We start from the raw sequence: 72,089 nt of genomic DNA on the forward strand, positions 1-72,089 counted from the left end.
TAGGATAAAATACGACCCGCAGTTTGCTACTTCGCCTATCTTTGTGACCGATAAGGATTATGAATTCTCTATCGACCCTGAGTTAATCACTCTGGTCGAATATGATCCTTTTCACGGTTATGAGTCTGAAACGGTTGTAGCCGAACTTACAAAACTGCACGATATAGCCACCCTATTCACTAGTGAGGAAAAGATCCGCCATTACTATATCCTCAAGCTGTTTCCTTTCTCGCTAAAGGATGATGCTAAGACCTGGTTCACTTCTCTTGCTCCTGGTTGGTACGTAGCCCCCAGGATATGATCTACTACTTCTCTGAAAAATATTTCCCTTCCCATAAGAAGCAAGCTGCCTTGCAGGAAATATACAACTTTGCTCAAGCTGAGGAAGAGAGTCTCCAACAAGCTTGGGGGAGGCTTATCTAGCTGCTGAATGCTTTGCCTGATCACCCTCTTGAGAAGAATGAAATACTTGATATCTTCTATAATGGACTTACCGATGCTTCCAAAGACCACCTAGATAGTTGTGACGGTAGTGTTTTTAGGGAACGAACTGTAGAACAAGCTGAGATTCTGTTGAATAACATCTTGTGCAATGAGAATGCTTGGACTATTCCCGAACCACCTCCTAAGCCAACTCAAAAGAAAAGAGGTATTCTATTCCTCAGTCCTGAAGATATGCAAGAAGCTAAGAAACCTATGCGAGAGAACGACATTAAATCTGAAGATGTCAAAAATCTACCACCTATCGAAAAGATCCATGGTCTTTATAACCCGATATAGGTAGTAGAAGTAAATTCTCTGCGTAGGTTTGATGAGAGTGATATTCCTTTTGATAAACATGCTAGCTTATGCATGGATGAATTTGATAACTTTGTTGTGAAACAACAAAGTTTCAATGATTATGTTAGCAGACAATTGGAACAGAATGCTCGTATGCTTAGTCATTTAAGTGCTTGTGTGGACACAAATGTCAATGATCTTAAGCTTCTGAGTAAACATACCTCTATGGTTACTACTCAAGTAGAACAAGTACTTAAATCTCAGAATGACTTGCTCAATGAGTTGAATGACAATTCTATCAGAGTCGTCACTAGAGGCAGTAGAATGACCCAGGAACCTTTGTATCCTGAGAGTCATCCGAAGAGAGTTGAACAAGATTCTCAAGGAGTTAGCGCTGATGCACCTATTCATCCTAGAAAGAAAAAGAAAGATGATAGGGATTTGCACGCTAGCAACCCTGTTGCTGCTACACCTGAGAGTCCAAATGATGACTCTGTTTCTGATGCAGAAACACAATCTGGTGATGAACTTGAGCCTAATGATAATATCAATAGTGGTGTTCATGATGATGCTCAACCTAGCTATGAAAAGGATGTGGAGATTGAACCTGTTGATCTTGATAACCCACATCCTAAGAATAGGAGATACGATAAGAATTACTTCACTGCTAGGAAGCATGGTAAAGAAAGGGAACCATGGGTTCAAAAACCTATGCCCTTTCCTCCCAAACCATCCAAGAAAAAGGATGATGAGGATTTTGAGCGCTTCGTTGAAATGATCAGACCTGTCTTTCTGCAAATGTGTTTGAAAGATATACTCAAAATGTCTCCGTATGCTAAGTAAATGAAAGATATTGTGACTAATAAGAGGAGGATACCTGAGGTTGAGATTTCCACCATGCTCGCTAATCATACCTTCAAGGGTGGAACTCCCAAGAAACTAGGTGATCCTGATGTGCCCACTATACCTTGCTCCATTAAAAGCAACTACGTTAGAACTGCTTTATGCGACCTTGGAGCCGGTGTTAGTGTTATGCCTCTCTTTTTATCATAGACTTGAACTGGATAAGTTGACACCCACTAAAATCTCTCTGCAAATGGCCGACAAATCAACTGCTTTCCCTATCGGCATTTGCGAGGATGTGCCTGTTGTGGTTGCTAACGTCAATATCTTAACAGACTTTGTTATATTGGATATTCATGAGGACGATGCCATGGCGGTCATCCTCGGAAGACCCTTTTTAAACACCGCAGGGGCTGTTATAGATTGCAACAAAGGCAATGTCACTTTCCATGTCAACGGTAATGACAATATGGTGCACTTTTCGAAGAAACAATATCGAGTACACTGCATCAATGCTATAGAAAAACTTCATCGATTCTTATTGGGAGCTTTGAATGGCCTATTCCTCGTGTCAAGATGAAGTATGATTTGCTTGTTGGGGAGATACACATCCCCATTGAGGTAACCTAGTGATTGTTCGAAAATTCTCCGTCTTCTTTTGCGATTCGAGAAGTTTTGTCACGGGGATTTGATAAACCCCATTGACGGAAATTTTTTTCGATCACCATGAGATGGATGAATCGAGGCGTCACAAACCTCTGTTCCAAGCTTTCACTTTAGGTTGCTTAGAAGAAAATTGATAGATTTAGTTTAGTTTTCCCTTGTTTTCTGTTTTAGCGGACCACTAGAAAAGTACCCTGAAAATAAAAGTTCTCTAAACGTCCTGAAAATCAAGTATGATTTATTCTGGAATTTTTGAAAAATTCTGAGACAAAGAGCTTGTCTGGGGGCTGCACCAGTGGGCCACAAGCCCTGACGGTGCGGGCACCCCCTGGCCGCGCCACCTAGGCTTGTGGGGCCCACGGGCACCCCCTCCACTCATTCTTAGTCTCATCTGGTTCTCCTACCTCCAGAAAAAATTGTTTCGCAGCTCAAACACGTGTTCTTGCTCCTCTTGCTGGGATTTTCGATCTCGTTGCTCAAATCACCATTCTCTGAACTGTTTTGGGGAAATTACTCCTTGGTAAGTGACTCCTCCATTGGTCCAATTAGTTTTTGCTCTGGTGCCTTATACATCGCGTATTTTTGCTGCCTTGGTGACCAAGTTCTTGAGCTTTGCATGCTGATTTTAGGTGGCCCCAAGTAGTTTTGATGCGTAATATGGCCTCTAGGCACTTGCAGGAGTAGTTGGTACGAGTTTTGTTGAGCCTTATTCACTTTTCATTAGAATCACTAAAAATTTCAGAAATTTTCAGAGATAGAAAAGGGAAAAGATGAGGAGGTTCTTAAGAGGCTCTTCAAGCCGTGACCCCAAGGATGATGGAAGTGAGAAGAAGACCAAGTATCTGGTCCCTCGAGTCGTAGAAGTTCGAGCATGCGAGTGACCAAGCGACGTGTACCCGTCACTAGAATTTATGAGGACTTTTATCACTTGGTGGAGAACGCATGCCTTACCGCCTTCATTGAAGATAAGTGTCCGCAGTACCTCCTCCTCACTAATATCTTCGTACAAAGCTTTAACTTCTATCCGAGGAAGAATCCTCCTATGGTTGAGTTCAAACTTTATGATATACCCCAGCGCATGTCACTTCAGAATTTTTTCAATGTTTGCAAATTACCTTACGTTGGGGATATTCATGAACCTCGTCCACGGGACTTGGAGGCTTTCATCAATATAATTGATGTAGGAGAGGAGAGAGGAGTGTCTTGCGCTAGAGCTACTAGCATACATTTTCAAATGCTTCGGTACTTCTCATTATTCATGGGAAAATGTTTGATTGGCCATAGGAAAGCTGGGTCCCTTAGCTCCCAGATCTTGCGGTTTTGCACGAAGCCCTTTATAATGATAAAACTTATAGCTTGGGCGCTATAGTAGCTCAACGGTTGAACACGAACCGTTCTAAAGGCGTTTTCTATGGAGGTGTCTATGCTACTCGTCTTGCTAGACATTTTGAGATACCCATTAGACTGGACGAGGAAGAAGATATTCTTTTTCCTGAGAGATATCTAGATTATGATAGCATGGTTCGCCATGACTTTCTTGATAGAGATACAAATACAAGGATGATTTATAACCTGGTATTTAGTCAGGGTACTCGTGAGAGTATTACTTTGCCTGCTCCTTCTTTGTTCAATATTCTTGCAGGCAGGTACATAATTATGCCCTCGGACATCTACGCATATTGGGGCTTAGCCCAACCACAGGTGCCCGTGCCCGAGCCACCAGTCGAGTACCAGACGCCAGTTTATCAGTAGGAGCTGGAGGAGCTCACACAGTAGTGGCATCCTCAGTCCACTCCGGAGTACCTCGGAGCTGGTTATTTCCCTCCTTCGGAGTAGACCAACTTGTGGGAGTACGTGTTCTCACCGACTTTACATTCTTGCTTATGCTTTCACTTTTTTAGCCGGTGTTCACACTTTGCCACTGTATCATCCATGCTAGTTTATTTTCTTTTTCTTGTTTTCTTTTCGTGTGTCTGTCTAGTTTGAAAAAACCAAAAAGATTTTCTTTTCTTCTTTTGGGAGCTTTCCCGTGTAAATAGTTTTCTTTTTCTTTGGGTCAAGATAGAAGACAATGTTTACAATGTTTAGTGGCTCTCGCATGCATACCTATTTAGCTATCAAGAGCCATATTACTTTGTCTTCTCCTTTGTGTTTGCCTGCCGATTCTAGCTTTAGTCCAATGCACGAGCACTCTTATTATTGTTCACATCATTCGGTCGTGCAAATGAAAGGCAATAATGACGAAATATGATGAAGTGATTGAGCATGGAAAAGCTGGTATGAACTCGATCCATTTTGTTTTTGTAAATATGACTAGCTCACTGTTCCTAGTTCAGCTTTGTTGTGAGAGAAACATGTTTGCAATGACAACTTAGAGATCATAGTTTCTTATGCCATGCTTACTTAGCTAGGAGCTTATAATGGTTTGTCTTGGATGCCAACATGAATGTTGAGATGACTGTGTTGTAGTATGATAGGATGGTATCCTCCTTTGAATGATTCAAGTGGCTTGACTTGGCGCATGTTCACGCATGTAGTTGAAACAAAATCAACATAGACCCGATGGTATTCATGTTCATGGTGATTTATGTCCTACTCATGCTTGCACTCAATGTTAGTTAATCTCAATGCATTTTGATGACTCTTGTCGCTCTCTAGTTGGTCGCTTCCCAGTCTTTTGCTAGCCTTCACTTGTACTAAGAGGGAATATTGCTTGTCCATCCACTTCCATAAACCCAAAGTTGTTCCATATGAGTCCACCATACCTACCTATGTGCGGTATCTACCTGCCGTTCCAAGTAAATTTGCATGTGCCACTTTCTAAATCTTCAAGAAATAATCTGTTTGGCGTGCCCGAACCGCTCATGTAGTGACAGGGGCTATCAGTATCTTCCATGCTAGGCGTGTTATCCTCGATATGTGTTTATTCACTATCATTCACGAGAAAGGGTCCAGTAATTGGAATTCCTAGTTCCATGCTCAAATCGAAAAGATAATTGCAAATAAAACTCCCCCAGGATTGATGTTGGTATGGACGGTACCCGAGGATTCGGCTAGCCGTGGAGTGTGATTGATTGGTGGTTGGGGGAGTCAAAACTTTACTTTTCTGTTTGGGAACCGTCTATAGCATGTGTAGCATGGAAGATGTTGAGAACTCTTAGTCATTGCGTTGACAATGAAAGCATGCCACCCAAAATTATTATCTCTGTTTTCAAAGCTTGACCTCTGGCACCTCTGCAAATCAATGCTTCCCTCTACGAAGGGCGTGTCTATTTATGTTCCTGTTGAGTCATCCTCCTCTTACAAAAGCACCAATTAAAGAGCACCTATGTCATTTTTATGCTTTGCTTTTAACTGTGTTGAGTATGACTCTGACTGGATCTTCATTGCCTTGAATTACAATGTTTAGTCAGCCCTTGGTCTTTGAAAGTGCTCTGCATTTATGTTTTGCGGTCTTAGAAAGAGCTAGCGAGATACCATCTGTTCGCAATGCTTCATGTTGTTTTGATTCAAGTGTTGACTCCTTAGGCTTATTATTATTTGGTCGCTAGTTGATTATGCCATTGATATGAGTTTACCGTGAAACCTAGATGTCATTTGCTTATGTGGTTTGCTTGTGATCTTGCTGAAATTCTGGTTATGAGTTAGACATAGTTGCAACAACAAGATAAAACAGAGTTCGTCAAAGTTTTTCTTTTGTCTCTTTCAGTTTCTCAACTGAATTTCTTGAAGACAAGGAAGGCTTTAAGCTTGGGGGAGTTGATACGTCTCCGTCGTATCTACTTTTCCGAACTCTTTTGCCCTTGTTTTGGACTCTAATTTGCATGATTTGAATGGAACTAACCCGGACTAACGCTGTTTTCAGCAGAACTGCCATGGTGTTGTTTTGTGCAGAAATAAAAGTTCTCGGAATGTCCTGAAAACTTACAGAGAATTTTTCTGGAATAAACAAAAAATACGTGCGCAAATATCCACCGAAGGAGGTGTGCCAGTGGGCCACAAGCCCCTGGGACGCGGCCACCCCCCTGGTCGCGCCGTGAGGGCTTGTGGGGCCCACGTGGCACCATCACCTCCAAACTCAGCTCTATTTATTCCGTCTCGCTTGGAAAAAAAATCAGAGAGAAGGATTCGTCGCGTTTTACGATATCGAGGCGCCGCCACCACCTGTTCTTCATCTGGAGGGCAGATCTGGAGTCCGTTCTGGGCTTCGGAGAGGGGAAATCGTCGCCATCGTCATCATCAACCTTCCTCCATCGCCAATTCCATGATGCTCTTCATCGTTCGTGAGTAATCTCATCGTAGGCTTGCTGGACGGTGATGAGTTGGATGAGATCTATCATGTAATCGAGTTAGTTTTGACGGGGATTGATCCCTAGTATCCACTATGTTCTGAGATTGATGTTGCTACTACTTTGCCATGCTTACTGCTTGTCACTAGGGCCCGAGTGCCATGATTTCAGGTCTGAACCTATTATGTTGTCGCCAATATATGTGTGCTTTAGATCCTATCTTGCAAGTCGAGTCACCTACTATGTGTTATGACCCGGCAACCCCGGAGTGACAATAGCCGGAACCACTCCCGGAGATGACCATAGTATGAGGAGTTCATGTATTCACCAAGTGTTAATGTGTTGGTCCGTTTCTTTATTAAAAGGAGAACCTTAATATCTCGTAGTTTCCATTAGGACCACGCTGCCACGGGAGGGATGGACAATAGATGTCATGCAACTTCTTTTCTCTAAGCACGTATGACTACATACGGAATACATGCCTACATTAGATTGACGAATGGGAGCTAGTTACATATCTCTCCGTGTTATAGTTGTTACATGATAAATCACATCTGTCATACTCATCCATCACCGATCCACTGCCTATGAGTCTTTTACTACTGGTCTTTGCTACGTTACTTTGCCGCTACTACTGTTGCTACTGTTGTTACATCCTGCTACTGTTGCTACTACTGTTACATGCTGCTGCTGTCGCTACTGTTGTTCCTTGCTACTACTGTCACTACTGTTGTTACTTGTTACTTTGCTGCTACTTGTTGCAAGGCTTTTCTGGAGCCGTTGCCAGGGAAGAATAGTTCCCCGTCCACGTGGTATTTACTCGCACCATTGATACAACAAGTTAGAAATAGTCCGCCGTCAACAGATCTTTTTCTAACACCGTTGCTATCATACTACTTTGCTACTGATACTTTGCTTGCAGACACTAATCTTTCAGGTGTGGTTGAAATTGATAAACTCAGCTGCTAATACTTGAAAATATTCTTTCGCTTCCCCTTGTGTCGAATCAATAAATTTGGGTTGAATACTCTACCCTCGAAAACTGTTGCGATCCCCTACACTTGTGGGTTATCAACCAACTTCATTAGGCTTTCCCTCGCGGAGACGCGTGCATTTGACGAGTACCCGAGCGACGTGCTCGTATTCAACGGTCCACCGTCATCTGCGGGGTGCCTTACTATGTATCACGTCGCCGTCGTCTCCAACGTCGTGGAGGTGATGGTCATTGGTGCCGGCACCACCAAGGCTCACGACAAGGCGTCAACCGATGCTGGTGATCGTGTTGTTGTATCAGCCGACACGCTTCATGTCGCCCTTGTCGGCTTGAAGACGTCCATCGCCACCTCCACAAACGCCACCAACGCGCGGGCCTCGCAGGAGGAGGCTCGTAGGCAGATCTTGGAAGAGGGCATTGCCATCGTCACGGCTCAATGTTGGATGGACGCCCCGCAGCACGAGTATAACTCCGCTTACGACCTCACTCCAGTTGCCGAGGGTCCTAGCCGGCTCGGCGCGGTCCGCGAACGTGGTCGGGTCATTGCTGAAATCCTAGGCGGCAAGCAGCCCATCTACGAGACCCTTGCGGCCAACTTACGAGCTGCTCACGCGGCCATGGTAGAAATGCCAAATTTTGAGGGCGAGGAGCGCGTCCTTCAAGAGAAGCGGGTCAAGGATCTCCTTGACGCCGTGATACGTCTCCAATGTATCTATAATTTTTTATGGTTCCATGCTATTATCTTGTCAAACTTTGGATGTTTTGTATGCCTTTTATATATTTTTGGGACTACTTATTAACTCCGTGCCAAGTGCCAGTTCTTGTTTTTTCCGTGTTTTTGACCCTTTTCAGAGGAGAATTTTAAACGGTGTCCAAATGGAATAAAACTTCTGAAAAGATAATTTCCAGAACAGAAGATACGCAGGGGACGTGAGAACCAAGGCAGAGGCCACCAGGGGAGGCCACAAGCCCCCTAGGCGCGGCCAGGGGGCCCGCGCCTAGCAGGCTTGTGGGCCCCTTGTGGCTCGTCTTCCCTACCTCTTCCACCTATAAATTCCCAAAAAATCCAAAACTACACGAGGGATCCACGAAAATACTTTTCCGCCGCCGCAAGATTGTGTCTCCGGAAGATCCCATCGGGGGCACGTTCTGGTGCCCTGTCGGAGGGGGATTCGGATATGGAGGGCTTCTTCATCAACACCATGGCCTCTCCACTGATGTGTGAGTAGTTCACCATAGACCTTCGGTTCCATAGCTAGTAGCTAGATGGCTTCTTCTCTCTCTTGGATCTTCAATACAAATTTCTCCATGATCTTCATGGAGATCTATCCGATGTAATCTTCTTTTATGGTGTGTTTTTCGAGATGCGATGAATTGTGGATTTATGATCAGATTATCTATGAATCTTATTTGAGATTCTTCTGATCTCTTATATGCATGATTTCATATCCTTGTAATTCTCTTCGAGTTGTGGGTTTTGTTTGGCCAACTTGATCTATGATTCTTGCAATGGGAGAAGTGCTTGGTTTGGGGTTCATATCGTGCGGTGACCTCACCCAGTGACAGAAAGGGTAGCGAGGCACGCATCGTGTTGTTGCCATCAAGGGTAAAAAGATGGGGTTTACATCATTGGTTTGAGTTTATCCCTCTACATCATGTCATCTTCCTTAAGGCGTTACTCTGTTCGTCATGAACTCAATACACTAGATGCATGCTGGATAGCGGTCGATGTGTGGAGTAATAGTAGTAGATGCAGACAGTATCGGTCTACTTGTCTCGGACGTCATGCCTATATGTATGATCATTGCCTTAGATATTGTTATGACTTTGCGCGGTTCTATCAATTGCTCGACAGTAATTTGTTTACCCACCGTAATATTTGTTATTTTGAGAGAAGCCTCTAGTGAACACTATGGCCCCCGGGTCTACTTCACATCATATTTTCAGCCTTACACTTTTACTTCGTTGCACTTTCCGCATTCAGATCTCACTTTGAAATCAATCTTGAAGGGTTTGAAAACCCCTTTATAGCGTTGGGTGAAAGCTTATTTGTGTTTGCGCAGGTACTCTTGATACTTGGCTTGATTCTCCTACTGGATTGATACCTTGGTTCTCAGAACTGAGGGAAATACTTACTGCTATTGTGATGCATCTCCTTTTCCTCTTCAAGGTAAAAACCAACGCAAGCTCAAGAGGTAGAATGCCGCAAATGAGCAGCAGACACTGCTTGACCGTGGTCAGGCAGAGTCAGAGTCTCCGGGGCCCAATCCCGGAGCGCGCCGTAACCCCAGCGGTCGTCATCAAGCCGAGGTATCTTCCTCGCATTGCAGTTCCGGTCGGAAGGGCGAGAGCAGCCAAGACAGGCGTTCTCAGCGCCAGAGCGAGCCATCTTCAAGCCGGCGTCGCAGAGATGGTGGTGATGAGAGTGATTTGGTGTATGAGGTTCCTTGTCCGGGGAGGGCCCATGCTACCGGCTCACAATACACCCTTCCGATCACGGCTCGGATCGGCCCTCGCGTCCCACACAGCGACAATGATGCTCACACGTGCCTCAATGCCCTCGCACAATCGGCTCTCCTGGAAGAGGACGACCCCATCAGTCCAGCGTGCTTTGGCCCCCGGATTCGAGGGGAGCCGTTTCCGAGAGGCTTCACTCTCCCTGGGCACACCCCCAAGTATAGCGGCATAGCCAAGCCAGAAGACTGGCTGATCGACTACACCACTGTTGTTGGCATTGCTCGGGGCAACAAGCGTGTAGCCGTATGCTACGTGCGACTCATGCCGGCCGGCTCGACTAGAACATGGCTTAACAGCCTTCCAGCCGGCAGCATCAAGTCCTGGGCTGACTTCGAGGAGGCATTCGTCCGCAACTTCACTCGCACCTACAAGCGCCCTGGCCGGCCTCACGAGCTGGCCATGTGCGTCCAGAGGCCCAACGAACCCCTTCGCGACTATGTCACGCATTGGACCGAGCTACGCAACTCCTGTGAGGGAGTGCATGAGGTACAAGCCATCCAGTACTTCATCGACGGCTACCGAGACGACACTCTCCTCAAGCACAAGCTCATGTGCTCCGAGCCCATCTCTCTGGCGGTGCTCATGGCCAAGGCGGACAAGTACACCACGGCCGACTCCGTGATGCGGGTCAAGGTGACCGCCTCGGACAAAGTTGTCCCCACGCCAACTACTCCCAAGCCAGTTGGCAACAATCGAGGCAGGCAGAACAACAACAAGCGCAAGGCGGATCAACTTGATTCACGCTCCAACAACAAGCTGGTAGCTAACATGGAGGGAGATGCACCGGCTACTCAAGCCGGCTGTCAAAGGAGGTGGACCGGCAAGAACGACAGGCAGCCCAAGCTCTCCTTCAAGCAAATGCTTGACGCGCCCTGCAAAATGCACACTGGTGAGAAGCCCACTACCCATACCCTTCGACAGTGCAACTTTGCACGGCGACTGTCGCAAGGAGAGGGCCTGCACGCTCCCCCAGGTGCAGCTGCAGCGCTTCAAGGTCCGGCTCCTAGGCTGGTTCCGGCTTCGCCACCGCCGCCTCACAACGACGGCCGTCTCCACGACGACTACCCCATCAAGACGGAGCATCCGTTGTCTTCACCAGCGAGGGTGATGACAAACACAGCTAATGACAACGCCGGCGTGAGCTGAACACCACGGTCCCCCCGGTTCCCCAATACTTGCATTGGTCTGAAAAGCCAACTACATGGAGCCGGGTTGACCAGCCTGTGGTGATGCCAAATCTTGGCTCATATACTGTCATCCTCGACCCCACTTTCGCCTCCGAGAGGCTCACCTGCCAATTCTCTCGGGTGTTGGTCGACGGCGGCAGAAGTATCAACATCCTCAACCTCGACACCTTGCTCAAGCTTGGGCTCAAGGAGAAGGACCTCCAGCCGACCAACACTGTCTTCCACGGCATTGTGTCGGGACAGTCTTGCTCGCCGATCGCCAAAATTCAGTTGGGCGTCCTTTTCGGTGACAAGGCGCACTTCCGCCGAGAGTTAATATGGTTCGAGGTGGTGGATCTCAACAGCCCGTATCACGCACTGTTGGGCAGGCCCGCTCTGGCCAAGTTGATAGTCATCCCCCACTACCTCAAGATGAAGATGTTGGGTCCAAAGGGCATCATCATCACCATCGTTGGCGACTACAAGAAGTCGCTCGAGTGTGCACAGGACAGTAGCCGCCTGGCCGACGCCATGGTAGTTGGTGAGGAGAAAAGGCAGATCGACTGGCTCGTGGCTCAGGATACCGAGCAGCCGGTGATCTCTACTCCACCATCCCAGTCGGTCGCAGATGGCTCATTCAAGCCGTCCAAAGAAACGAAGCAGATGCCACTCGACCCTGCGAACCCCAAGCAGTGCGTCACCATCGGGGCTAACCTCAGCCCCAAATAGGAAGGCGAACTCGTCGACTTCCTTCGTGAGAATTGGGACATCTTTGCATGGTCTCCAGAAGACATGCCAGGGGTTCCGAGGAAGTACGTCGAACACAAACTTCACGTGCAGCCGGATGCAAAGCCGGTGAAACAACCTTTGCACCGCTTCGCCGAGGGGAAGCAATAAACAATTGGAGAAGAGATCGCCCGGCTCCTCGCAGTCGGCTTCATCATGGAGGTTTTCCACCCAGACTGGTTGGCCAATCCAGTCCTAGTGCTTAAGATGAACAATACATGGCGAATGTGTATCGACTAAACGAGCCTGAATAAGGCGTGCCCGAAAGACCCTTTCGCCTTGCCCAAGATAGATCAAGTGATCGACTCCACAGCCGGCTGCGAACTGCTGTCATTTCTGGACGCTTATTCCCAAGACGGAGGATCCATGGAACGCAGCATTGCTTCTCCCTATTGCTAGAATGCAAGTAAGAAAAATAAAAAGAGCATGTACGTATGTATCTTCCTCCCTTTTCGGGATTTCCAATGAATGCAATGGGTGTTTCAAGCCGAGGCTTGGGACACGCCTCTTTTGGATTCATGACAAGACTTTTCACTGATTTGTGAGTCCCTTGGTCTGGCTCCACGGGCTCAGGGGCTCGCTAGCCGGCCCAAACGATTTCCTTAGTTGTAGATGAGAGTATAGTGTACGCCGGGTCGAACCCTTACCATCTCGTAAGAGCTATAGACCGGCTACCAGCTATCTGGCTAACGAGGCGCGGTGGCAGGGAAGGGTGGTTGCATGAAACGTTCAACTAGAAAAAAGGATTGTCGGCTCGGGTTGGTTGGATCATCTTTCAATCTTATTATTCTAGCCAGCCTTTGTTGGCTTGTGTTTGATCTTTAAGTCTTTATGGCTTCGAAAAATCTAAGTCCAATATTCTCAAAGGCAGAAGCCTCGTCCGAGTCATCGACCGGCTCCCGGCTGTTGGGCTGGCAAGGCGGACGTTAGAGAGAGTAAAGGAGTTGGAGAAGAAGGAGTCAAACAGGAATCAAAAGATAAAAAACAAGGCAGCAAGCATGGTGTTTACGAATTCAATACAGAATATATTACATTCGAAAGCATTCAAAATGCCCACGGCCAAAGTTCATTACAATAAACACCCCGAGTGGGTGCAACTATTGGACTGATGATACATTGCAGACAATTAAAAAACAAAAGGACCAGCTAAGGGGCAGCGGCTCCGTCTGTTGCCCCGGCTGCAGCTCCTGAAGTGGTGGCTTCACCATCGCTGGCTACGCCCGAGGCGGATGCGCCATCTCCACCACGAGAGCCTTCGGCTCTGTCCCTCGCGTTCGAGTCCGCATAAGCCTCGCTGCTGGAGTTGGCCGCCTCCTCCTCAAGGGCCGCCTCGGCGGAGCTGCCATCGCTGTCATACGGCTGAAGATGGAACAAATCCACAGGGATCACGTTTCCATCTTCAGCATGCTCCAAGTTGAGCTCATCCCAGGCAGCAAAAGAGGCGATGTCGCTGGCCCTCATCCGGAGCTGGTCCTCCATGGCCTGGAGCTCCCCCGCCCAAGTCCAGGTTTCGATACCAGGACTTGGCCAAGAGCAACACCATGTATGCACTAGCGCGCGCGGCTGACGCGCACCACGCATTGAGGCGGGCACCACCGGCTTCCAGCCAGCGTGACATCCGGCTCATCGACGCTGGCTCTACAGCTTCGGGCCACAGCACCCTTATCATCAACGCGCCTACGCTCTGGAGCCGCTCCCAGGAGTCGGCCAGTACGAGCAGGCGGGCCTTGATGCCGACGGCGATATCCTCCACAGACCAGCCGGTGTCGGCATCCACCTCCTCACCAGCAGCGCGATGCTCCGCACGGCTGGTCCCCACAACCGTTTCAGCCGCTTCCCGTGTCCCAGGGAAGATTCCTGGGGTATGGGAAGTGGTGCGAAGAAGACTAAGAGGGGAGACCAACAAAGAAGAAAAGATAAAGAAAGGCTTACGGTTGAAATGGATGTCGGTCTCACGAGCCTCCTCCAGGGCCTCGCGCTCCCGCACCATGCTCTCTCGAGTCACGTGAGAGAGCTCGTCTTGGAGCTTCTCGGCCGCCTCCATCGCCTTGGCCAGCTACGTGTGCTTCTGGATCAGGGCATCCACCTTCTCCTTCAGGGCAGTGTCCTTGAGCTTCATCTCCTCGAGATGAGCCATCTTGAGACGCTTTGTGTCGGCAGCATGTGAGGTGTCCTTCAGCTGAAGGGTGGTATGCAACTAATCTAGTTCAGCCTGATGGGCCGCCTCGCGATCCTTCTTCTCCGTCTGGAGAAGACCTACCTGATGCTGGAGCTGCTTGTCCGCCTCGCGCACGGCGTCTCGCTCCGAGATGATAGTGCCAGTTAGCCCTGGAGATCGCCAACTTGGCCGTCAGACGCCTGGACTTGGGCCCGCAGAGTGTTGTACGCATGCACTTGGGCGTCATGAAGCTCCTACGAGCAAAGCAAAGAAAGCAAGAAGTAAGATTCGGCCCGGCTAACTCATAGCCGGCCCGATTCTCGGGGCTACACCCAGTGGGCGCGCTAGCGCGCCCCTAGTAAAAAAGCAAAGATGAACATAGCACAAGGAGATTTGGCCCGACCAATTCTTGGCCGGCCCGATTCTCGGGGGCTACACCCAGTGGGTGCGCTAGCGCGCCCCCACTGATTCAAGAGCAGAAAAAGAAAAAAGCCAAACCAAGGCAGAGAAGATGCAAAAGATGAAGGACTCACCTTGGCGCATTCTTCAAGGCGCTCTAGATCGCTGTGGGCCACCCGGGCCGCCTTCTTCAGCTTGTCCCGGCTACTGGAGAACAATGCCACCAGTTCCAGGACGTCGCTGAGCTCGGTGCCTGGGGGCAGCGTTACGCGCTCAGCATTGGCCACATGCCAAGTCTTCATGGTCCGACTCCCGATGATGGGGCCGGCTCCTAGAGCCGCTGGGACGGGGTTGGCCACGACGATGGTGTCGTCTCCAGGTGATTGGTTGGTGGCCGGTTCCATGGACGTTCCGGCCGGCACCGTCTCTGAAGCTGGGGGTGTATCGGTCGTCTCCGGCAAATCCATGGTCACCTCTGGCACCTCCATGGTCATCTCCGGCGCTCCGTCTACATCAGCTTCCGGCGCGTTGGGGATGACCTCGAGGTGTGCATATGTGGAGGCGGCCGGCTCGGGAGACTTGGCCGCCTCGGCTCCCTGGGCGCGCCTTGGAGCTGCCTCGCTAGCTGGCTCCTCCACACGCATTCGCTTGGAGGTGTCATGCTTGTCCTTCGAGCATCTCTCCTTGGGCTTCTCAGCCCGGCTGGGCTTGGGTTGGCCCGCAGCCATCTTGTTCGCCGCCGCTTCCCATCGATTGGCGGATTCGTCCTCCAGCGCCTTCTTGGCAGCATCAGCAGCTGCCCAGCGGGCTCGCTCGGCGGCGGAGGCGGTTTCTTCCTCCACGTCTTTTGCCTCCCTGTCAAGCAACATTTGAGGAACCCATCCTAACGCGATAAAACAAAAAAGAGATAACAAAGGACTCTTACCCCATCACGACGGGCACTCGCTTCCTGTCGGCGCTGACGCGGTGCTTCTTGGTGCTACCTCCGCAACCTCCGACTGGAGGCCCCGTTGCGGCATGCTTGGGGCTGGCTTGGATGTAGCCGCCCCCTTGCCCTTGTTCCTGGCGTCTCACCAGGTGTAGCCATCTCGCCAGCCTTGCGACGGCCCCGCGTCAGGGGAGGGCTGGTGACTTCCTCCAGATCCTCTGGATCCTCCGTGAAGGCTGCATCGGATGGAGCAGACGACGTCTCGTCATCATCTGTCCAGTCAAGCATGGAGGGCTTTAGATGGTCACCAAGCGGCTCGGAGCCCTCCGACTCGAGCGCTTCCTGCAAACCACCGGAGGCGGCGGCTCGCGGATCGATCACCCCCTCATCCTCTATTTTCGAGGGGTCCAATGTCTCCACGTTGGCGGCGGGCGGGTTGAGCTCTTGCAGGCACTCGAACAGCTGAGCAAGGGAGTCGGTAGCCGGCTCAAAGGAGAGAACAACAAGTTCGAAGATAAACAAAACAAGATTTGAGAAGGCGCTTACCACTTGGGCCGGATGAGCTCAGTCATAAGGGCGCATTCCGCATTCCCAATATCCACCTTTGTCCATATTGGCGGAGGAGATCAAGTTCATGTTTCGGGAAACCGCACCGGCTTGGAAGTTCTGGGTGGAGAGCCGGAAAGGATCGTGCCAGCCGCCCATCTGACAGATCAGATAGAGCCGCCTCTGCAGAGGCAGGACCCGACGGGCCACCATGGTGGTGAGCAAGTCGCAACCCAGGAGGCCGCGAGTCTTCATGGTCTCAAGGTAGGCGCATATATGCGCCACCTCGGCGATTGGCTTCGGATATGAAGCCTTCAAGTTCCTCCTCACCGTAGGAGGAGCGATGACGAAAGGCGGCAGGTTGAGGCCGTCCCGGGAGGGGTCGATGTTCTTCACATAGAAGAACCTCCTCTGCCACAGCTTGATGGAGTCCTGGAGCGGCATCTCGGGGAAGTCGCACGTCGTTCGGTGATACACCAATGCCGCGTCGTACGGGGGCCCGTGAGCTTCTCCGCCTCGGCTTTGTCCATCTTTATGGACTGCTGCTTGAAGAAGAAGAGTTTCTTCCGAAGATCGAGGCGGGGCTCGATGCCCAGAAAGCCCTCGCACAGGACGACATAGGCAGCGAGTTGAAGAATGGCGTTAGGCGCCAGCTGGTGCGGCTGCAAGCCGAAGAAGATGAGGAAGTTGGAGAAGAAGTTGCTCGCCGGGAGCCTGAAGCAACGGTAGAAGTGTTCATCGAACACGACTACCTCTCCCGATCTCGGTGTCGGGGAATTTTCGGCTCCTGGCACCCGCGCCGCCACGACCGATGCGGGAGGAAGGAGGCGGCGATGGCGGAGCGCCTCGATATAGCCATCGCCGATGTCGCTGCCAAGCCAAGCACTGTTGTTCTGACACTTCTTGGGAGCGCCGCTCGACATGACGGCGTGCGACGGAGGCTTGGTGGTTGGCGGCGATGGCATGCGCGACGACGAAGACGAAGAGAAGCTCTCTCTTTCTCTGGGCTCAGGGAAGGAAAGGGCGCAAGTGCGGGGAAAGAAGGGGGCGAATGGCCTCCTCGGTACCCCCGCACCCCATTTAAACCCCACGATGGATCGTGGGGAGGGGATCCGGTGCACAGAGGCCCCACCTCCCACGATTATTACGGGGACATTATGACTCCCGAAACCCAATCGTCATGGAGTAAATCCGCAGAGGATCCTCCGCGCGGGGGGCGAGGGGGCGTCGTGGCGGGACCTAGGGCTCAGGCCCAGTCCCGTCATTTGAGCAAACCATCATCACGGCAGGCCAAGTCCTGGAACGTGCTGCAATCTGCGCGACTTACGACGAAGCCGAGGTGTCTCTTGCAAGTAACCCGGCTTTCGATCTGGTGTCTTCTATCATAGGAGGCAAAGGAAAATCTACGGCAAACAAAACAAGCCAGCGAGGCCACCCGCTCCAAGGCAGCGGGCCTCCCCTGCCTCGGGGACTACTGTCGGGGGGATAACCCCAAGGTAGGCTCATTGAGCCTACTCCTTTGCCTTCTACCATGAAGGAACATCATGAATCATTCTACAAAGCCCAAGTCCCCCTAGCCGACTAGGAAGCACTTGTCAGCTGGGAGCGAGATGACCAACTCTCTCTGGCCGGCCAGGGAGCTCCCGCCGGCTAGAGGCGAGACGGCAACCTCCCTCTGGCCGTCTAGGCCAAGCCGGCCAGCTAGAGGCGAGGCGGTCGTGCCCAGGCCGGCTAGTTAAGCGACAAGCCAGCTAGGGAGCTCAAATCACATCACACTGTAGGTCATGACGATACCATACGGTTAAAGGTGGCTACGCGCCAGCCAAGGTACTGGATTGGGGTGCACCGCAGGTACAGCGTTGGTGGCCATGCCGCTGACCTGCTCTAGCTTCGATCCATCATCCTGAACAGTGTCGGCCCGCCAAACTCCCACTCCATTACTGCACTCGGCGTGGGAACAGTGGAGACGGCCGTACTGGCGGCCCATGAAGAATCTCGCAAGACGACGCCGGACGTACTACACGTGTCCTGCATCCACTTTACGCGAGAGCCTCACTGGCTAGCCGGCGGGTCCCATAGCCAGACGGGACCTTGCAGCCGGTGGGCCTCTCCAACGACAAGACAAGACCCCCATGAGCCCCCTGGCCAGTCGGCGAGGCTGCCAGCCGGGTCCCGCTCATGTACTTTTATCCTTATTGTAGGTCGGTGGGTTCGTCTATAAAACCCCCCGGCCCCCCTCCATGCAGAGGGTCGGAAACTCAACACACACACACCATACAGGAGAGGTATACGCGAGCCGGTTGCTCCTTCTTCCTCCTTTGCGGAACAGCTCTAGGAGTACACTGTAGCCTCATTGATACATTATACACTCCGGTAGGATTAGGGGTGTTATCTCTACGGAGATCCCTGAACCTGGGTACATCGTGTGTTCCATGCTTGTACCAACCTCGTCCTCAGCGCCCTCCGGTGTCACTTCAGTTCCCACCATCTTTAGCCTACCCATGGCTTATGTTGTGAGTAAACACCGACAAGCGATGAAAAGCACGAACCGAAGTAGAGTTTCGCCATTTCTCTGTCTCCTCTCTCGCTCTCCTCTGTGCTTCTTCCCCTCTCTTCTTCCCTTCTCTTCTTCCACCATGCCAACCCTCGCTACGGACAGGTGCTCGCATATGGCACCCCCGATCTCAATGTCGTGTACACGAACGATAGCGCCATGGTGCTAGGTTTTCTTTCCTATTTCGAGGAACGGCTTCAAGAGGCAGAGGAGAATGAGAATTTCATGGGGCTTGATCTGGAGTACACGGCCAATCAACAAGGTTTTTATGTCATCCAACTATGTTTCAAGGGAAATGTCATGGTCTTCCAATGGGCGAGGTAAGTTTTGAGGCTTTCTTTGATCCAAGGTTATGAAAATTGCATATAGTGATCTAGGTTCTGATATGTCCATTTTGCATCATGCTTTCATGTTGATATTTATCGCTTGATGGACTGTTATATTACATTGTGGTACCATACTTATGCCTTTTCTCTCTTATTTTACAAGGTTTATTTGAAGAGGGAGAATGTCGGCAGCTGGAATTCTAGACTAGAAAAGGAGCAAGTCTGAGTCATCTATTCTGCGCAACTCCAAATGCCCTGAAAATCAACGTGGAATTTTTTGGGAATATATAAAAAATACTGGGCGAAAGAAATGCTAGAGGGGAGCTGTGATACGTCTCCATCGTATCTACTTTTCCAAACTATTTAGCCCTTGTTTTGGACTCTAATTTACATGATTTCAATGGAACTAACCTGGACTGACGCTGTTTTCAGCAGAATTGCCATGGTGTTGTTTTTGTGCAGAAATGAAAGTTCTCGGAACGTCCTGAAAATTTACAGAGAATATTTCTGGAAAATTTGAAAAATACCTGCGCAAAGATCCACCGGAGGGGATGGGCCAGTGGGCCACAAGCCCCGTAGCCGTCGCCGCCCCGCCCCCCTGGTGGCGGCTAGCAAGCTTGTGAGGCCCACATGGCTCTGCCGCCCCCAAACTTAGCTCTATCAATTCACTTTCGTCCCAGAAAAAATATAAAGAGAAGATTTCGTCGCGTTTGCGATACGGAGGCGCCGCCACATCCTGTTCTTCATCAGGAGGCAGATCTGGAGTCCGTTTTGGGCTCCGGAGAGGGGAAATCGTCGTCATCGTCATCATCAACCTTCTTCCCTCTCCAATTCCATGAAGCTCTTCGTGAGTTATCTATTCGTAGGCTCGCTGGGCGGTGATGAGTAGGATGAGATCAATCATGTAATCGAGTTAGTTTTGACGAGCATTGATCCCTAGTATCCACTATGTCCTGAGATTGATGTTGCTACTACTTTGCCATGCTTAATGCTTGTCACTAGGGCCCGAGTGCCATGATTTCAGATCTGAAATTATTATGTTGTCACCAATATATTTGTGTTTTAGATCCGATCTTGCAAGTTGTAGTTACCTACTATGTGTTATGACCCGGCAACCCCGGAGTGACAATAACCGGAACCACTCCCGGTGATGACCATAGTTTGAGGAGTTCATGTGTTCACCAAGTGCTAATGCGTTGGTCCGGTTCTTTATTAAAAGGAGAACCTTAATATCCCGTAGTTTCCTTTTGGACCCCGCTGCCACGGGAGGGATGGACAATAGATGTCATACTAGTTCTTTTCCCTAAGCACGTATGACGACACATGGAATGCATGCCTACATCACAACAACGAACGGGAGCTAGCCACATATCTCTCCGTGTTATAACTGTTGCATGATGAATGTCATCCAAGCAAATCACTCACCCATTGCCTACGAGTTTGTCCCACTGCTGTTGTTACTTGTTTTGCTCTGCTGCTGTTACTATTGTTGTTGTTGTTGTTACTTGCTTTGCTCTGCTCCTACTTGCTACTGTTGCTACTTGCTCCTGCTGTCACTATTGTTGTTCCTTGCCACTGCTGTCACTTGTTACACTGCTGCTACCTGCTACAATACTTTTTCGCTCGCCATTGCCGGGAAAGAATATTTCCTGTCCACGGGAAACTTCTGGAGCCATTGATACAACCGTTAGGAATAGTCTGCCGTCAACAGATCGTTTCTGGCACCGTTGCTATCATACTACTTTGCTTGCAGATACTAATCTTTCAGGTGTGGTTGAATCGGACACATTCAACTACTAATACTTGAGAGTATTCTTTCACTTCCTGTCGGGCGAGCCAACAAATTTGGGTTGAATACTCTACCCTCGAAAACTGTCGCGAACCCATGCGCTGGTGGGCCATTGCAAGACAATTGCTAATTGTTGAGCAACTGGGAGCAGTTTTGGCTTCGTTGCCGGGGAGGCATCAAGTGAGGAACACGTCAACAACATTTCTCTAGTGTCGTTGCCGGGGACTGCTAGCAGCATTTTTCTGGTGCCATTGTCGGGAAGCGATTGCTATATTCTTTGAGTCACTTGGGATTTATATCTGCTGATCACTATGAAGAATCTGAAAGATCCAAAAACCAAAGTTTTGCCCTCAACTACGAGGGGAGGTAAGGAACTGCCATCTAGCTCTGCACTTGATTCACCTTCAGTTATGATTAAGTTTGCGACACCACCTCCTGCTAGAAATCTTGATATGTCGCATGTGCTTGATGATGCTTATGATGCTATGCCTGATACTGCTAGAGATGCTATGCCTGATAATGCTATGCCTGATACTGCCTTGCCTCATGATGCTAGAGATGCTATTTTGCCTGATGATGCTATGCTTGATACTGCTAGAGATACTACTTTGCCTGATATGCCACTAGGGGTATTCCTTGATGATCATATTGCTAGAGTTACTGCCAATGCTCGTGATGCTTCTGAAACTGTCGATACTATTGAGATAGAACCTGCTTTTGCTCCTGCTAGATCTAGCTCTCCTAGATATGAATTGCCTGATATACCTGAGGGTTATGTTATGGAGGGAGAGATAGTTGAGGATTTTCTTGCGTGTAAGGATGCCTATGACGCTGAGAAATTACTTCTCAAGTGGAAGGAAAAATCTCTGAAAGCTAGGATGAAATACGACCCGAAGTTTGCCACTTCACCTATCTTTATCACCAATAAGGATTATGAATTCTCCGTTGACCCTGAGATAATCTCTCTAGTCGAATATGATCCTTTCCACGGTTATGATTCGGAGACGGTCGTAGCCCATCTTACCAAACTACACGATATAGTTACCCTTTTCACTAGTGAGGAGAAGATCCGCTACTACTATATCCTTAAGCTATTTCCTTTCTCTCTAAAGGATGACGCTAAAGCATGGTTCACTTCTCTTCCTCCTGGATGTGTGAGTAGTCCCCAGGATATGGTCTATTTCTTCTGTGAGAAATATTTCCCTGCCCATTAGAAGCAAGCTGCCTTGGAGGAAATATACAACTTTGCTCAACTCAAAGAAGAGTCTCCCACAATCTTGGGGGAGGCTTATCCAGCTACAGAATGCCTTGCCTGATCACACTCTTAAAAAGAACGAGATACTTGATATCTTCTATAATGGACTTACCGATGCTTCTGGAGACCACCTAGATAGTTGGGCAGGTTGTGTTTTTACGGAACGAACTATAGAACAAGCTGAGATCCTTCTGAATAACATCTTGATCAAAGATAATGCTTGGACTATTCCCGAGCCACCTCCTAAGACAACTCCTAAGAAAATAGGAATTCTATTCCTCAGTCCCGAAGATATGCAAGAAACCAAGAAATCTATGCAAGAGAAAGGCATTAGATCTGAAGATGTCAAAAATCTACCACCTATCGAAGAGATCCATGGTCTCGATAACCCGATACAAGTAGTAGAAGTGAATTCTCTGCGTAGGTTTGATGAGGGTGATATTCCTTTTGACAAACCTGCTAGCCTATGCTTTGATGAATTTGACAACTTTGTTGCCAAACAATAGAGTTTCAATAATTATGTTAGCAGACATTTGGAACAAAGTACTCGTACGCTTAACCATTTAAGTGCTTGTGTAGACAGAAATATCAATGATCTGAAGCTTCTGAGTAAACATGCCTCTATGATTACTACTCAGGTAGAACAAGTACTTAAAGCTCAGAATGACTTGCTCAATGAATTAAATGACAACTCTGTCAAAGTCATTACTAGAGGAGGCAAAATGACTCAGGAACCTTTGTATCCTGAAGGTCATCCTAAGAGAATTGATCAAGATTCTCAAGGAATTAATGCTGATACACCCAGTCATCCTAAGGAGAAGAAGAAGGATGATAGAAACCTACATGTCAGTTCACCAAATATTGTCACACCTGAAGAACCAAATGATATTTCTGCGTCTGATGCAGAAACACAATCTGGTGATGAACATGAACCTGGTGACAATATGGACAGCGATGTTCATAATAATGCTCAACCTAGCAATGATAAGGATGTGGAGATTGAACCTATGGTTAATCCTGATAACCCACAACCTAAGAGATACGATAAGAATGACTTCACTGCTAGGAAGCATGGTAAAGAAAGGGAGCCATGGGTTCAGAGACCCATGCCCTTTCCTCCTAAGCCATCCAAGAAAAAGGATGACGAGGATTTTGAGCGCTTCGTTGAGATGATAAGACCCGTCTTTCTGCAGATGCGGTTAATTGATATGCTCAAAATGTCTCCATATGCCAAGTACATGAAAGATATCGTGACCAATAAACGGAAGATACCAGATCTTGAGATCTCCACCATGCTTGCCAATTACACTTTCAAAGGTGGAACTCCTAAAAAACTTGGTGATCGCGGAGTACCCACTATACCTTGCTCCATTAAAGGAAACTACGTAAGAACTGCCTTATGTGACCTTGGAGCCGGTGTTAGTTATGCCGCTCTCTCTTTATCATAAACTTGAACTGGATAAGTTGACACCCCCTGAAATTTCTCTGCAAATGGCCAACAAATCAAATGCTTTCCCTATCGGCATTTGCGAGGATGTGCCTGTTCTGGTTGCTAACACCACTATCTTAACAGACTTTGTTATCTCGGATATTCCCGAGGACGATGTTACGGCCGTCATCCTCGGAAGACCCTTTTTAAACACTGCAGGGGCTGTTATAGATTGCAACAAAGGCAATGTCACTTTCCATGTCAACGGTAATGAGCATACAGTGCACTTTCCGAAGAAACGATATCAAGTATATTGCATCAGTGCTATCGAAAAAACTTCATCGATTCTTATTGGGAGCATTGAATGCCCTATTCTTCGTGTCAAGATGAAGTATGATTATCTTGTTGGGGAGATACATGATACGTCTCCATCGTATCTACTTTTCCAAACTCTTTTGCCCTTGCTTTGGACTCTAACTTGCACGATTTGAATGGAACTAACCCGGACTGACGCTGTTTTCAGCAGAATTGTCATGGTGTTGTTTTTGTGCAGAAATGAAAGTTCTCGGAACGTCCTGAAAATTTACGGAGAATTTTTCTGGAAAATATGCAAAATACATTAGCAAAGATCCACCAGAGGGGGTGGGCCAGTGGGCCACAAGCCCTGTTGCCGCGGCCACCCCCCTGGCCGCTGCAACCAAGCTTGTGGGGCCCACGTGGCACCACCACCCCCAATCATGGATCTATAAATTCACTTTCGCCAAGAAAAAATCACAAGAGAAGATTTCGTCGCGTTCGCGATACGGAGGCGCCGCCACATCATGTTCTTCATCTGGAGGACAGATCTGGAGTCCGTTTTGGGCTCCGGAGAGGGGAAATCATCGCCATCGTCATCATCAACCTTCTTCCCTCTCCAATTCCATGAAGCTCTTCATCGTTCGTGAGTAATCTATTCGTAGGCTCGCTGGGCGGTCATGAGTAGGATGAGATCTATCATGTAATCGAGTTAGTTTTGACGGGAATTGATCCCTAGTATCCACTATGTTCTGAGATTGATGTTCCTACTACTTTGCCATGCTTAATGCTTGTCACTAGGGCCCGAGTGCCATGATTTCAGATCTGAAATTATTATGTTGTCACCAATATATGTGTGTTTTAGATCCGATCTTGCAAGTTGTAGTTACTGCTACTACAACAAAAGACCTTCCAACGGCGGCAGAAATAGGAGTGTTTCTTGATACTCCTCAGCAACGGCACTAGGAATCCTTCATCTGCGGCTACGCCTTAAGGGACTTCCTAGGCAAGTATGCAAAGGATTTCCCCCATGGCGTTGGAGCCTTGCGTTGGTGTTCCCTCGAAGCGGAAAGGGTGATGTAGCATAGCGGTGGTAAGTACTTCCCTCAGTTTGAGAACCAAGTTATCAATCCGGTGGAGGAGTTTCTCAAGATCCTGCACAAACACAAAAACTTGCTCCCAACACTATGCAGGGGTTGTCAATCCCTTATAGATTGTTTGCCAAGTGAGAACTGAAAGCAACAAAGTAACAAAGCAAAGTAAAAGCGGAGGCGTAAACGATGGATGTGAATAGACCCGGGGGCCGTAGTGTTTACTAGTGACTTCTCTCATGAAAGCAAGTAGACGGTGGGTGAACAAATTAGTGTCGAGCAATTGATAGAACCGCGCAAATTTGTGACGATATCTATGCAATGATTGTTTCTATAGGCATCACGTCCGAAACAAGTAGACCGATACTTTCTGCATCTACTACTATTACTCCACACGTCGACCGCTATCCAACATTCATCTAGTGTATTAAGTCCATAAGAACAGAGTAACGCCTTAAGCAAGATGACATGATGTAGAGGGATAATCTGAAACCAATGATAAAAACCCCATCTTTTTACCCTTGATGGCATCTACTTGATGTGTGCCTTGCTGCCCCTACTGTCACTAGGAAAGGTCACCACATGGTAGAACCCAAAACCAAGCACTTCTCCCATTGCAAGAATCATAGATCTAGTTGGCCAAACAAACCCAAGACTCGGAGAGACTTACAAGGATATCAAATCATGCAAATAAGAAATCAGCAAAGACTCAAATATATATCATAGATAATCTGATCACAAATCCACAATTCATTGGATCTCGACAAACACACCGCCAAAGAAGATTACATCGGATAGATCTCCATGAAGATCATGGAGAACTCTGTATTGAAGATCCAGGAGAGAGAAGAAGCCATCTAGCTACTAACTACGGACTCGTGGGTCTGAAGTGAACTACTCATGAGTCATTAGAGGGGCGATGATGATGATGATGAAGCCCTCCAACTCCAAAGTCCCCTCCGGAAGGGTGCCGGGAAGGGTCTCCAGATGAGATCTCACGGAAACGGAAGATTGTGGCGGCGGAAAAGTATTTTCGAGGCTCCCCTAATTTTTTGCGGAATATTTGGGAATTTATAGGCCAAAGACCTAGGTCAGGGGGCGGCCAGGGAGGCCACAAGCCTGCCCACCGCTGTCTCCCCTAGTGGCGGAGTGGGGGCTTGTGGGCTCCCTCGAGCCCACCTGGCTTGGCCTAAAAGGCCCCTGGTCTTCTTCCGTTCGGGAAAAAATCATTTCGGGGTTTTTCTTCCGTTTGGACTCCGTTCCAAAATCAGATCTGAAAAGAGTCAAAAACACGGAAAAAACAAGAACTCGCACTTGGCACTGAATTAATAAGTTAGTCCCAAAAAAGATATAAAAGGTACATAAAAAAACCAAAGAAGACAAGATATCAGCGTGAAACCATCAAAAATTATAGATACGTTTGAGACGTATCAAGCATCCCCAAACTTAACTCCTGCTCGTCCTCGAGTAGGGAAGTGATAAGAATGAATTTTTGATGCTTTCATGCTACCTAGCATAGGTGTCCTTTGTAATTCCTCTTATGTGACGTGAATGTACACATCCATTAGATTCAAAACAATAGTTTGCTGTTGACATGGAAACAATAATAATTCAAGCAAACTAGCAAAATAATCATGAACTTTCAAAAAACAAGGCCAAAAGAAAGTTATCCCTACAAAAGCATATAGTCTGACTATGCTCTATCATCATTGCACAGCAAATTTAAATCATGCACAACCCCGGTATTGGCCAAGTAATTGTTTCACACCTTTACTTTCTCAAACATTTTCAACTCTCACGCAATACATGAGCGTGAGCCATGGTTATAGCACTATAGATGGTGTGGAATGTAGTGGAGGTTGCAAGACAAAAAGGAGAAGATAGTCACATTAACTAGGCATATCAATGAGCTGTGGAGATGCTCATCAATAGATATCAATGTGAATGAGTAGGGATTGCCATACAAATGATGCACTATAGCTATGAGTATGTGAAAGCTCTTCAAGAGAACTAGTGGGTGTGCATCCAACTTGCTTGCTCACGAAGACCTAAGGCAATTTTGAGGAAGCCTATCATTGGAATATACAAGCCAAGTTATATAATGAACTTCTCCACTAGCTATATGGTGGTGAAAAAACGAGAGACTCTCAATCATGAAGATCATGGTGCTTAATGTGCACAAGTGTGGAAAAAGTGGTAGCATTGTCCCTTCTCTCTTTTTCTCTCATTTTTTTTTATTCGGTGGGCTCTTTGGCCTCTCTTTTTTGTGGGCTTCTTTGGACTCTTTTATTTCCTCACATGGGAAAATGCTCCATTAATGATGATCATCACACTTTCAACTCAAAACTTAGAGTAACGATGACTCTATATGGAATGCCTTCGGTAGTGTACCATGGCAATGATCTAGGATGGCATAGACATCAATGGAAAACATCATGCTAGCTATCTTACGATCGTGCAAAGGAAAAGTAGACGTGGTGACACATGTCATGGTGGTAGTTGCATGGCAATATATTTCGGAACGACTTTGAAAAAACCATAATAGGTAGGTATGGTGGTTGTTTTGAGGGAGGCTAATGGTGGGTTTTGTGCACCGGTGAAAGTTGCACGACACTAAGAAGATAGTGATGGTGGAAGGTGAAAGTGCATCTAAACCATGGACTCAACATTAGTCATGAAGAACTCATATACTTGTTGCAAAAAATTTATTAGTAATCGAAACAAAGCATTCGATGCATACTCCTAGGGGAATGGTTGGTAGGTATAAACCATCGCGCGATCCCGACCGCCACGCAAAGGATGACAATCAATATACTAATCATGCTCAGATTTCATCACATAGCGGTTCACCATACGTGCATGCTACGGGAATCACTAACTTCAACACAAGTATTCCTAGATCCACAATACCTTACTAGCATGACTTCAATATTACCATAACCACAACTCAAAACTAACTGAGATGAATCAAAGTTCTCTAACTATTCAATGCACATGAAGGTGGAAGTTTTCGTATCCCTTTGGATAACTACCCCTTTTGAGACTACTTTCAAAGAACAGATCAACTACCAAGCCACGCACCGCTGCGCTCTAAATGATATAAGTGAAGCACATAGAGCAAAAGTATCTAGCTCAAAAGATATAAGTGAAGCACGTGTGAGCTGAATTGTCTACCAAAAGATATAAGTGAAGCTCGACAAAATCATGGTGTGTGCATGTCTCTCTCTCCAGGCGTGCAGCAAGGATGATTGTGAAACAACAAAATAAAAGACTCCTACTATACAAGACGCTCCAAGCAAAAACACATAACATGTAGTGAATAAAAATATAGCCCCAAGTAACGTTACCGATGGATTGAAGACGAGAGAGGGGATGCCTTTCGGGGGCATCCCCAAGCTTAGGCTTTTACGACATACTTGAATCTCTTGGGGTGCCTTGGGCATCCCCAAGCTTGAGCTCTTGTCACTCTTTATCTCTTTGTCCATAAGAACTCCACCCAAAACTTGAAAACTTCACAACACGAAACTTAAACAGAAACTCGTGATAACATTACTACAAGAAAGCAAACCACCACTTCCTTAGGTACTGTAGCAAACTTAAATTCTACTTGTGCTGATGTTGGGTTACTGTACTTTCAATCTTCCATGGCTAATACCCCCCGATACTATCCATAGTTTCATCAAAATAAGCAACCAACACAACAAAAAACAGAATCTGTTAAGAGCAGACAAGTCTGTAGCAATCTGTATGTTTTGTATACCTCTGGTACTTCAACAATTCTGACAAATTCCGACAGTCTGAAGAATTTGCTAAGAAATCATCAGCAAAAAGAATCAACTCAAAATCTCTTACAGAAAAAACATGAAAATTCTTTTCGTGAGCAGAAAGTTTCTGTCTTTTCCAGGATGACCAAACGATCATCCCCAAGACTAATCATAACGGTTTTGCTTGGCACAAACGCAAAAAGAAACACAAAAACACAATCATAACAGAATTATGAAAGTGTGGAAAACATAAAACAGAAATAAAAAGGATAGATTCGTTGGGTTGCCTCCCAACAAGCGTTTTTGTTTAACGCCCTCAGCTAGGCGAAAGTGATGGAATCACGTATAGTCATCTTTGGTGCTCAAACCATAAGTAGCCCTCATCATAGATTCATAATGCAATCTTATTTTCTTTCTAGGAAAGTGCTCCATCTCCTTCTTTAAAGTAAATTGAAATGTAATCTTCCCTTCCTTCATATCGATGATAGCACCAATAGTCCTTAGGAAAGGTCTACCAAGAATAATGGGACATGAAGGATTGCAATCTATGTCAAGTACAATGAAATCCACGGGTAGATAGTTCTTATTTGCAACAATAAGAACATCATCGATCTTCCAATGGGTTTCTTGATAGTAGAATCCGCGAGATGCAAATTAAGAGAACACTCTTCATTCTCATGAAAACCAAGAATATCACATAAAGACTTTGGAATCGCGGAAACACTAGCACCCAAATCACACAAAGCATTGCACTCATAGTTTTTGATCTTGATTTTGATAGTAGGTCCCACTCATCATGAAGTTTTCTAGGTATCGAGACTTCTAGTTCGAGCTTCTCTTCAATCGATTTCATCATAGCATCTACGATATGTGCGGTAAAGGCTTTGCTTTGGCTATAAGCATGTGGAGAGTTTGTAAAGGATTGCATCAAAGAAATGCATTCAAACAAGGAGCAATTATCATAATTGAATTTCTTGAAATCCAAAGTGGGAGTTTCATTACTACCCAAAATTTTGACTTCTTCTACTCCACTCACCACACATTTATCATCAAGATAGTTGGACTCCGAATCATTGGGGCGTTTTTCAACCAAAGTGGATTCATATCCAGCCCCTCCATAAGTAGGTTTGACACACGAAAACAAAGATTCAAGAGGAGACACACCAAGCACTTTAAGATCTTCGTGATTTGCATCACTAGAACGCACCCTTTTAAACCATTCATGTCTAGCACGAATTTGGGCGGTTCTTTCTTTGCTCTCATTCACGGAGATATGCATAGCTTTCAAAGTTTCATCCAAGTTGATCTTGGGAGGAGCGCATGTAACTTTCAAAGCATCAATATCAAAAGACATCCTATCAACGCTTTTAGTCAAATCGTCTATTTTGAGTAGTTTTTCCTCTATGGATGCATTGAAAATCTTTTGAGAGTTGATGAACTCTTTGATATTACTCTCTAAATCAGAGGGTAATTTGTTGTGATTTCCATAAGTGTTGCCGTAGGAATTGCCATAATTGTTAGAGGAGTTACTAGGAAAAGGCCTAGGAACATAGTTTCCTCTAAAAGCATTGTTGTTGCCAAAATTGTTCCTACCAACATAATTCACGTCCAAACTAGCGTTGCTACTCTCAATCAAAGAAGAGAGTGGCATGTCATTAGGATCTACGGTAGTGTTCCTACTAGCAACCAAATTCATCAACTCGTCCATCTTAGCTCTAAGCGAGTTAATCTCTTCTATAGCATGCACCTTTTTGCTAGCAAGCGACCTTTTAGTGTGCCACTTAGAATAGTTGGTCATGATATTGTCTAGGAGTTTTGTAGCATCTCCTAATGTGATTTCCATGAACGTTCCACCTGAGGCGGAGTCCAAGATAATGCGAGAAGCGAAATTCAAGCCAGCGTAAAAGATTTGTATAATCATCCAAAAACTCAAGCCATGAGCGGGACAATTTCTAATCTTAAGCTTCATCCTCTCCCAAGATTGTGCAATGTGTTCATGATCAAGTTGCTTGAAATTCATGATATCGTTACGTAAGGAGATGATCTTAGCCGGCGGAAAATACTTGGATATGTAGACATCTTTGCATCTATCCCAAGAATCGATACTATTTTTAGGCAAAGAAGAAAACCAAGTTTTTGCACGATCTCGCAACTAGAAAGGAAAAAGTTTCAACTTAATCACGTCATTACCCACATCTCTTTTCTTTTGCATATTGCAAAGCTCAATGAAGGTATTGAGATGGGATGTGGCATCTTCACTAGGAAAGCTAGAGAATTTCTCTTTCATAACAAGATTCAGCAAAGCTGCGTTGATTTCATATGATTCTGCACTAGTGGCGGGAGCAATCGGAGTACTAATAAAATCATTATTATTAGTGCTCGAGAAGTCACAAAGTTTGGTGTTTTCAGACATGATGTCTTCAACAAACAAACAAACACACAAGCAAGCAAGAAACCGGCAAGGGCAAAAGAAAACGGCGAAGGCGAAAGGCGAATGAAAACGGAAAATGTGAAGTGGGGAAGAGGAAAACGAGAGGCAACTGGCAACATAAGTAAATGCAAGAGAAGAGTTTCTGAGACCTACTTGGATAGATCTTGATTTCTCCTCCCCGGCAACGGCGCCAGAAATACTTCTGCTACTGCAACAAAAGACCTTCCAACGGTGCCAGAAATAGGAGTATTGCTTGATACTCCTCAGCAACGGCACCAGGTATCCTTCAGCTGCGGCTACGCCTTAAGGGACTTCCTAGGCAAGTATGCAAAGGATTTCCCCCGTGGCCTTGGAGCCTTGCGTTGGTGTTCCCTCGAAGCGGAAAGGGTGATGTAGCGTAGCGGTGGTAAGTACTTCCCTCAGTTTGAGAACCAAGGTATCAATCCAGTGGAGGAGTATCTCAAGATCCTGCACAAACACAAAAACTTGCTCCCAACACTATGAAGGGGTTGTCAATCCCTTATAGATTGTTTGCCAAGTGAGAACTGAAAGCAACAAAGTAACAAAGCAAAGTAAAAGCGGAGGTGTAAACTATGGATGTGAATAGACCCGGGGTCCGTAGTGTTTACTAGTGGCTTCTCTCATGAAAGCAAGTAGACGGTGGGTGAACAAATTACTGTCGAGCAATTGATAAAACCGCGCAAATTCGTGATGATATCTATGCAATGATTGTTTCTATAGGCATCACGTCCGAAACAAGTAGACCGATACTTTCTGCATCTACTACTATTACTCCACACGTCGACCGCTATCCAGCATGCATCTAGTGTATTAAGTCCATAAGAACAGAGTAACGCCTTAAGCAAGATGACATGATGTAGAGGGATAATCTCAAACCAATGATAAAAACCCCATCTTTTTACCCTTGATGGAAACTACTTGATGTGTGCCTTGCTGCCCCTACTGTCACTGGGAAAGGTCACCACATGGTAGAACCCAAAACCAAGCACTTCTCCCATTGCAAGAATCGTAGATCTAGTTGGCCAAACAAAACCCAAGACTCGGAGAGACTTACAAGGATATCAAATCATGCATATAAGAAATCAAAAAAGACTCAAATATATATCATAGATAATCTGATCACAAATCCACAATTCATCGGATGTCGACAAACACACCGCCAAAGAATATTACATCGGATAGATCTCCATGAAGATCATGGAGAACTTTGTATTGAAGATCTAAGAGAGAGAAGAAGCCATCTAGCTACTAACTACGGACCCTTAGGTCTCAAGTGAACTACTCACGAGTCATTGGAGGGGCGGTGATGATGATGAAGAAGCCCTCCAACTCCAAAGTCCCCTCCGGCAGGGTGCCGGGAAGGGTCTCCAGATGAGATCTCGCGGAAACGGAAGCTTGCGGCGGCGGAAAAGTATTTTCGAGGCTCCCTTGATTTTTTACGGAATATTTGGGAATTTATAGGACAAAGACCTAGGTCAGGGGGCGTTCCGGGAGGCCACAAGCCTGCCCACCGCCGCCTCCCCCCTGGTGGCAGAGTGGGGGCTTGTGGGCTCCGTGGAGCACACCTGGCTTGGCCCAAAAGCCCCCTGGTCTTCTTCCATTCGGGAAAAATCATTTCGGGGTTTTTCTTCCATTTGGACTCCGTTCCAAAATCAGATCTAAAAAGAGTCAAAAACACGGAAAAAAACAGAAACTCGCACTTGGCACTGAATTAATAAGTTAGTCCCAAAAAAGATATAAAAGTTACATAAAACAACCAAAGAAGACAAGATATCAGTGTGAAACCATAAAAAATTATTGATACATTTGAGACGTATCAGTTACCTACTATGTGTTATGACCCGGCAACCCTGGAGTGACAATAACCGGAACCACTCCCGGTGATGACCATAGTTTGAGGAGTTCATGTGTTCACCAAGTGCTAATGCGGTGTTCCGGTTCTTTATTAAAAGGAGAACCTTAATATCCTGTGGTATCCTTTTGGACCACGCTGCCACGGGAGGGATGGACAATAGATGTCATGCAAGTTATTTTCCCTAAGCACGTAGGACGACACACGGAATGCATGCCTACATCACATTGACGAATGGGAGCTAGCCACATATCTCTCCGTGTTATAACTGTTGCATGATGAATATCATCCAAACAAATCACCAACCCATTGCCTACGAGTTTGTCCTCTGCTACTGCTATTGTCGCTTGCTACTGTTGCTACTTGCTACTGGTGTCACTACTGCTGTTCCTTGCCACTGCTATTACTCGTTACACTGCTGCTACCTGCTACAATTTTGATTCGTTGGTCGTTGACGGGAATAGACAATTTCCATCAACGGGGAACTTCTGGCGCCATTGATACGACAGTTAGGAATAGTCTGCCGTCAACAGATCGTTTCTGACACCGTTGTTATCATACTACTTTGCTGCTGACTCTTTGCTTGCAGATACTAATCTTTCAGGTGTGGTTGAATCTGACACATTCAGCTGCTAATACTTGAGAGTATCCTCTCACCTCCTATAGGCGTATCAACAAATTGGGTCGAATACTCTACCCTCGAAAACTACTCTGATCCCATGCGCTCGTGGGCTGTCAACAACATTCTTCTAGTTTCGTAGCCGGGGAGTGCTAGCAGCATTTTTCCGGTGCCGTTGCAGGGGAAGGTCTGTTATCACACGGGGTCAGCATTTTTCTGGCGCCGTTGCCGGGGAGGTATTGCTATATTCTCTGAGTCACTTGGGATTTATATTTGCTGATCACTATAAAGAATCTAAAGGATCCTAAAACCAAAGTCTTGCCCTCAACTACGAGGGGAGGTAAGGAACTGCCATCTAGCTCTGCACTTGATTCACCTTCAGTTATGAGTAAGTTTGCGACATCACCTCCTGCTAGAAATCTTGATATGTCGCATGTGCTTGATGATGCTTATGATGCTACTGCTAGAGATGCTATGCTTGATACTATGCCTGATGATGCTATGCTTGATACTGCTAGAGATACTATGCCTGATATTGCTAGAGATGATATGCTGATACTGCTAGAGATGCTATGCCTGATAATGCTATGCTTGATACTGCTAGAGATACTACTTTGCCTGATGTGCCACTAGGAGTGTTCCTTGATGCTCATATTGCTAGAGTTACTGCCAATGCTCATGATGCTTCTGAAACTGCCGATACTATTGAGATAGAACCTGCTTTTGCTCCTGCTAGATCTAGCGCTCCTAGATATGAATTGCCTGATATACCTGAGGGTTATGTTATGGAGGGAGAGATAGCTGAGGATTTTCTTGCGTGTAAGGATGCCTATGACGCTGAGAAATTAATTCTCAAGTGGAAGGAAAAATCTCTGAAAGCTAAGATGAAATACGACCCAAAGTTTGCCACTTCACCTATCCTTATCACCGATAAGGATTATTAATTCTCTGTCGATCCTGAGATAATATCTCTAGTCGAATCTGATCCTTTCCACGGTTATGAGTCTGAAACGGTCGTAGCCCATCTTACCAAACTACACGATATAGCCACCTTTTTCACGAGTGAGGGGAAGATCCGCCACTACTACATCCCTAAGATGTTTCCTTTCTCTTTAAAGGATGACGCTAAAGCCTGGTTCACCTCTCTTGCTCCTGGATGTGTGAGTAGTCCCAAGGATATGATCTATTACTTCTGTGAGAAATATTTCCCTGTCCATAAGAGCAAGCTGCCTTGCAGGAAATATACAACTTTGCTCAACTCCGAGAAGAGAGTCTCCCACAAGCTTGGGGGAGGCTCGTCCAACTACAAAATGCTTTGCCTGATCACCCTCTTAAGAAGAACGAGATACTTGATAACTTCTATAACGGACTTACCGATGCTTCTAGAGACCACCTAGATAGTTGTGCCGGTTGTGTTTTTAGGGAACGAATTGTAGAACAAGCTGAGACTCTACTTACCAACATCTTGATCAACGATAATGCTTGGACTATTCCCGAACCGGCTCCTAAGCCAACTCCGAAGAAAAGAGGTATTCTATTCCTCAGTCCCGAAGGTATGCAAGAAGCCAATAAATCTATGCAAGAGAAAGGCATTAGATCTGAATATATCAAAAATCTACCACCTATCGAAGAGATCCATGGTCTCGATAACCCGATACAGGTAGTAGAAGTGAATTCTCTGCGTAGGTTTGATGAGAGTGATATTCCTTTTGATAAACCTGCTAGCCTATGCTTTGATGAATTTGACAACTTTGTTGCCAAACAACAAAGTTTCAATGATTATGTTACAGACATTTGGAACAAAGTACTTGTATGCTTAGTCATTTAAGTGCTTGTGTAGACAGAAATGTCAATGATCTGAAGCTTCTGAGTAAACATGCCTCTATGATTACTACTCAGGTAGAACAAGTACTTAAAGCTCAGAATGACCTGCTCAATGAATTAAATGACAACTCTGTTAGAGTCATTACTAAAGGAGGCAAAATGACTCAGGAACCTTTGTATCCTGAAGGTCATCCTAAGAGAATTGATCAAGATTCTCAAGGAATTAATGCTGATACACCCAGTCATCCTAAGGAGAAGAAGAAGGATGATAGAAACCTGCATGTTAGTTCACCAAATACTGTCACACCTGAAGAACCAAATGATATTTCTGTGTCTGATGCAGAAACACAATCTGGTGATGAACATGAACCTGGTGACAATATGGACAGCAATGTTCATAATGTTGCTCAACCTAGCAATGATAAGGATGTGGAGATTGAACCTACGGTTAATCCTGATAACCCACAACCTAAGAGATACGATAAGAATGACTTCACTTCTAGGAAGCATGGTAAAGAAAGAGAGCCATGGGTTCAGAGATCTATGCCCTTTCCTCCTAAGCCATCCAAGAAAAAGGATGATGAGGATTTTGAGCGCTTCGTTGAGATGATAAGACCCATCTTTCTGTAGATGAGGTTAACTGATATGCTCAAAATGTCTCCGTATGCCAAGTACATGAAAGATATCGTGACCAATAAACGGAAGATACCAGATCTTGAGATCTCCACCATGCTTGCCAATTACAATTTCAAAGGTGGAACTCCTAAGAAACTTGGTTATCCCGGAGTGCCCATTATACCTTGCTCCATTAAAGGAAACTACGTAAGAACTGCCTTATGTGGCCCTGGAGCCGGAGTTAGTGTTATGCCTCTCTCTCTCTTTATCATAGACTTGAACTGGATAAGTTGACACCCACTGAAATTTCTCTGCAAATGGCCGACAAATCAACTGCTTTCCCTGTCGGCATTTGCGAGGATGTGCGTGTTGTGGTTGCTAACACCACTATCTTCACAGACTTTGTTATCTTGGATATTCCCGAGGACGATGCCATGGCTGTCATCCTCGGAAGACACTTTTTAAACACTTCAGGGGCTGTTACAGATTGCAACAAAGGCAATGTCACTTTCCACGTCAACGGTAATGAGCATACCGTGCACTTTCCGAAGAAACGATATCAAGTACATTGCATCAATGCTATTGAAAAAACTTCATCGATTCTTATTGGAAGCTTTGAATGCCCTATTCCTCGTGTAAAGATGAAGTATGAATTGCTTGTTGGGGAGATACATATCCCCATTGAGGTGACTTAGTGGCTATTCGAAAATTCTCCGTTCTCTCTTGTGATTCGAGAAAGTTTTGTCATAAGGATTTGATCAACCCCATTGACGGATTTCTTTCGATGACCATGAAATGGATGAATCAAAGAGTCACATGCCTCTGTTTTAAGCTTTCATCTTCTGTTGCTTAGAAGAAAAATGATAGATTTAGTTTAGTTTTCCCTGCTTTCTGTTTTAGCGTCCCGGAGAAAAATACCCTCGAAAATAAAAGTTCTCCGATGGTCCTGAAAATCTAGTATGATTTTTTCTGGAATATTTGAAAAATACTGGGACAGAGAGCTGGCCTGGGGGCCACCCTAGTGGGCCACAAGCCCTGTCACCGCGGGCCACACCCCTGGCCGCGTGGAGCAAGCTTGTGGGGCCCACAGGGGCCCCTCCACTCATTCCAGCTCCTATCCTCTTCTTCTTCCTCCAGAAAAAATTGTTTCGCAGCTCAAACCCGTGTTCTTGCTCATTTGGCTGTGATTTTCGATCTCCTTGCTCAAAGCACCATTCTCCGAACTGTTTTGGGGAAATTACTCCTTGGTAAGTGACTCCTCCATTGGTCCAATTAGTTTTTGCTCTAGTGCTTTATCCTTCGCGTATTCTTGCTAACTTGGTGATCCTGTTCTTGAGCTTGAAATGTTGATTTTAGCTGGTCCCAAGTAGTTTTAGCGCGTGATACGGTCTCTAGGCACTAGTAGGAGTAGTTGCTACAAGGTGTGGTTGGTCTTTATTCACTTTTCTCTTGAACTTAAAAAATTTCAGCAAAGAGAAATTATGTTTAGGAGGAAGTTTCATGGTGGTTCCTCAAGTAAGAAGGGTCCCCGTCTTTCTTTTCGGGAGCCCAATCCTTATCAACTAAGGGACGCACCGGTACAACCATGTGAATGGCCTTTCGATGAGTTCATGATCGAAGCAGGCTTCAAGGATGAGTTTGATACACTTGTCTGCAATGCCAGGTTAGAAGAATTCCTCTCAGATAAATGTGAACAGTATGCTATGCTCACTGCCTCTTTCGTGCGTAGATTTAAATTTTTAGTTGGCCATGACTCATCCATACTGTTTGACTTGTATGATAAATCCTATGCCATGGATTTGGAGGATTTCAATAGGATTTGCAAAATACCCGATGGGGGTAATCTTAAAGATCCTGCTAAATCTTTGGTTAGAGATTTTTTCTCTAGTATTTCTGTTGGAGAAACTAGAGACATCACGCAAGCTACCATAGGAAGCATTCATTTCCCTGCCTTGCACTACTTTGCCTTCTTCATAGGTAGATGCATTAACGGTAAGGTTGAACATTGTCACCTATGCGCTTCCGACCTTAGTATCCTTAAGAGCCCAGTTACGGGTGAAAAAATCTCCAACATGGGAGCTATTATAGCAAGGAGGCTGAATAAAAACGCTATTGAGGGAGATTTCTTTGGCGGCATCTATGCCACTCGCATAGCAAATTTTCTTGGAGTACCCATCCGCGCAGGAGATCCTCCGCTCCATAAAGCTTTCCTTGACCGCGTTGCTTTGACACGCTACCAGTTTCTTGAGAGGGATGATGAATCCCTCCTATACCGATTGATATTTAACCGGCAGCGTGTCTTCCATATTACCCTTCCTGCTCCTGCTTTCTTTGACTTTCAGGTAAAACGAAGATAGTACATAACTATAGGAGAGGCAGAGGAGTACGAGAGGGAGGCGACGGCTACTCGTCTTCATGAGGCAGCAATTCAGGCAGTGGCTGCTGCGCTCCCGTATTAATCTGATTATGATTTTGGATTTCGCCAGGACCTTCCTTGGGAGTAGACCAAGCTAGGCCAAAAGCCTAAGCTTGGGGGAGTACGTGTTCTCGCCGACCTTACATTCATGCTTATGCTTTTACTTTGTTCGTCGGTGTTTACACTTTGCGACTGTATGATCCATGCTAGTTTATTTTCGTTTTATTGTTTTCTTGTTTTGTGTCCTTTTGAGAAAACCCAAATAGATTTTCCTTTCTTCTTTTGCTTGTTGGGAGCTTTCCTGTGTAAATAGTTTTCTTTTTCTTGGGGTCAAGGTAGAAGATATTGGTTACAATGTTTAGTGGATCTTGTATGCATACCTGTTTAGCTTTCAAAGAGCCATATTACTTTGTCTTCTCCTTTGTGTTTACCTGCAGATTCAGCTTAGTCCATTGCAGGAGCACGCTTATTATTGTTCACATCGTTCGATCGTGCAAGTGAAAGGCAATAATGATGATATATGATGAAGTGTCTGAGACTGGAAAAGCTGGTATGAACTCTATCTATTTTGTTTTTGTAAATATGACTAGCTTGTCGTCCCAGATTCAGCTTTGTTGTGTGAGAACCATGTTTGCAATGACAACTTAGAGATCATAGTTTCTGACGCCATGCTTATTTAGCTAGGAGCTTATAATGGTTTGTCTTGAATGCCAACATAGATTTTGAGATGACTATGATGTAGTATGATAGGATGGTATTCTCCTTTGAATGTTTCAAGCGGCTTGACATGGCGCATGTTCATGCATGTAGTTGAAACAAAATCAACATAGCCTCTATGATGTTCGTGTTCATGGTGATTTATATCATGTTCATGCTTGCATTCACTGTTAGTCAAACTCATTGCATCTTGATGACCGTTGTCGCTCTCTAGTTGGTCGCTTCCCAGTATTTTGCTAGCCTTCATTTGTACTAAGTGGAATACTGCTTGTGCATCCACTTCCATAAACCCAAAAAGTTTTTCCACGAGAGTCCACCATACCTACCTATTTGCGGTATTTACCTGCCGTTCCAAGTAAATTTGCATGTGACATTCTCTAAACCTTCAAGAAATATTCTGTTTTGCTAGCCCGAACCGCTCATGTGGTGACAGGGGGCTATTGATATCTTCCACGTTAGGCGTGTTATCCTCGACATGTGTTTATTCACCGTCATTCACGAGAAAGGGGCCGGTAATTGGAATGCCCAGTTCCACGCTTAAATCGAAAACATAACTGTAAAACAAGACACCCCCAAATTGATGTTAGTATGGACGGTACTCGAGGATTCGGCTAGCCGTGGAGTGTGATTGATTGGTGGTGGGGGAGTTAAAACTTTACTTTTTTGTTTGGGAACCTCCTATAGCATGAGTAGCGTGGAAGATATTGAGAAATCTTGGTCATTGCATTGATAATGAAATGATGCCACCCAAAATTATTATCTCTGTTTTCAAAGCTTGAGCTCTGGCACCTCTGCAAATCAATGCTTCCATCTGCGAAGGGCATGTCTATTTATTTTCCTGTTGAGTCATCCTCTTCTTATAAGCACCAATTAGAGAGCACCTCTGTCATTTTTATGCTTTGCTTTTGATTGATATTGAGTATGACTATGGTTGGATCTTCGTTGCTATGAATTACAATGTTTAGTCAGCCCTTGATCTTTGAAAGTGCTCTGCATTTATGTTTTGCGGTCTCAGAAAGAGCTAGCGAGATACCACCTATTCATATTGCTTCATGCTTGTTTTGATTGAATTGTTGGTATCTGAAACTCATTTTTATTTGCTCGTTAGCTGATTATGCCATTGATATTAGTTTACCGTGAGAAGTTTATGTCACTTGCTTATGTGGTTAACTTGTGATCTTGCTTAAATTCTGGTTATGAGTTACACATAGTTGCAACAACAAGATCAAACAGAGTTAGTCAAGGTTTTTCTTTCTCTTTCGGTTTGTCAACTGAGTTGCTTGAGGACAAGCAAGGTTTTAAGCTTGGGGGAGTTTGATACGTCTCCATCATATCTACTTTTCCAAACTCTTTTGGACTCTAACTTGCATGATTTGAATGGAACTAACCTGGACTGACGCTATTTTCAGGAGAATTGCCATGGTGTTGTTTTTGTGCAGAAATGAAAGTTCTTGGAACGTCCTGAAAATTTACGGAGAATTTTTTGGGAAAATATGAAAAATACCTGCGCAAAGATCCACCAGAGGGGGTGGGCCAGTGGGCCACAATCCCTGTTGCCGCGGCCACCCCCTGGCCCCGGCAACCAAGCTTGTGGGGCCCACGTGGCACCACCGCCCACAATCTCAGCTCTATAAATTCACTTTCGCCCAAAAAAAATCAGAAGAGAAGATTTCGTCGCGTTTGCGATACGGAGGCGCCGCCACATCCTGTTCTTCATCTGGAGCACACATCTGGAGTCCGTTTTGGGCTCCGGAGAGGGGAAATTGTCGCCATCGTCATCATCAACCTTCTTCCCTCTCCAATTCCATGAAGCTCTTCATCGTTCGTGAGTAATCTATTCGTAGGCTCGCTGGGCGGTGATGAGTAGGATGAGATCTATCATGTAATTGAGTTAGTTTTGACGGGGATTGATCCCTAGTATCCACTATGTTCTGAGATTGATGTTGCTACTACTTTGCCATGCTTAATGATTGTCACTAGGTCCCGAGTGCCATGATTTCATATCTGAAATTATTATGTTGTCACCAATATATGTGTGTTTTAGATCCGATCTTGCAAGTTGTAGTTACCTACTATGTGTTATGACCCGGCAACCCCGGAGTGACAATAACCGGAACCACTCCCGGTGATGACCATAGTTTGAGGAGTTCATGTGTTCACCAAGTGCTAATGCGTTGTTCCGGTTCTTTATTAAAAGGAGAACCTTAATATCCTGTAGTATCCTTTTGGACCCCGCTGCCACGGGAGGGATGGACAATAGATGTCATGCAAGTTCTTTTCCCTAAGCACGTATGACGACACACGGAATGCATGCCTACATCACATTGACGAACGGGAGCTAGCCACATATCTCTCTGTGTTATAACTATCGCATGATGAATATCATCCAAACAAATCACCGACCCATTGCCTACGAGTTTGTCGTCTGCTGCTGCTACTGTCGCTTGCTACTGTTGCTACTTGCTACTGCTGTCACTACTGTTGTTCCTTGCCACTGCTATTACTCATTACACTGCTGCTACCTGCTACAATTTTGATTCGCTGGTCCTTGACGGGAATAGACAATTTCCGTCAACGGGCAACTTCTGGCGCCATTGATACGACAGTTAGGAATAGTCTGCCGTCAACAGCTCGTTTCTGACACCATTGTTATCATACTACTTTGCTGCTGACTCTTTGCTTGCAGATACTAATCTTTCAGGTGTGGTTGAATCTGACACATTCAGCTGCTAATACTTGAGAGTATCCTCTCACCTCCTATAGGCGTATCAACAAATTGGGTCGAATACCTACCCTCGAAAACTGCTGCGATCCCACGCGCTGGTAGGCCGTCAACAACATTCTTCTAGTTTCGTAGCCGGGGAGTGCTAGCAGCATTCTTCTGGTGCCATTGCAGGGGAAGGTCTGTAGTCACACGGAGTCAATACATATCCCCATTGAGGTGACTTAGTGGCTATTCGACAATTCTCCGTTTCCTCTTGCTATTCGAAAAGGTTTTTGTCATCAGGATTTGATCAACCCCATTGACGGATTTCTTTCGATGACCATGAAATGGATGAATCAAGGAGTCACATACCTCTATTTAAGCTTTCACTTTCTGTTGCTTAGAAGAAAAATGATAGATTTAGTTTAGTTTTTCCTGCTTTCTGTTTTAGTGTCCCGGAGAAAAATACCCCGAAAATAAAATTTCTCCGATGGTCCTGAAAATCTAGTATGATTTGTTCTGGAATATTTGAAAAATACTCGGACTGAGAGCTGGCCTGGGAGCCACACCAATGGGCCACAAGCCCTATAGCCGCCGCCCCCCTGGTGGCGGCTACCAAGCTTGTGGGGCCCACAGGGACCCCCTCCACTCATTCCAGCTCCCATCCTCTTCTTCTACCTCCAAAAAAAATTGTTTCGCAGCTCAAACCCGTGTTCTTGCTCATTTGGCTGTGATTTTCGATCTCCTTGCTCAAAGCACCATTCTCCGAACCGTTTTGGGGAAATTACTCCTTGGTAAGTGACTCCCCCATTGGTCCAATTAGTTTTTTCTCTAGTGTTTTATCCTTCGCGTATTCTTGCTACCTTGGTGACCCTGTTCTTGAGCTTGAAAAGTTGATTTTAGCTGGTCCCAAGTAGTTTTAGCGCGTGATACGGTCTCTAGACACTAGTAGGAGTAGTTGCTACTAGTTGAGTTAATGCTTACTCACTTTTCTTTCGAAGTCTCTAAAAATTTCAGAATTTTTTAGAGTTAGAAAAGGGAAAAGATGAGGAAGTACTTGAGAGGCTCTTCAAGCCGTAACCCCAAGGAGGATGAGAAGAACCACCCCAAGTACGTGGTTCCTCGAGTCATAGAAGTTCGAGCGTGCGAGTGGCCAAGTGATGAATTTTTGCGCGCCGCTGGGCTTTATGAAGACTTTTATTACTTGGTGGAGAACGCAGGTCTTACCGCGTTCGTTGAAGATAAGTGCTCACAATACCTCCTCCTCACCAATATTTTTGTTCAAAGCTTCAACTTTTATCCGAGGAAGAATCCTCCCATGGTTGAGTTCATGTTATACGACATCCCCCGGTGCATGAAACTACAGGATTTTTGCAACGTATGCAAATTACCTTATGTTGAGGATATTCGTGACCCTCGTCCACGGGACTTGGAGGATTTCATAGGTACTGACGGGGATACAACCCTAGGGTAGGGTCATAGGCCTGACCTATATGTCCTACCCAAGGGCACCTCATTATTAGGACTACAAGGGAAATCCTGGCTGGATCGCGACAACATCTAATCCACTCGGTATGGATCCACTCGGACAAGTACACACTATCCACTCGGACGACGGTAAACCACTCGGCCATATGCCTCACTCGGATATGCGAAGACCAAGAGGGTAGTCAAAGCATCATACTCATAGTGGAGGTTTCATAGTGGGTTGTCATCATGGCACTAATGCTCCATCTTGTAACATAGGAGGTGAGGTGGTGACGCACTCTATATAAGCCACCCCCACCACATAGCTTAGGATATAGTTTTTTTCTCCCCTGGCGGGCTCATTCTTTCCCTGGAGCTCTGGCTCTCTCTATACCATGTAACTCATGTCCATGACAGATAAAACAAAGCCTCTCCGGAGCACGAGACGTAGGGTTGTTATCTCTACTATGAGAGGCCTGAACTTGCTAAAACCACCGTGTCACCCATGTGCATCTTGATAGATCATGCTCCGTTATCCTACCCCCCCCCCCCTTTCTACTGTCGGAATCGTTACCACGACAGTTGGCGCCCACCGTGGGGCATGGCGTCTATCGAGCCATGATGCAAATTGTTTATTTTGTTCGATCTTCGTCTGCCGAGCAAGAATCATCGATGAAGAATTTGATCCAGGATGTTCCGGACATCACTCCATTCACAAGAGAGACACGATCCTCCCCATACATAGGGATCAAGAAGTTTCATTCCATTCTGTCTCTTGCTTTACAATCGATCTTTAATCTAATTATGGTTGTTTTCGTTTGTATGTACACGTGTTCATACAAGTACCGTGGAGTTACGATCAATCGAAAAGGGAAAGAAGATACAAACGAGGAAGGCGGCCGCATCATCTTCTTCACATAAACCATAGAGTGCGAGCAATGGCGACAGTACTGTCGCACCGCCAAACATCATTCGGAAGAGAGGCGAGGAGGCCGAGCTCCATACGTGGCCAGCCCGCTGTCGCATGTCTTCTTTGTCGCCAACTACCGGTCTCCGCCTTCGCCAAGTCGACTGTCGCCCGCACGGCCTCATCGACCTCTCGCGCATATTCCCACATCGGGACCGCGCCTCCAACGGCTTCTCCGACATGGTCGCTTCGGCGTGCGGGAAGGACCAACGCAATGCAGTAATAGGAAGCCGGTCAGGCCTCCGGGCGCAGTGGTTCTTCCCTCGGTCGCCAGCTGCTAGCCATGACGTCCTTTTCCTTCAACCATGCAAGGTGAGTGGACACCTCCTCCTTAACTATGTGCATAAAGGTAAATGCGCATATTTACAGGAAATGGATGGACGGACGGCTTGGAACGGAAGGATGTGGTAAATGCATGCAGTTAATGGCCTACCTCGTTAATTAGTCATTTGGTGGGTCTCCAGCAGGGGTTACGGCCAAAATAAGGTGCATGCATCCACATTTCTTTCGCAGCACCCTGCACCAGCCTCCATCGCACGAGCAGCCTGCATTGCCACCAAGCCAGCCCGACCACTTCACTCACGACTAGTCCGAACTGGTACTCTGGTACACTCGGTCAAAAAATTAAACGTCTACAATGACAACTAAAACGTCCAGAATTATTCGGATTTCATTTCCATCAAGATAACTAACATGCAGGCATTCGACCGTCACACATCGTCATTCGGCCACTCCTGCACCATCAGAGAGCTAAGTCATTCTTCATACATTGCATTCAATTAAATGGTTGTTTCCGCATCACCGAGTGTCGAGGAAGTCGCACGTGATATTCACTTGGAGGCCACGCCTCGGAGCGTACCTCTGCACTTGGTTGTTTATTTTTATGTGGGAACACTTCACTTCCGCTTCGTATGGTTCGAGTACTTAAACGAGTTCAGTCGGATCCTTCACTTGCATAAGTACAATCAGATTCTTCACAAGTACAAGCACGTGGCACACCCACTAGGTGTCTATGGGTCTTATTTAAACAAACTATTTAAGAAAAGATCAAATTACTTTGATAATTTTTATGTTGGCATGTGCTATTTTTCATACACATGTTACGCGATCACTCGACGCATCTGTGCGCCATCCTCGTCGCTACTCAGGCTCAGCCGCCGCAACGATCATTCGTACGTTTTCACGTGTTCGGAAGCCCCTTCGATGACGTAGTGAACATGGCCACCCCTCGTGCCGTTAGTGGGTCAGACACCTCCTCGATATACATCACTTGGTCGCCCTGCGCGTTGCCACTCAGTCGGACTCGTCTACCTCACTCGGATGCCCCGCGCATCGCCACTCCGTGAGGCACGTCTTCGTCACTCGGCCACCCAGCGCCACCGTGCGGCTTAGCTGCGATTCCGTATCGCCTAAGTTGAAACTACTCCGAGTACAGACACGCTTCACACTCGGGGGTTTAGCTGTGATTCTGTATCGCCTAAGTTAAAACTACTTCGAGTACGGACATGCTCCACACTCGGGAACTTAGCTGCGACTCTGTATCGCCTAAGTTAAAAACTACTCCGAGTACGGGCATGCTCCACACTCGGGGGCTTAGCTGTGACTCTGTATCACCTAAGTTAAAAACTACTCCGAGTACGGACATGCTCCACACTCGGGAACTTAGCTGCGACTCTGTATCGCCTAAGTTAGAAACTACTCCGAGTACGGTCATGCTCCACACTTGGGGGCTTAGCTGCGACTCTGTATCGCCTAAGTTAAAAACTAATCCGAGTGCGGACATCCTCCACACTCGGGGGCTTAGCTGCGACTTCGTATCGCCTAAGTTAAAAACAACTCTGAGTACGGACATGCTCCGCACTCGGGAACTTAGCTGTGACTCTGTATCGCCTAAGTTAAAAACTACTCCGAGTGCGGACATGCTCCACACTCGGGGGCTTAGCTGCGACTCCGTATCGCCTAAGTTAAAAACAACTCTGAGTGCGGACATGCTCCACACTCGGGGGCTTCACTGCGACTCTGTATCACCTAAGTTAAAAACTACTCCGAGTGCAGACATGCTCCACACTCGGGGGCTTAGCTGCGACTCTGTATCGCCTAAGTTAAAAACAACTCTGAGTGCGGACATGCTCCGCACTGGGGGCTTCACTGCGACTCTGTATCGCCTAAGTTAAAACTACTCCGAGTACAAACACGCTCCACACTCGGGAACATAGCTGCGACCCCGTATCGCCTAAGTTAAAAAATACACTCGGAGAGTTGACTTTGATCCAGAAATCATATAATGCAGATTCAACAAACATACAACATCAGAAGCACTGGAAGTCTTAAACCCTCTGCCAGACTCATCTAGTCCAACAGAGGCTCGGGGACTACACCCAGTGGGTGCACTGAGCGTGCCCCCACAGGAAAAGAAATACAAAAAAAAATATTCTGCTTGGTCAGGTCCAACAACAACATTCAAGTTCAACAGATTCAACACACTCCAACCGACTACCAACAATCAGTTAGAGTCTCAAGATCATGTTGGTCACTCGGATCTACTTCAATTCTCAAGTTCACTTGGACATACTACTCAGCGGGATCGATCAAGTCGAATGATGGAGACTTCACTCGACGCACAATTCTGTAAGGATCTACTTCAATTCTCAACTTCACTCGAATATACTACTCAGCAGAATCGATCAGGGCGAATGATGGATACTTCAATCGACGCACAGTTCTGTAAGGCCCTGAAGCACGTTCAAGTTCGGTCTGCTGCTACAAGATTTACATTGGCACCTTCACCACTCGGACCCTGATCCATTCGGGGGCTAATGACGGGGATACAACCCTAGGGTAGGGTCATAGGCCTGACCTATATGTCCTACCCAAGGGCACCTCATTATTAGGACTACAAGGGAAATTCTGGCTGGATCGTGAGAACATCTAATCCACTCGGTATGTATCCACTCGGACAAGTACACACTATCCACTCGGACGATGGTAAACCATTCGGCCATATGTCTCACTCGGATATGCGAAGACCAACAGGGTAGACGAAGCATCGTACTCATAGTGGAGGTTTCATAGTGGGTTGTCATCATGGCACTAATGCTCCATCTTGTAACATAGGAGGTGAGGGAGTGACGCACTCTATATAAGCCACCCCCACCACATAGCTTAGGATATAGTTTTTCTTCTCCCCCGGCGGGCTCATTCTTTCCCTGGAGCTCTGGCTCTCTCTATACCATGTAACTCATGTCCATGATAGATAAAACAAAGCCTCTCCGGAGCACGAGACATAGGGTTGTTATCTCCACTCTGAGAGGCCTGAACTCGCTAAAACCACCGTGTCACCCATGTGCATCTTGATAGATCATGCTCCATTATCCTACCCCATTTCTACTATCGGAATCGTTACCACGACAGGTACTATTGCTGTTGGAGAGGAGAGAGGAGTGTCTCACGCTAGAATTGCTAGCATACATTTTCCTGTGCTTCGGTACTTCTCATTATTTGTGGGAAAATGTTTGATTGGCCGTGGGGAGGCTGGATCACTTAGCTCTCCAGACCTTGCGGTTTTGTGCGAAGGCCTTCATAACGATAAGACTTATAGCCTAGGTGCTATAGTAGCTCAGTGGTTGAACACCAACCGTTCCAAGGGTGTCGTCTATGGAGGTATCTATGCTACGTGTCTTGCCAGACACTTTGAGATACCCGTTAGACTTGGGGAGGAAGGAGAGATGCTTCTTCCTGAGAAATATCTGGATTATGACAGCATGGTTTGCCATGATTTTATGGATAGAGATGCTAGTAGACGGATGATTTATAACCTGGTATTTAGTCAGGGTACTCGAGAGACTATTACTTTGCCTGCTCCATCTTTGTTCGATCTTCACGCAGGCAAGTACACTATTATGCCCTCGGACATCTACGCATATTGGACTTGGCCCAACCACAGGTGCCCGTGCTCGAGCGGCCTGTCGAGTATCAGACGCCAGTTTATCAGTGGGAGCCAGAGGAGCTCACACAGCAGTGGCGCCTTGGGAGTAGACCAAGCTAGGCCAAAAGCCTAAGCTTGGGGGAGTATGTGTTCTCACCGACCTTACATTCATGCTTATGCTTTCACTTTGTTAGTCGGTGTTTATACTTTGCCACTGTATTATCCATGCTACTTTATTTTTGTTTTCTTGTTTTGTGTCCTTTTGAGAAAACCCAAAAAGATTTTCCCATGTACATAGTTTTCTTTTTCTTTGGGTCAAGGTAGAAGATATTGGTTACAATGATTAGTGGTTCTTGCATGCATACCTGTTTAGCTTTCAAAGAGCCATATTACTTTGTCTTCTCCCTTGTGTTTGCCTGCAGTTTCAGCTTAGCCCAATGCACGAGCACTCTTATTATTGTTCACATCGTTCGATTGTGCAAGTGAAAGGCAATAATGATGATATATGATGAAGTGATTGAGAATGGAAAAGCTGGTATGAACTCTATCTATTTTGTTTTTGTAAATATGACTAGCTTGTCGTCCCAGATTCAGCTTTGTTGTGAGAGAACCATGTTTGCAATGACAACTTAGAGATCATAGTTTCTGATGCCATGCTCAATTAGCTAGGAGCTTATAATGGTTTGTCTTGAATGCCAACATAGATTTTGAGATGACTATGATGTAGTATGATAGGATGGTATTCTCCTTTGAATGATTCAAGTGGCTTTACTTGGCGCATGTTCATGCATGTAGTTGAAATAAAATCAACATAGCCTCTGTGATGTTTGTGTTCATGGTGATTTATATCATGTTCATGCTTGCACTCAATGTTTGTCAAACTCATTGCATCCTGATGACTGTTGTCGCTCTCTAGTTGGTCGCTTACCAGTCTTTTGCTAGCCTTCACTTGTACTAAGAGGAATACTGCTTGTGCATCCACTTCCATTAATCCCAAAAGTTGTTACATGACAGTCCACCATACCTACCTATTTGCGGTATCTACCTGCCATTCCAAGTAAATTTGCATGTGCCATTCTCTAAACCTTCAAGAAATAATCCGTTTTGCATGCCCAAACCGCTCATGTGGTGACAGGGGGCTATTGGTATCTTCCATGTTAGGCGTGTTATCCTCGACATGTGTTTATTCACTGTCATTCACGAGAAAGGGGCCGGTAATTGGAATGCCCAGTTCCACGCTTAAATCGAAAACATAACTATAAAACAAGACTCCCCCCGGATTGATGTTAGTATGGACGGTACCCAGGATTCGGCTAGCCGTGGAGTGTGATTGATTGGTGGTGGGAGAGTTAAAACTTTACTTTTCTGTTTGGGAACCGCCTATAGTATGAGTAGCATGGAAGATATTGAGAACTCTTGGTCATTGCGTTGATAATGAAAGCATGCCACGCAAAATTATTATCTCTGTCTTCAAAGCTTTAGCTCTGGCACCTCTCCAAATCAATGCTTCCCTCTGCGAAGGGCTTGTCTATTTATTTTCCTGTTGAGTCATCCTCCTCTTGTATAAGCACTAATTAGAGAGCACCTCTGTCATTTTTATGCTTTGCTTTTGATTGATATTGAGTGTGACTATGACTGGATCTTCGTTGCTATGAATTACAATGTTTAGTCAGCCCTTGATCTTTGAAAGTGCTCTGCATTTATGTTTTGCGGTCTCAGAAAGAGCTAGTGAGATACCACTTATTCATATTGCTTCATGCTTGTTTTGATTGAATTGTAGGTATCTAAAACTCATTATTATTTGCTCGCTAGTTGATTAGGCCATTGATACTAGTTTACCGTGAGACCTTTGTGTCACTTGCTTATGTGGTTAACTTGTGATCTTGCTGAAATTCTGGTTATGAGTTAGACATAGTTGCAACAACAAGATCAAACAGAGTTTGTCAAAGTTTTTCTTTCTCTTTCAGTTTGTCAACTGAGTTGCTTGAGGACAAGCAAGGTTTTAAGCTTGGGCGAGTTGATACGTCTCCATCGTATCTACTTTTCCAAACTCTTTTGCCCTTGTTTTGGACTCTAATTTGCATGATTTGAATGGAACTAACCTCGACTCACGCTGTTTTCAGCAAAATTGCCATGCTGTTGTTTTTGTGCAGAAATGAAAGTTTCGGAACGTCCTGAAAATTTATGGAGAATATTTCTGGAAAATATGAAAAATACTTGCGCAAAGATCCACCGGAGGGGATGGGCCAGTGGGCCACAAGCCCTGTAGCCGCCCCCCCTGGTGGCGGCTACCAAGCTTGTGGGGCCCATGTGGCTCTGCCGCCCCCAAACTCAGCTCTATAAATTCACTTTCGTCCCAGAAAAAAATAAAAAGAGAAGATTTCGTCGCGTTTGCGATACGGAGGCGCCGCCACATCCCGTTCTTCATCTGGAGGGCAGATCTGGAGTCTGTTTTGGGCTCCGGAGAGGGGAAATCGTTGCCATCGTCATCGTTCGTGAGTACTCTATTCGTAGGCTCGCTGGGCGGTGATGAGTAGGATGAGATCTATCATGTAATCGAGTTAGTTTTGATGGGGATTGATCCCTAGTATCCACTATGTTCTGAGATTGATGTTGCTACTACTTTGCCATGCTTAATGCTTGTCACTAGGGCCCGAGTGCCATGATTTCAGATCTGAAATTATTATGTTGTCACCAATATATGTGTGTTTTAGATCCGATCTTGCAAGTTGTAGTTACGTACTATGTGTTATGTCCCGTCAACCCCGGAGTGACAATAACCGGAACCACTCCAGGTGATGACCATAGTTTGAGGAGTTCATGTGTTCACCAAGTGCTAATGCGTTGGTCCGGTTCTTTATTAAAAGGGGAACCTTAATATCCCGTAGTTTCCTTTTGGACCCCGCTGCCACGGGAGGGATGGACAATAGATGTCATGCAAGTTCTTTTCCCTAAGCACGTATGACGATACACGGAATGCATGCCTACATCGCATTGACGAACGGGAGCTGGCCACATATCTCTCCGTGTTATAACTGTTGCATGACGAATGTCATCCAAACAAATCACCGACCCATTGCCTACGAGTTAGTCCCACTGCTGCTGTTACTTGTTTTGCTCTGCTGCTGTTACTACTGTTTCTGCTGCTATTACTTGCTTTGCTCTGCTGCTACTTGCTACTACTGTTACTTGCTACTGTTGCTACTTGCTACTTCTATCACTACTGTTGTTCCTTGCCACTGTTGTCACTCGTTACACTGCTGCTACCTGCTACAATACTTTTTCGCTCGCCGTTGCCGGGATAGAACATTTCCCATCCACGGGCAACTTCTGGCGCCATTGATACAACCGTTAGGAATAGTCTGTCGTCAACAGATCGTTTCTGGCACCGTTGCTATCATACAACTTTGCTTGCAGATACTAATCTTTCAGGTGTGGTTGAATCAGACACATTCAGCTGCTAATACTTGAGAGTATCCTTTCACTTCCTGTCGGGCGAACCAACAAATTTGGGTTGAATACTCTACCCTCGAAAACTGCCGCGAACCGACGCGCTGGTGGGCCATTGCAAGACAATTGCTAATTTTTGAGCAACTGGGAGCAGTTCTGGCTCCGTTGCCGGGGAGGCATCAAGTCAGGAACACGTCAACAACATTTCTCTAGTGTCGTTGCCGGGGACTGCTAGCAAGCTGCTAGGGGGCCACAAGCCTGGTAGTCGCGACCTCCCCCCTGGTCGCGGCTATAGGGCTTGTGGGCACCATAGTGGCCCACTGGCCCCCCTCTTCTTCTATATGAAGGGTTTCTTCTGGAAAAAATCAGACGAGAGCTTTTTCGTGGTTTTCCCGCCGCCACGAGGCAGAACTTGAGCAGACCCAATCTAGAGCTCCGGCAGGACGATCCTGCCGGGGAAACTTCCCTCCCGGAGGGGGAAATCGTCACCATCGTCATCACCAACACTCCTCTCATCGGAGGGGACTCGTCTCCATCAACATCTTCATCAGCACCATCTCATCTCCAAACCCTAGTTCATCACTTGTAACCAATCTCCATCTCGCGACTCCGATTGGAACTTGTAAGGTTGCTAGTAGTGTTGATTACTCTTTGTAGTTGATGCTAGTTGGATTACTTGGTGGAAGAGTTAATGTTCAGATCCTTGATGCTACTCATTACCTCTCTGGTCATGAATATGATTATGCTTTGTGAGTAGTTACTTTTGTTCCTGATGACATTGCATAAGTCATGCTAATAGTAGTCATGTGAATTTGGTATTCGTTCGGTAATTTGATATGTTGTATGTTGTTTTTCCTCTAGTGGTGTTTTGTGAACGTCGACTACATAACACTTCACCATTATTTGCGCCTAGAGGAAGGCATTGGGGAGTAGTAAGTAGATGATGGGTTGCTAGAGTGACAGAAGCTTAAACCCCACTCTATGTGTTGCATCGTAAGGGGATGATTTGGATCCACTAGTTTAATGCTATGGTTAGACTTTGTCTTAATTCTTCTTTCATAGTTGCGGATGCTTGCGAGAGGGGTTAATCATAAGTGGGATGCTTGTCCAAGTAAGGGCAATACCCAAGCGCCGGTCCACCCACATGTCAAACTATCAAAGTAACGAACGCAAATCATATGAACATGATGAAAACTACCAGGACAGAAATTCCCTTGTGTGCTCGGGAGCGTTTTTCCTCCTATAAGACTTTGTTCAGGCTTGTCCCTTGCTACAAAAGGGATTGGACCACTTTGCTGCACCGTTTCTATTACTTGTTACTTGTTACTTTTCACCTGCTACGTTTCACCTCACTACACCATCACTTGTTACCGCTATTTTCAATGCTTGCAGTTATTACCTTGCTGAAAGCCGTTTATCAGAGCCTTCTGGTCCTCATTGGGTTCGACACTCTTACTTATCAAAAGGACTACAATTGATCACCTATACTTGTGGGTCATCAAGAATCTTTTCTGGCACCATTGCCGGGGAGTGAAGCGCCTTTGGTAAGTGGAATTTGGTAAGGAAACATTTATATACTGTGCTGAAATTTACTGTCACTTGTCACTATGGAAACTGTTCATTTGAGGAATTTGTTCGGGGTATCTTCACCAAGAACGGAAGAACGAGTAGTTGCTCCTCAACCTAAGGTACCTACTGAAAATATCTTTTATGAAATTCCTTCGGGTATGCTTGAGAAACTGTTGGCTAATCCTTTTACAGGAGATGGATCTTCACATCCAAACTTGCATCTAATCTATGTAGATGAAGTTTGTGGTTTATTTAAGCTTGCAGGTTTGCCCGAGGATGAGGTAAAGAAGAAAGTCTTTCCTTTATCTTTGAAGGATAAGGCGTTGACATGGTATAGGCTATGTGATGATACTGGATCATGGGACTACAATCTCTTAAAATTAGAATTTCATCAAAAAAAATTATCCTATGCATTTCGTACATCGTGATCGGAATTACATTTATAACTTTTAGCCTCGTGACAGGGAAAGCATAGCTCAAGCTTGGGGGAGGCTTAAATCAATGCTATATTCATGCCCCAATCATGAGCTCTTGAGAGAAATTATCACTCAAAACTTTTATGCTTGGCTTTCTCATGAAGATCATACCATGCTTGACACTTCTTGTACCGGTTCTTTTATGAAGAAGGATATTGACCACAAGTGAAATTTATTGGAAAGAATCAAACGTAACTCTGAAGATTGGGAGCTTGAAGAAGGTAAGGAGTCAGGTATGAATTTCCAGTTTGATTGCGTTAAATCTTTTGTTGAAACAAACACTTCTAGAGATTTTAGCGCTAAGTATGGACTTGACTCTGAGATAGTAGCTTATCTATGTGAATCTTTTGTTGCTCATATTGATCTTCCCAAAGAGAAGTGGTTTAAGTATCATCCTCCTATAGAAGCCAACATAGTTAAACCCAATCTAGTTGAAGAGAAAGTCATTGCCTATAATGATCTTATTGTTCCTTGTGCCTACACTGAGAAACCACCTTACCCTGCTAGGAAAAAGGATTATTCTAAAGCTCCAACTATGATACGTAGGGGTTACATTAGACCACTTGCACCCCCTGAGGAAATTAGAGTTGAACCTAGTGTTGCTATTATCAAAGATCTCTTAGTCGAAGACATAGACGGGCATGTTATCAAATTCTGTGAGGACTCCGCTAGAATTTCTAAACCTCACGCAAAAGACGAATACGGACCTGTAGTTGGCCTGCCCGTTGTTTCTGTCAAGATAGGAGATCACTGTTATCATGGTTTATGTGATGTGGGTGCTAGTGTTAGTGCAATACCCCGGTCCCTATATGATGAAATCAAAGATGAGATTGCACCTACTGAGTTAGAACCCATTGATGTCACTATTACGCTAGCTAATAGAGACACTATCTGCCCTGTGGGAATTGTGAGAGACATAGAAGTCATGTGTGGTAAGACGAAGTATCCTACTGATTTCCTCGTCCTTGCTACTGCACAAGATAGCTTTTGTCCCATCATATTTGGTAGACCCTTTCTCAACACTGTCAATGCACATATTGATTGCATTAAACAGACTGTCACTGTTAGTTTCGAGAGTGTGTCTCATGAGTTTAACTTCTCCAAGTTTGGAAGACAACCCCATGAAAAAGAGTCGTCTGGTAGGGATGAAATCATTGCTCTTGCCTCGATTGCTGTGCCTCCTACGGATCCTTTAGAGAAATATCTGCTTGAGCGTGAAAAAGATATGCATATGGATGAAAGAGATGAGATATATAAAATTGTTTTAGAACAATATCCTATTCTTAAGAATAATCTGCCTGTTGAACTGCTTGGGGATCCTCCCCCACCAAAGGGTGATCCTGTGTTCGAGCTTAAACAGTTACTAGATACACTTAAGTATGCCTATCTTGATGAGAAGGAGATATATCATGTTATTATTAGTTCTCACCTCTCGAAAGTTATTAAAAACTTTAAGGAAGCACCATGCTGCTATTGGATATACTCTTGATGATCTTAAGGGTATTAGTCCCACTCTATGTCAGCACAAGATTAAAACCGATCCTGATTCTAAGCCAGTCGCTGATCATCAACGGAGGTTAAATCCTAGGATGAAAGAGGTCGTGAGAAAATAAATATTAAAGCTTCTCGAAGTAGGAATCATTTATCCTGTTGCTCATAGTGATTGGGTAAGTCTAGTACATTGCGTACCTAAGAAGGGAGGTATCACCGTCGTTCCTAAGGATAAGAATGAACTAATCCCACAGAGGATTATTACTGGCAATAAGATGGTGATAGACTTCCAATAACTGAACAAGGCAACCAGGAAAGACCATTATCCTTTGCCTTTTATCGACCAAATTCTAGAAAGGCTATCTAAACACACACACTTCTGCTTTCTAGACGGTTATTCAGGTTTCTCGCAAATACCTGTTGCACAATCTGATCAGGAGAAAACCACTTTCACCTTCCCCTTCGGTACCTTTGCTTATAGACGTATGCTTTTTGGCTTATGCAATGCACCTGCCACCTTTCAAAGATGTATGATGGCTATATTCTCTGACTTTTGTGAAAAGATTGTTGAGGTTTTCATGGATGATTTCTCCGTTTACGGTTCTTCCTTTGATGATTTCCTCGGCAACCTTGATCGAGTCTTACAGAGATGCAAAGATACCAACCTTGTCTTGAACTGGGAGAAGTGCCACTTCATGGTTAATGAAGGCATCATCTTAGGACACAAAATCTCTGAGAAAGGCATTGAAGTTGATAAGGCTAAGGTTGATGCAATTGAGAAAATGCCTTGCCCCACAAATATCAGAGGTATACGAAGTTTCCTAGGTCATGCTGGTTTCTATAGAAGGTTCATTAAAGACTTCTCTAAGATTTCTAGGCCTCTTACCAACCTCTTGCAGAAGGATGTTCCTTTTTGTTTTTGATGAGGATTGTGAGGAAGTTTTCAAAATACTTAAGACGGCCTTGATAACCGCACCTATTGTTCAACCACCTGATTGGAACTTGCCCTTTGAAATCATGTGCGATGCTAGTGATTATGTTGTTGGTGTTGTTCTAGGACAAAGAGTTGACAAGAAGTTGAATGTCATTCACTACGCTAGTAAAACTCTAGACAGTGCCCAAAGAAACTATGCCACTATGAAGAAGGAATTTTTAGCAGTCGTGTTTGCATGTGAAAAGTTCAGATCTTATATAGTTGACTCGAAAGTCATTATTCACTCTAATCATGCTGCTATTAAGTACCTTATGGAGAAGAAGTACGCTAAGCCTAGGCTAATCAGATGGGTTCTCGTGCTACATGAATTTGATTTGCACGTTGTTGACCGAAAGGGTGCTGATAACCCTGTAGCAGATAACTTGTCTAGTCTAGAGAATGTCCTTGATGACCCACGACCTATTGATGACAGCTTTTCTGATGAGCAATTGAATGTCATCCGCACTTCACATAGTGCACCGTGGTATGATGATTACGCAAACTATATTGTAGCCAAATACATACCACCCAGTTTCACCTACCAGCAAAAGAAGAAATTCTTCTTTGATTTGAGACACTACTTTTGGGATGATCCTCACCTTTATAAGGAAGGAGTAGATGGTGTTATTAGACATGGTGTGCCTGAACATGAACAGGGACAGATCCTGCAGAAGTGTCTTTCCGAAGCCTACGGAGGACACCATGCTCGAGATAGAACTGCTCATAAGGTATTGCAATCAGGTTTCTATTGGCCCAGTCTCTTCAAGGATGCTTGTAAGTTTGTCTTGTCTTGTGACGAATGCCAAAGAATAGGGAACATTAGTAAACATCAGGAAATGCCTATGAACTATTCACTTGTCATTGAACCATTTGATGTCTGGGGCTTTGATTATATGGGACCCTTCCCGAGTTCCAATGGGTATACTCACATCTTAGTTGCTATTGATTACGTCACTAAGTGGGTAGGATCTATCCCCACTAGAAATGCTGATCACCACACCTCTATTAAGATGCTTAAAGAAGTCATTTTCCCAAGATTTGGAGTCCCTAGATATCTGATGACTGATGGCGGTTCACACTTCATTCATGGTGTTTTCCGCAAGATGCTCACTAAGTATGATGTCAACCATAGAGTTGCATCTCCTTATCATCCTCAGTCTAGTGGTCAAGTGGAGTTGAGTAATAGGGAGATCAAATTGATCTTACAAAAGACTGTCAATAGATCTCGAAAGAATTGGTCTAGCAAACTTGACGATGCACTATGGGCTTATAGGACCGCTTATAAGAATCCCATGGGCATGTCGCCCTATAAAATGGTTTACGGTAAGGCCTGCCATTTACCTCTTGAGCTAGAACACAAAGCTTATTGGGCAATCAAAGAGCTCAACTTTGATTTCAAACTTGCCGGTGAGAAGCGGTTGTTTGATATCATCTCATTAGATGAATGGAGGGGCCAGGCATATGAGAATGCCAAGTTTTTCAAGGAAAAGGTTAAGAGATGGCACGATAAAAGAATACAAAAACGTGAGTTCAATGTAGGTGATTATGTCCTGGTATACAATTCTCGCTTAAGATTCTTCGCATGCAAGCTTCTCTCTAAATGGGAAGATCCCTACGTTGTCGAGGAAGTATATCGTTCCGGTTCCATAAAAATCAATAACACGGAAGGTAATTTCCCTAGAGTGGTAAATGGGCAAAGAATCAAGCATTATATCTCTGGTACTCCCATAAACATTGAGACCAATATCATCAATATCATAACTCCACAGGAGTACATAAAGGATGTTTATCAGCCTGTTTCAGACTCTGAAAACGAAGAGGTATGTGTTTCGGTAAGTAATTGGACTCCAAAACTTTTCCAGTAGGAAATTTTCTCCGTTTTGGAATTTATGGAAAAATAGAAAAATAAAAAGCTGTACGGAGAGTGCACGAGGCGACCACAAGCTTGGTAGCCGCGGCTACAGGGCTTGTGGGCACCTCGTGTGCCTCCTGGACTCCGTTTTCTTGCGGAGCACTCCTTCTGGTGCACAAAAAATCATTATATATACGCCCGAGGGTTTTGATCTCTGTATCATGCAATTTTCCTTTATTTTCGTTCCGAGCCTGTTTTCTACCGCACATCTAGGTCAAGATGTCTTCTCAGGATTCAGAGGGGGAAAGCTATGTGGCTGATTACCTTGCTAACCCCAAGGTCTATGGGGACTTGGAACCATATGGCACTCATGTGGAGTTCAAGAAGTCGAGCCTCCCTGACTCAAGGAAGAAGCCTAAGAACTTGTTTATCCCTTCTCGTTTCTTGCAGGGGAGTAAGCACGAACTTTGTCAAAGGGTGTTGAAGCTTGAGGAGGAAAATGATGATCTCAGAGAGCAGAATTTTATGCTCAAGTGAAAATTAGACAAGCTCAAGACCTCTGCAACAACTCCTCCACCACCACCAAAGGAAGACAACTGAGCATTGGTATGGTCAATCCCCTTGGCTTTTTCCAAGCTTGGGGGAGTTGCCCTGGTATCGTATCACCTTTATATCTTTTGTTTTTACATTTGTTTTAATTCTTTCTTTTTCAGTTTTTACTTTCTTCTCTTAGTGGAAAAGTCTTTAGTGTTTAGTTTTAGTCTTTTGCCTTGTGTCTCCCCCGATGTATTCGAGCTTGCGAGCTATATAATAAAGAGTATCTTAGTCAAGGGCTTTGTTTTGTGCCGTGATCAAAAGTATGAAAAGAACGATAGCATGAAAGATCATGAGATGGTCTTATGGAAAGTGATAGCTTCACATATAACAAGTATGATGATTGAAACTTGTTGAGAATAGACCAACATAGACCCCAGTCGTTGTTGCAATTAGTAAGAAGTAATAAGGAAAGAGAGGTTCACATGTAAATATATCATCTTAGACACTTACTATAATTGTGAGCACTCACCAAACTATTACATGCTTAGAAGTAGATGTTGGACAAGGAAGACAACATAATGAATTGTGTTTGCTTGGTTCCAAACAATGTTATATGTCTAGAGATCCCTTAGCATGTGACGATTGCTTCCACCTCATATTAGCCAAAACTTCTGTACTAAGTAGAAATACTACTTGTGCATCCATAAACCTTCAACCCAGTTTTGCCATGAGAGTCCACCATACCTACCTATGGATTGAATAAGATCCCTCAAGTAAGTTGTCATCGGTGCAAGCAATAAAGATTGCTCTCTAATATGTATGATCTATTGGTGTGTGGAAAATAAGCTTTATACGAACCTGTGATAAGGAAGACATAAAAGCGACAGACTGCATAATAAAGTTCTTTATCACAGGAGGCAATATAAAGTGACGTTCCTCCGCACTAAGAGGACACGCATCCAAACCTCAAAAGTGCATGACAACCTCTGCTTCCCTCTGCGAAGGGCCTATCTTGTACCTTTACTTTTGTCCTTGTGAAAGTCATGGTGATCAACACGAATTCCCTATTCCGTGTTCATCTTGGTGAACGTCATATGCTAGGGAAAGATCTATATTCATATATCAACTTGGAGATGAGTACTTATGCTTTATTATTGTCTACTTTACCCTTGAGGTAAATGGTTGGGAGGCAAAATTATAAGCCCCTATCTTTCTCCGTGTCCAACTGAAACTTTGACACCATGAGTACCACGTGAGTTGTAACAATTGTGGAAAACAAAAGAGATGATTGAGTATGTGGATTTGCTTTACAAGCTCTTATTTGACTCTTTTTGATGTTATGATAACTTGCAACTGCTTCAATGACTATGGACTGTTGTTGGCTACTTCTCGGTAAGGTTTTTGATTCATAATTTGCTTTGTGAAGGAATTGTTAATTTCCCATAAGAATCTTTATGATGTATTGTTGTTCTATGTGTGATCATGATGCCCTCTTGTCCGTATTATGTTTTATTGACACCTTCATCCCTAAACATGTGGACATGTTTATGGATCTTGGTTTTCGCTTGAGGACAAGCGAGGTTTAAGCTTGGTGGAGTTGATACGTCCATTTTGCATCATGCTTTCATGTTGATATTTATCGCTTTATGGACTGTTATATTACTTTGTGGTACCATACTTATGCCTTTTCTCTCTTATTTTGCAAGGTTTATTTGAAGAGGGAGAATACCGACAGCTGGAATTCTGGAATGGAAAAGGAGCAAGTCTGAGTCCACTATTTTGCGCAACTCCAAATGCCCTGAAAATCAACGTGGAATTTTTTGGGAATATTTAAAAAATACTGGGCGAAAGAACTGCCAGAGGGGAGCTGCCAGGGGCCCACAAGCCTGGTAGCCGCGGCCTGCCCCCCCCCTGGTCGCGGCTACAGGGTTTGTGGGCACCCTGGTGGCCCACTGGCCCCCCTCTTCTGCTATATGAAGGGTTTTGTCCGGAAAAAAATCAAACGAGAGCTTTTTCATGGTTTCGCCGCCGCCACGAGGCGGAACTTGAGCAGAACCAATCTAGAGCTCCGGTAGGACGATCCTGTCGGGGAAACTTCCATCCCGTAGGGGGAAATCATCGCCATCGTCATCACCAACACTCCTCTCATCGGAGGGGACTCGTCTCCATCAACGTCTTCATCAGCACCATCTCATCTCCAAACCCTAGTTCATCACTTGTAACCAATCTCCGTCTCGCGACTCCGATTGGTACTTATAAGGTTGCTAGTAGTGTTGATTACTCTTTGTAGTTGATGCTAGTTGGATTACTTGGTCGAAGAGTTTATGTTCATATCCTTGATGCTACTCATTACCTCTCTGGTCATGAATATGATTATGCTTTGTGAGTAGTTACTTTTGTTACTCAGGACATGGATAAGTCATGCTAATAGTAGTCATGTGAATTTGGTATTCGTTCGGTAATTTGATATGTTGTATGTTGTTTTTCCTCTAGTGGTGTTATGTGAACGTCGACTACATAACACTTCACCATTATTTGGGCCTAGAGGAAGGCATTGGGGAGTAGTAAGTAGATGATGGGTTGCTAGAGTGATAGAAGCTTAAACCCCACTCTATGCGTTGCTTCGTAAGGGGCTGAGTTGGATCCACTAGTTTAATGCTATGGTTAGACTTTGTCTTAATTCTTCTTTCGTAGTTGCGGATGCTTGCGAGAGGGGTTAATCATAAGTGGGATGCTTGTCCAAGTAAGGGCAGTACCCAAGCGCCGGTCCACCCACATGTCAAACTATCAAAGTAACGAACATGAATCATATGAACATGATGAAAACTAGCATGACAGAAATTCCCTTGTGTCCTCGGGAGCGTTTTTCCTCCTATAAGACTTTGTTCAGGCTTGTCCCTTGCTACAAAAGGGATTGGTCCACTTTGCTGCACCGTTTCTATTACTTGTTACTTGTTACTTTTCACCTGCTACGTTTCACCTCACTACACCATCACGTGTTACCGCTACTTTCAGTGCTTGCAGTTATTACCTTGCTGAAAACCGTTTATCAGAGCCTTCTGCTCCTCGTTGGGTTCGACACTCTTACTTATCGAAAGGACTACGATTGATCCCCTATACTTGTGGGTCATCAGGTTCCATTGGATAGTGATGACGAGTTGATGTATATACTTCTCGCCCCTCGTTGGTTACCCCAAGTGGAAGGTGGAGATGTAGTCAGCAGCAGATTTCCCTTACACGGAGACTGTAAGGTTTATCGAACCAGGAGGACTCCTAGGCTGAACAAGTAGGTGTCTTCCATCCTGGCGCTAGTAGAAGACGTGGACCTGCACACACAACAAATAAGTTTGCTCCCAACAAGTACAGAGATGTTGTCAATCTCTCCGGCCTTGTAGTTTGCAAAGCATCAAAACACAAGCGGGAAAGTAATAGTGATTGCCACGGAAAAGTAAATGAAAGCGGTAAATGATGGAGGTGTAAACAATGATGGTGATATGGACCGGAGTCACATGATGTTCACTAGTGATGTCTCTCTCCCAAAAGAGCATAAACAACTATGCTTGGGTAAACAAATCACAGTTGGGCAATTGACAAAATTATGATCGCACCGCAATACTAATTATGTTACTTGATAGTTAGAGGTTCAATAGTAATGGGATGTACGCCAAGACAAGTAGACCGTTTATTCATCAGCATCTACGTACTAATCATCCACCTTGAGATATCTATCCAGAACATCTCTCCGGTATTAAGTTGCGAGCCCCACTCAAAGTGTAAACTCAAAGCAACGGACAACTACATTAACGAACTATGTGTAAGGTAAACAATCCTTGCAACCATGGTCACAAGCACTGTTGTTTTCTCCCTGGTGGCAACAAGCACATCCCCTAGTCTCATATTTCTGTCACTCAAGCTAGACATCGAGGGGCATGAACCCACAATCATGCATAACGCTCCCTCTTGGAGTTACAATCTACTATTCGACCAAAACAATAAATAGCAACAAAGAACATGCATGAATCACTAAGGAACATAATATAAAAGGATAATCAAAAATATAACTCATAACAATCTGAACATAATCTCATAATCCATCAGATCCCAACAAACCGAGCATAGCAATAGCAAGAGAATTACATAGATACCTTGATCATGTAGGGCAGCTCACAAGGACTAACCATTGAAGCACAAGATTGGAGAGAAGACATCACATATCTACTTGTCATAGACTCATGGTCAAAGGAGGACTACTCACGGCACGTCCAGGAAGCATCCATGGCGGTTGAGAAGCTCCCGGAGGTCAATCCTCCCTCCGGCAGGGTGTCGGGAAGAGGTCTCGTGATGCTCCCGATCTTGAAAGCGCTGCAGCGGCAGTACGATGGAGAAATTCGCGATTCTAGTAGTTGTGGAAGGGTTTCCTCTAGGGACTCTAAATATAGGCCAAAGGAGGGCACCAGAGGAGATGGGACCCACCCAGGCAGCCTCCTGGCGCAGCCTAGGGCCTGGCCGTGCCAGCAGGTCGCCCGGGAGGCCCTGGCCCCCCTGTGGCCCATCTTCGGTGATCCGGAAGCTTATGTTGCATTGATTTTTTATATATTATTTCTCGAATTTTTCAGGCTTCAAAAAATTGGGTAAAAGCCCCTGCAAAATAGACATCAACACACAGAAACTGGCACCGGGTTCACTGAGTTAGTTGGTTAGTCCAAATATGTGTAAAATGATATGAAAGTGTAGAAAAACATATAACAATGTCACCCAAAAGATCATGGAACAAGCAGAAATTATTGATACATTTGGGACGTGTCAGATAGCAATATGCAGTTTCTATGTTCCATTGGATAGCAATTGCATATGGTGATCTGGTTTCCATTGGATAACAATATGCACCATAGAAACTATATAGGATAGCAATATGTTCCATTAGGAACCTAAAGATCAATTTCTCTTAATTGTAGTGAAACAATTTTCCTTGTTGCATATTGGCAAAACCGTGGGAGCACTTTTGTATATATGTCATTGTTAATTGAGGGTTTCTTGATCAATTCATAGGATATGAAAATTGCATAGGATAGCAATATGTTCCATTGGAATCCTAAAGATCAATTTTCTTTAGTTGTAGTGAAACAATTTTCCTTGTTGCATATTGGCAAAACCGTGGGAGAACATATATATATGTCATAGTTAATTTAGGGTTTCTTGATGAATTCATAGGATATGAAAATTGCATAGGATAGCAATATGTTCCATTTGAATCCTAAAGATCAATTTCTCTTAAGTTGTAGTGAAACAATTTTCCTTGTTGCATACTGGCAAAACCATGGGAGAACATATTTATATATGTCATAGTTGATTTAGGGTTTCTTGATCAATTCATACGATATGAAAATTGCATAGGACAGCAATATGTTCCATTTGAATCCTAAAGATCAATTTCTCTTTAGTTGTAGTGAAACAATTTTCCTTGTTGCAACAGTATGTAACATTTGTTCCATTTTAATTTGTTGTTGTTGCTGTAGTGATAAGCATTGTCCAGAAGTCATGTACCTCCTTCGCATCGGCATACATTTTGCTTGTGTTGATATAAGGAACGACAAGCTCAAGATGAGGCACAGCTTCGGTAATGAGATACCAGCCGACTGCCACATTGATATCCAAGAAAATTCAAGCTTGAACATGAGAGGACTTCGATGGATCATATGCCAATCGCCTTGATCGACGAGGAGTACGCTGATATGAAAACCAAATTCCCAAAGTATCAGCACAAAAAGTGGAAGAGGACCCCACTTGACGGTATCAACATTAAGTATGCAGCAAAAGATGCATACGTTTCATACGAGTTGTACCACAAGATTTGAATCATGAACTATGGCCAGTGTAACCTCGCACGAACGCCACCACCACCTGTTTGTGGACATTCTGATTCAGACGAGTAGTGTTCACAATGGCAAACACTTGTATATATATCTGTGATGGCTATTATTATGTACTGCTTGGACGAGTATTATTATGTACTGCTTGGACCAATTTATGTCTAGTTTCTGTTTGTGCCATTAGTTTCCAAATTGAATGGTTTAACCCTTTCTAACTTCATTTGCTACTTTTCATGGTATCATGCATTTCGACCACATATATAGAATGCTTCATTTGCTGGTACAAACTAATGACCCACAAATTGAAAAGCGTTAAAAATGAACTGCATCGAGTTTGTCCGTTTTGTAACAGATGAGTTTTCGGATGATACCCTAATACTTCAAAAGAGATAGTCTGTTTTGTACACGAAGTGCATCCAGCTTTTTTCGTAACCCTCTCAACTTTTTAGCACATCCTATGTGGTTGAAATGATGATACCATGCCAACTTTCAAACTTTTTAGATTTCATTTGTAGTGCTTTTCAATTTCAAGGTCATTTAGCTCAAAGAATGAACTAATAGCAAAAAGAATGAACTAGAAATCTTTTAGCAAAATCTAATAAAAAAAGAATGAACTAAAAATAACCAATTAAAATATTCTGTTATGATCAACTAAATATAAACTATAATATTCTTCAATAGCAAAAAGAATCAACTAAAAAAATTAAAACTCTAATGGCAAAAAGAATCAACTAAAAAGCTTTTATAAACCTCTAGTATTTTTGACACTAAAATTACATAAAATTTATGCAACTAAGATTATCAAAGTATTTTTTGTTCAAAACATTAATAGCAAAAATTTTCATAATGTATTTTTTTGTTAGAAATTTTAAAGCAAACTAAAATAACAATATCTGTTTTCGCTTAAAATACCCATTTAAAATAACCTAAAAATTACCAAAATAATCCTCTCAACTTTTTAGCACATGCTATGTGGGTGAAATGATGATACCATGCCAACTTTCAACCTTTTTCAGATTTCATTTGTAGTGCTTTTCAATTTCAGGGTCATTTAGCTCAAAGAATGAATAAATGCACGAAAAATACCAAATGAAGTCACAAAGGATTGAAAATTGATGGCGTGGCTTTGAATGGTGCATTTTGAACACAGAAAAAGTCTAGGGTTCAAACAAGTTGAAGAAATGAAATTTGTATGTAATAGATGAGTTTTCGTATGAAACTCTAATACTTCGAAAGAGATTGTCCAATTTGTACACGAAGTGCATCCAGTTTTGGCTGTAACCCTCTCAACTTTTTAGCACATGCTATGTGGGTGAAATGATGATACAATGCCAACTTCCAAAGAATAAGTAAATGCGTGAAAAATGCCAAATGAATAAGTAAATGCGTGAAAAATACCAAATGAAGTCAAAAAGGGTTGAAAATTGATGATGTGGCTTTGAATGGTGCATTTTGAACACACGAAATGTCTGGCGTTCAAATAAGTTCAAGAAATGAAATCCCTTTGTAACACAGGAGTTTTCGTAGAAACCATGATACTTCGAAAGAGATTGTCCAATTTGTACATGAAGTGCATCTAGTTTTTGCAGTAACCCTCTCAACTTTTTAACACATACTATATGGGTGAAATGATGATACCATGCCAACTTTCAACCTTTTCAGAGTTCATTTGTAGTGCTTTCCAATTTCAAGTTCATTTAGCTCAAAGGATCAGTAAATGCATGAAAAATACCAAATGAAGTCAGAAAGGGTTGAAAATTTATGATGTGGCTTTAAATGGTGCATTTTGAACACACAAAATGTGTGGAGTTCGAATAAGTTCAAGAAATGAAATCACTTTGTAACATGTGAGTTTTCAATGAAAATGTGATACTTCGAAAGAGATTGTCCGATTTGTACACGAAGTGCATCCAGTTTTTGTCGTAACCCTCTAAACTGTTTAGACATGCTATGTGGTTGAAATGGTTATACCATCCCAACTTTCAACCTTTTCAAATTTCATTTGTAGTGTTTTTCAATTTCATGGTCATTTACCTCAAAGAATGAACTAATAGCAAAAAGAATGAACTAGAAAACTTTTATGAAACTCTAATAGACAAAAAAATGAACTAAAAATAATCAATTAAAATGTTCTGTTATGATCAACTAAAACAAAACTATAATATTCTTCAATAGCAAAAAGAATCAACTAAAAAGCTTTTATAAAACTGTAATAGCAAAAAGAATCAACTAAAAAGCTTTTATAAACCTCTAGTATTTTTGACACTAAATTATATAAAATTTATGCAACTAAAATTATCAAAGTATTAGATCAAAGAATAAACTAATAGAAAAAAAGAATGAAGTAAAAAAGAATCAACTAAAAGGAATCAACTAAAAAGAATCAACTAAAACATTAACTAAAAAGAATCAACTAAAAAGAATCAACTAAAATTATCAAAGTTTTTATTTGTTAAAAAGAATCAAGTAAAACATTAACTAAAAAGAATCAAAAAATATCTACTCAAAAGAATTTTCATAAAGTTTTCACACCTCATTTGTAGTGCTTTTCTATTTCAGGGTTAATTAGCTCAAAGAATAAATTAATAGCAAAAAGAATGAAGCAAAAAGAATCAACTAAAATGAATCTGTTGGGGAACGTCACATGGGAAACAAAAATTTTCCTACGCGCACGAAGACCTATCATGGTGATGTCCATCTACGAGAGGGGATGTGTGATCTACGTACTCTTGTAGACTGTACAGCAGTAGCGTTAGTGAACGCGGTTGATGTAGTGGAACGTCCTCACGTCCCTCAATCCGCCCCGCGAACCGTCCCGCAATCAGTCCCACGATCTAGTGCCGAACGGACGGCACCTCCGCGTTCAGCACACGTACAGCTCGGCGATGATCTCGGCCTTCTTGATCCAGGAAGGGAGACGGAGAGCTAGAAGAGTTCTCCGGCAGTGTGACGGCGCTCCGGAGGTTGGTGATGATCTTGTCTCAGCAGGGCTCCGCCCGAGCTCCGCAGAAACGCGATCTAGAGGTAAAACTGTGGAGGTATGTGGTCGGGCTGCCATGGCAAAAGTTGTCTCAAATCAGCCCTAAAACCCCACTATATATAGGAGGAGGAGGGGGGAGACTTGCCTTGGGGTCCAAGGACTCCCAAGGGAGTCGGCCGAGCCAAGGGGGAAGGTCTCCCCCTCCCAAACCGAAATCCACTTGGTTTGGAAGGTGGAGTCCTTCTTCCCTTTCCCACCTCCTTCTTTATTTTTCCTCTTTGATTTTCTTTCCTATGCGCATAGGCCTCTCTTGGGCTGTCTCACCAGCCCACTAAGGGCTGGTGCGGCACCCCAAACACCCATGGGCTTCCCCGGGGTGGGTGTGCCCCCCCCCCCCGATGAACTCCCGGAACCCATTCGTCATTCCCGGTACATTCCCGGTAACTCCGAAAACCTTCCGGTAATCAAATGAGGTCATCCTATATATCAATCTTCGTTTCCGGACCATTCCGGAAACCCTCGTGACGTCCGTGATCTCATCCGGGACTCCAAACAACATTCATTAACCAACCATATAACTCAAATACGCATAAAACAACGTCGAACCTTAAGTGTGCAGACCCTGCGGGTTCGAGAACTATGTAGACATGACCCGAGAGACTCCTCGGTCAATATCCAATAGCGGGACCTGGATGCCCATATTGGATCCTACATATTCTACGAAGATCTTATCGTTTGAACCTCAGTGCCAAGGATTCATATAATCCCGTATGTCATTCCCTTTGTCCTTCGGTATGTTACTTGCCCGAGATTCGATCGTCAGTATCCGCATACCTATTTCAATCTCGTTTACCGGCAAGTCTCTTTACTCGTTCCGTAATACAAGATCCCGTAACATACACTAAGTCACATTGCTTGCAAGGCTTGTGTGTGATGTTGTATTACCGAGTGGGCCCCGAGATACCTCTCCGTCACACGGAGTGACAAATCCCAGTCTCGATCCATACTAACTCAACGAACACCTTCGGAGATACCTGTAGAGCATCTTTATAGTCACCCAGTTACGTTGCGACGTTTGATACACACAAAGCATTCCTCCGGTGTCCGTGAGTTATATGATCTCATGGTCATCGGAACAAATACTTGACACACAGAAAACAGTAGCAATAAAATGACACGATCAACATGCTACGTCTATTAGTTTGGGTCTAGTCCATCACATGATTCTCCTAATGATGTGATCCCGTTATCAAGTGACAACACTTGCCTATGGCCAGGAAACCTTGACCATCTTTGATCAACGAGCTAGTCAACTAGAGGCTTACTAGGGACAGTGTTTTGTCTATGTATCCACACAAGTATTGTGTTTCCAATCAATACAATTATAGCATGGATAATAAACGATTATCATGAACTAAGAAATATAATAATAACTAATTTATTATTGCCTCTAGGGCATATTTCCAACAGTCTCCCACTTGCACTAGAGTCAATAATCTAGTTCACATCACCATGTGATTCCAACGAATCCAACACCCATATAGTTATGGGCTCTGATCACGTCTTGCTCGTGAGAGAGGTTTTAGTCAACGATTCTGAAACTTTCAGATCCGTGCGTTCTTTACAAATATTTATGTCATCTTATAGATGCTGCTACTACGTGCTATTCGGAAATGCTCCAAATATCTACTCTACTATATGAATCCGTTTCACTACTCATAGTTATTTGGATTAGTGTCAAAGCTTGCATCGACGTAACCCTTTACGACGAACTCTTTAACCACCTCCATAATCGAGAAAAATTCCTTAGTCCATTAGTTACTAAGGATAAATTTTGACCGCTGCTAGTGATTCAATCATGGATCACTCTGTGTACCTCTCAACATACTTTGAGTCAAGGCACACATCAGGTGCGGTACACAGCATGGCATACTTTAGACTCTACGGCTAAGGCATAGAAGACGACCTTCATCTATTCTCTTTATTCTGCCGGGGTCGGGTTTTGAGTCTTACTCAAATTCACACCTCACAACGCAACCAAGAACTCCTTCTTTGCTGATCTATTTTGAACTCCTTCAAAAACTTGTCAAGGCATGCATCTTGTTGAAACTTCCATTAAGCGCTTTCGATCAATCTCCATAGATCTTTGATGCTCAACGTTCAAGTAGCTCAATCCAGGTATTCCTTTGAAAACTCCTTTCAAACAACCTTGTATGTTTTACAGAAATTCTACATTACTTCTGATCCACAATATGTCAACCACATATACTTATCAGAAATTCTATAGTGCTCCCACTCACTTCTTTGGAAATACAAGTTTCTCATAAACCTTGCACAAACCCAAAATCTTTGATCATCTCATCAAAGTGTATATTCCAACTCCGAGATGCTTGCACCAGTCCATTGAAGGATCACTGGAGCTTGCATACTTGCTAGTATCTTTAGGATCGACAAAACCTTCTGGTTGTATCACATACAATGTTTGCTCAAGGAAACCGTTGAGAAAACAATGTTTTGACATCCTACGTGCAATATTTCATAAATAATGCATCAACAACTAACATAATTCTAACAGACCTTTAGCATCGCTACGAGTGAGAAAGTCTCATCATAGTCAACTGTTTGATCTTGTCGAAAACATCTTTGCGACAAGTCGAGCTTTTCTTAATAGTGACTTATCACCATCATCGCCTGTCTTCTTTTAAAGATCCATCTTTACTCAATAGTCTTATGACCATCAAGTAGTTCTTTCAAAGTCTACACTTTGTTTTCATACATGGATCCTCTCTCGGATTTCATGGCTTCCAGCCATTTGTCGGAATCTGGGCCCACCATCGCTTTCTCCATAACTCGTAGGTTCACTGTTGCTCAACAACATGACCTCCAAGACAGGGTTACCGTACCACTCTGTAGTAGTATGCGACCTTGTCAACCTATGAGGCTTGTAGTAACTTGATCCGATGCTTGATGATCACCATCATCAGCTTCCACTTCAATTGGTGTAGGCGCAACAGGAACAACTTCCTGCGCCCTGCTACACACTGGTTGAAGTGATGGTTCAATAACCTCATCAAGTTCTACTACCCTCCCACTCAATTCTTTCGAGAGAAACCTTTCCTCGAGAAAGGATCCGTTTCTAGAAACAAACACTTTGCTTTCGGATCTGAGATAGGAGATGTACCCAACTGTTTTGGATACCCTATGAAGAAGCATTTATTCGCTTTGGGTTCGAGCTTATCAGACTGAAACTTTTTCACATAAGTGTCGAAGCCCCAAACTTTCAAGAAACGACAGTTTAGATTTCTCTAAACCTCAGTCTATACTGTGTCATCTCAATCGGAAATACAGGGTGCCCTATTTAAAGTGAATGCGGTTGTCTCTAATGCTTAACCCATAAACGATAGTGGTATTTCGATAAGAGACATCATAGCATGCACCATACCAAATAGTGTGTGGCTATGACGTTCAGACACATCATCACACTATGATGTTCCAGGTGGCATGAACTGCGAAACAATTTCCACATTGTCTTAACTGCATACCAAAACTCGTAACTCAGATATTCATTTCTATGATCATATCGTAGACAGTTTATCCTCTTGTTACGACGAACTTCACTCTGAAACGGATTTGAACTTTTCAACATTTCAGACTTGTGATTCATTAAGTAAATACTCCTGTATCTACTCAAACCGTCAGTGAAGTAAGAACATAATGATATCCACTGCGTGCCTCAGCACCCATTGGACTGCATACATCAAAATGTATCACTTCCAACAAGTTACTATCTTATTTCATCTCAATGAAAACAAGGCCTTGCTCATGTGGTATGATTTGCATGTCACTAGTGATTCGAAATCAGGTGAGTACAAAGATCCATCAGCATGGAGCCTCTTCATGCAATTTATACTAACATGACTCAAGCGGCAGTGCCACAAGTAAGTGGTACTATCATCATTAACTCGTATCTTTTGGCACCAATATTATGAACATGTGTAATACTACGATCGAGATTCAATAAACCATTGAAGGTGATTATTCAAGAAAATAGAGTAACCATTATTCTCTTTAAATGAATAATCGTATTGCAATAAACACGATCCAATCATGTTCATGCTTAACGCAAGCACCAAATAACAATTATTTAGGTTTAACACCAATCCCGATGGTAGAGGGAGCGTGCGACGTTTGATCATATCAACCTTGGAAACACTTCCAACACGTATCGTCACCTCGCCTTTAGCTAGTCTCCGTTTATGCCGTAGCTTTCATTTCGTGTTACTAATCACTTAGCAACCGAACCGGTATCCAATACCCTCATGCTACTAGGAGTACTAGTAAAGTACACATCAACATCATGTATATCTAATATACTTCTCTTGACTTTTGCCAGCCTTCTTATCTACCAAGTATCTAGAGTTGCTCCGCCTTAGTGACTGTTCCCCTCGTTACAGAAGCACTTAGTTTCGGGTTTGGGTTTAATCTTGGGTCTCTTCATTAGTGCAGAAATTGTTTTGTCGTTTCACGAAGTATCCCTTCTAGCCCTTGCCTTTCTTGAAACTTAGTGGTTTTACAAACCATCAACTATTGATGCTCCTTCTTGATTTCTACTTTCGTAGTGTCAAACATCGCGAATCGCTCAAGGATCATTGTATGTATCCTTGATATGTTATAGTTCATCACGAAGCTCTCACAGCTTGGTGGCAGTGACTTTGGAGAACTATCACTATCTCATCTGGAATATTAACTCCCACTTGATTCA

The sequence above is a fragment of the Hordeum vulgare genome, chromosome 2H, assembly GCF_904849725.1.
Source record: "Hordeum vulgare subsp. vulgare chromosome 2H, MorexV3_pseudomolecules_assembly, whole genome shotgun sequence".
Classification (NCBI taxonomy): domain Eukaryota; kingdom Viridiplantae; phylum Streptophyta; class Magnoliopsida; order Poales; family Poaceae; genus Hordeum; species Hordeum vulgare.